Source organism: Bactrocera oleae, chromosome 6, assembly GCF_042242935.1.
Source record: "Bactrocera oleae isolate idBacOlea1 chromosome 6, idBacOlea1, whole genome shotgun sequence".
Taxonomy (NCBI): domain Eukaryota; kingdom Metazoa; phylum Arthropoda; class Insecta; order Diptera; family Tephritidae; genus Bactrocera; species Bactrocera oleae.
Genome location: NC_091540.1, coordinates 30,975,561 through 31,047,649, shown reverse-complemented (window position 1 = coordinate 31,047,649; position 72,089 = coordinate 30,975,561). Strand labels below are relative to the sequence as shown.

Below are 72,089 nucleotides of genomic sequence, written 5' to 3'. Positions count from 1 at the left end.
ACCATCATCGGCCAATAATATTCAAGCGAACTCGCGGCTTATTTTCTAAGTATTTCATATTACAACGACAACAAATTCATTCATAAGGAACGTGCGTCTGCTTCAAAGCAAAGTACGTTCGTTCATAACTCTGCGCCGCGCTATTTTTTCTGTGCGCCTGGTAAGCCACATTTGGTTTTCATATAGAATTCCTACCACAAATGCGCGAAAATAAAAATGAATGAAATTGAATTTGAATGTCTTCAGTAAAATTGAAGAATCAGGAAAATTTCAATTTTACAATTTGTATCACTGAAAATCTTACCATCCCCCTCGCGTTTGTATGTTGCCAACAAGCTGCTTCCTCACAACATTTGCTAAAAATCAGCAATTGAAGAATTTGTCTGATGTTCACTTCAAAAAGGAGAATTGGCAACATGACCTATTAGCGAGTTAAAATAATATTTTAATTTTTTTCATATTATGTACTATATATGGCATTAAATTATAAAATTTATATAAAATTGTCATTAATATGAAATCATTAACTACTTCTATATATTCTAAGCACACTGCATATAGTACTTTTATATGTTTACTTATTATCATTATTTCATAGTTTGTCGATTTAGCCCATTTTATCTAAATACGACGCTATGAAAATGCAGCCCAATCGGTAATCGCAATATTTCAAAAGAGCATAAGTCAACTTTCAATAGCAAACCACTGCAAAAAGGGCAAACGAGACAACATAGCCGATCGACATTGTCGCAAAATTGTCGGTACAAACAAATTTTGTCAACTCCGCGACGATTCACACAATTTGGTGTCAATATGTATGCGAGCTCATATATGTATGTATATACATATGTATGTTTGTGGACAAAGTCGTAATTTGGTTTTTTTCAACAACACAATGTCTGCGCGAACTCGCCGTTATTTCGTTGCCTTGCCACCATGCACAGAGGCGTTCTAACTGAAGACTCTTAGTATATTATTATGTTGCTTAATTTGTATTGAAAAATACTGATGCATTTATGAATTATTTTCGTACTATAATATATATTATATATATATATATATAAATACCAATAAATTCATACCTATAATCGTTTTCAAACTGAATTCGATAAATAAAATATATATCTGAAATAATTATGTGGCGGTGCGCCCCAATCCCTCCTTGCCTGCGATCGTTCAACTCGCAAAAAGCAAAAAGCGTAGACAAAAGTCTATGCTTGTGCGGGGCAAGAAGAAGCAAGTATCAGCGTACGTGTATTTAAGAATGTATGTGTGATTATCACATTTGTGTAAATACGCATAGTGCCGTTTCAGACAGGGATGCAAAAGAGTCTGATGTTTTTCAAATTTTCTTTTGGTGTCGCTCTGGGCATTCACACGGTCAAAAAGAGTCCAGCAACTCGAGTCTAGTTTTTCTGCATTCCTTTTCACAAAATGTTCGTAAATATTTGTGCGGTTCGACTGCGCAACACTGCATGCTGCGTATTTCATTTGTATGTTGAGATGATGGTCACACATTTTGCTTGCAATGAATTACCATGAATATGGTAGAACAATATGCATAATACAAGTACCTACCCGCTAAATAGTTTCAAAAAAATACTAAAAACGGGAATTCCCTAATCCACAAGAATGTATTGAATATCCGCTACTAATATTTTCAAGGCCAAATTTATAATAGGAATTTCCTAATCTTTAAGTATTAAAAACTCATAATTTCTTTACTCCGTATTAAAAATTCATAATTTCTTTACTCCATAATCTATATCTTAATTTTCTCCTTATTTACAATTTGTCATAATATTTCTATTATTCTATGCATACGTATTTGCATATTACATACAAAAATAGATAACAGAACTCAAATTTGCGATCGAATTCATTTGAAACCGAGCGCTCTTGCAACCATTCAAAGGATTTGAAAGTGAAAAGGAATGCTGAAAAGGGTAGCAGCGAGCTGTTACGAACAAGAACACAAAGCGTGCCACCCGAACACGAGTGGCACGGTCCCTTCGTCTTTCCTCGTCGTCCCCTCGCCCACAATAAACTGGTATGAGACTCTTTTGAGTCCCTGTCTGAAACGGCACATAATAAGGAAATATTCAATAAACCTAAACATATGAACATATTATATTTTCCTGATATATTTTAATTATCTCAGAAAGTAAAATATGCTATTAAAGAAATTGAATTATGATATGCTTAGACTCCAATTATTAAAATAAAAAAATTAAATAAAATTCGTTTTAGGATTCGAACGTATAGACTCGTATTCGGATTGTGCTTAACCCCTTCCCGCTTACGACCTAAGCCACCACAAAAGTGGAAACGTGGCCGCTTAGCCACCGTTTTATTATTATCATTTGTTTAATAAGTATATTGCTTACGCAACGCACATACATAAGTTAGAAAACTAGCTTATTAAATGTTTATTTTATTATGAATTCTGGGGTTTTTACCGGTAATACAGATTTTTAATTCAAAAGGTTTTTCATAATTATAAATTTGTCATATCATAGAAATTGAAAACATAAATCTAAAAAGGTATGCGCAACGATTTTTCATATAGGAATATTCGTTGTGTCTATTTATAGCATTTCGCATATTGTGTGGTGTATTTTTCTTTTTCGAAGTTATACTTTTCGATGTTCCCTCTTGTGGAATTACAAATTAGTACTCAAAAAGTTTTCATTTAACATTTGCTCCTTCTCTACTCTTCAACATTCTCTGGTGATACGCAAATATGTATGCATATAATAATAGAAATATTTTGAAAAATTGTAAATAAGTAGAAAATTAAGATACTCAAAAATATTCAATTTACATTTTTAAAACAAATACAAGTAGCGGTATTAAATGTAATAATGTACCAGTATACATAAAAGAATTCTAATAAAAATCGTAACTTTACTTTTTATATTAACATAAAATATAAAGGTGTTTTCATATTTATTTCTTTTATTCGCAAAGGATTTAGTTCGAATATTATTTTATTTAAAATGAGAATTGTAATTAACTCAAGGATGTTTTATAATAAATAGACACAAATATGGAGTAAAGAAATTATGAATTTGTAATACTTAAAAATTAGGAAATTCTTGTTATAAATTTGGCCTTGAAAATATTAGTAGCGGGTATTTAATACATTCTGGTGGATTAGGGAATTCCCGTCTTAAGTATTTCTTTGAAACTATTAAGCGGGTAGGTATTAAGCATATTGTTCTACCATATTCATGGTAATTCATTACAAGCAAAATGTGAGACCATCATCCCAACATACAAATAAAATATGCAACACGCTCTAAGTGTTGCGCAGCCGAACCGCACAAATATTTTCGAAAATTTTATGAAAAGCAATGACAGAAAAACTCGATTTAAGTTGCTGGACTCTTTTTGCTCGTGTGAATGCACAGAGCGACACCAAAAGAGAATTTGCCGATAACGAGGGTCGAAAGAGTCCCAATGTAAAATCACACTATGTGTTCAGCGTTTGACCCGAACGACTACGAAATAGTGTGTGTATGTGCCAATGTGCAGCTAGAAATGTACATACAAGGTGCGGCAGAACAAATGGTTTTATCGCAAAATCAATTAATTTTATTCAAAATAGTCTCTTTCTGTTTTAATACAGCTTTTTGCACGGCCCAAAAGCATGTCGAACGAGTGTTTTAGCTCGTTGCCCGGTATGGCCGCCAGTATGCCAGCAAGCCTTTTGAATGTCCTCCACGTCTGCATAACGCTTTACTTTCATCGGCAAATGCATTTTTCCGAAAAGGTAGAAATCGCACGGTGCCATATCAGGTGAATACGGGGAGTGGTTGATTGTTAAAATGTCAACTTCTCCAGGCGCGATTTTTTGGGTTTCGGCTCATTTCTCATTTATGGCCTCACGACCACTTTGAAAACGTTGAAACCACTCGTGCACTCTCCTACGGGATAGGCAATCATCGCCATAAACTTGTTTCATCAATTGAAACGTTTCGGTAAAAGTTTTACCAATTTAAAATAAAAAATTTAATGTTGGCTCTTTGTTCGAAGCTCATTTTTGCACCGATGACAAGGATGACATGATGCGAGACTCTCTCATTTTCGCTGCTTTTTCTGTTATTCTCTTTCCCTGGTTATTAAAATCAGCGAATTTCGAACAGCTGATGTTAAAAACGGCGGGATGCCAGAAATAAACCCGCTAAAAATAGCGAACAAAAGCAGTGCGAACCGAAATTTCAAGGAACGACACAAATACTTTTGAATAACGTGCAACTAAATTTTATTTGCTAATTTATTTTACAACGTTCATCACAAAACCATGAAATTTTATTATGACTTGTATTGTTTCTTTGTTATAATTTTTTTTTATTTATATGCAATTTTTTATGTTATATGATGTTTTAAAAATTTTATAATATGAATACACGTATTTAGGGATGTATATGCGTTATATAGGCCTACTCGAAAACGGAGCACCTAAAAATAATATCGAAATGCAAAATACCCAAAAGTTTTTTTTATAATACCCAATCCATTTTCTTTCGACAGTAGCATGATTGTCTAATGTTATAAAAAATGTGGTTTTTGACAGCTCTCTCTCGAATCAAAGATTTCGCATCATTTCATCCTTGCCGATGACAAAAACATACTGACACTTAAAACGCAATACGTTCACTTCCAATAGATGATGGAAGTCGATAAAGGATAGCAGATTCTAACGCACTAGTCGACATATAGATGGCGCCACTAGAGTTTACTTTATTACTTTTTTACTGTTTACTTTGGAAGAAAGGAGAGTGAGCGAAAACAAAAACACATACATTACTACAATGTGTTTATGGCTTTCGGAAGGTGAAAATCGGTTATTAGGTATAAAGGTTCTAAGGGAAATATTGATAAGAAAAGGATTATCTCCTAATTTAATTTTTATTAAACTATATCTCACACATTGACGATATTTTTGGTAAAAGTCAGCCATATGTTCTCGTGTCCACGTTTTCGGTACCTATGGGTTTGAACCGTTACGGTCCGGTTTTGAAAATGTTTAGACCTGAGATATCATACCTTAATGGCACTATTTGTAAGTTTTATTTTTTGACACCCGCTCCTATAAAGCCTTCTTGTGCCATCGCGAATGTAAAATTTAATGTCTCTGATGCATTTAGTTATTGATTTATAGCACTTTTAGTAGCTTCAGCAAAACTGTTATATGGGGAGTGGGCGTTAACATCCGATTGCGTCTTTTTTTATGCGGGCACAGTTTTGTATCTTTATTTGCGGCTTAGTTATAGCAATTTAGAGGTAATTATATGTAATGGCTTTTTGTGGTCGTGGCAATGGTCCGATTACTGCTTCTACAAAATCTTCCTCACTTTTTGGCCAAGGAACACGTACATCAAGTTTGTTAAGGTATCTTAATTTTTACTCAAGTTATCGCTTCCAACAGACAGACAAACAGTCACTCGGATTTCATTTGTCTCTTCATCCTGGTCATTATATATGTATATGTATATAATCCTTTCTCTAACTCGATTACTTTTAGGTGATACAAACAACCGTTAGGTGAACAAAACTATTATGCTCTGTGGCAACATGTTGCAATAGTATAAAAAAATTGTCCTGGATTTTGCCGTAAAAAATATGATCACCTAAATGATAATTAATATGAAAATTTCAAACGACAAAGCTGATCAAGATCACGTGCACAGACTACCAACTTTGCCTGCACTCTACTTATATGAAATGCCACTAACGTGACAAATATGCATTTACATATATTTATATGATTTTTACATGTAGATATGTATATACACATGTATGTATGAGCTTACATACAACTATGCACCAAAAGTGAACTATAAGGTTATTAAAATTCTACATTATATATACAAATGCATACATATGTATGTATGCATGTATTTACCAATTTTTCTCACTTTAACATACCGAAAATAAACAAGTAAGGAAGGGCTAAGTTCGGATGTAACCGAATATTTTATACTCTCGCAAAGTCAAATGGTATACTCGTTTGAGATTTCTTTGTGGATTGACTGATATTTTCGGTAGAAGGTCAACTATAGGCAATGGGGTCCATATATTTAGTACTTAGGGGTTTGAACAGTTTTGGTTCGATTTAGACAATTTTTGGCCGCAAGGTGGCATACTTTAATTGCATTATTCACGCAAAGTTTTACCCCGATATAATTATTGTTACCTGATTTGCATAGTGGAAAGTGAAAGAATCAGATGGAATTGAAAATGGTGTTACATGGGAAGTAAGCGTGGTTGTAGTCCGATTTCGCCCTATGACATAGAAACATGAAAAGAACGTTATGCACCGAATTTGGTTGAAATCGGTTGATCAGATCTCAAGATATAGGTTTTCACCTAAAAGTGGGCTGTGCCACGCCCACTGACTAATTTTGAACGCGGTTCCTATAAAGCCAATTTATACCATCTCAGAGATAAAATTGAATGTCTCTGGCGTGTTTAGTGCTTGATTTATCGCGCTTTTAGTAGTTTTTAACAGTACCGTTATATGGGGAGTGGGCGGAGTTGCCACCCGATTTCAACTATTTTCACACCGTCGATAGAAGTGCTAAAAACATTTTCTTCTAGTGAATTTTGTTATTATAGCATTAGCGGTTTAGGAGATATGCACATTAAACCTATTATAGGCGGGACCACGCCCACTTTTTTAAAAAAAGTTTTAACTGCAGATGCCCCTCCCTAATGTGATCCTGTGTACCAAATAACAGTCTTATATCTTATTGCGGAGCTTAGTTATGGCAAGTTATTTGTTTTTGATTAATGGCGTTTTGTGGGCGTGACAGTGGCCCGATTACGCCCATCTGCAATATCAACCGTCTCACGGTACCAAAAAACATGTCTACCAAGTTTCATAAAGATATCTCAATTTTTACTCAAGTTAGAGCTTGCACGGACAGACAGTCACCCGGATTTCAACTCGTCTCTTCATCCTGATCATTTATATATATATAACCCTATATCTAACTTGATTAGTTTTAGGTGATACAAACAACCGTCTGTAGCAACAGGTTGCGAGAGTATAAAAATTTGGTGAAATCAACCCTTTCTGTATTGGAAAATTTTCAAAAAAATGGCCGCGGTCCCGTTCATTGTACTTATCACCCAAACCACTAGAACTATAACAAACAAACTTGCGCAGGACAAGTCGTTTTGGCACCTCCTCCGACAGTGTGAAAATGGGTAAAACCCCACCCCACAGAGCTCTATCATGACCTGTAGGGTGCACTGAATCGAGTCATGACTTCTCTTTGCCCATATACATATGTACCTAATATAAATTTTATGCCGCATAAGTATATCGGATACTATATACAATCTTTTATCTTGTTATCTTAATGAAATTAAGAGGATCTATCTTTTCTAATAACATTGTATTGTTGTGGCTAAACTGAACAAAATTGGGTGAATACTTCTCTAATTCCCATATGCCTACTCTTAGCTCCTATATACCTAATATTATAATTCCAAACTTCCGGTTGGCTTAATTCCGCATATATTAGTCAATAAGACATCTGGAAAATGTTTAAAATCGGTATACGAATTACATCAGCCCCCATATACTACAAATAATGATTTTCGTAATAATAGAAAACGATATCCCCAATATGTGAAATATTTTATTGAAATTAATGAACAAGTGAACAAGTTTTCTTAAAAATTTTGCAGTTCAGGCCTGAATTAGAATGGAATTGGTCTAGATATTAATCTTAACCTCATATCCCTAATAGTTAAAATGAATTTTCTTATAAAAAGTTTTGCTAACACCTCACAGTATTTCCACGTTTTAGATGCTTGCAAATAGCAAATGTACATATAAGTAAGTACATGAACATTATCATTTACTTAGAAAAAATTGATAAATGCTAAATTGTTTGAATGTGTAATTTTCCAACCAGTGTTCTAGAGTATGGGTGCTCACGCCATAGCTCATTTGGCTCCGTTTCTTACATCACCTACCAGTGTTGCCACTTGAGAAAATCTTGGGTCTTGGGTCAAAATGCCTACCAAATCTGTTGCAAAACTACCAAATTTTCTTATCATCAAAATATTGGAGTTTTCGGTCACATTTGGAAGATATGTATGTACATATGTACATATATAAAAATCAATCTAAGAGGTCATTTAAATTTGGCAACAAGCTCACCCTTCCTTTCCCATGGACATTGCTGGCAGGTGTATTGGTGCGAAGGTCGAAGCTAAGAGGGAAGGTTGGAGGGGAAGTTTTCTGGAAGGAGCAAGATACTTCATCATTAGGCTCGTTTGGGTGCCTGTTCATAGCGGAATCGCTGGCAATTACAAGCCGATGAGCTAGCCAGAGGAGGCACCCTTTCCCCGCTCACAGCGGAATAGGACCGAGTTTAATCTCCATTGGCGTCTTGCGTTCTAGCCCCTGACCAATGACCTCGCGACCGCGCGCTTTCTCCTCCATTGTCCAGCCTTTGCAACACTGAGGTTGAAACATCAGGGCAATCTTACCTTCGGTGAACCAGAAGACGTAGCCGAAACTGGCATTAGTCGCCTCAAGAAATTTGTGATAGACTCAAAGCACTTTATCGATTTTTGAGGGTCTTAAGATCTATTATATTGTAGTTTTACGTACCCACACGCCCCAGCGTTTCAGGCTGTGTAAGTGAGTTCTCTGTTTGGATCGACCTCGTAACCTAAGCTAACCTAAGGCCCTTGCTTTCTTCAAGTCAATCGAATATTTTTAACCAGTTCCTACGAAATTTTCACTTTGAAGGTCAGGCGAGCATTCATCACAACAAAGTCCAGTTGTTATTTGATACATATGTATGTCGCAAAAGTTTAAGTTTTCAGTTACCTGACGTTGATATCATTTTGTTAGCTTACTGCGTAAGTTTTACGTACGTTATTGTTATACATAAAATCCAGTTAAAAATATAATATTAATAATTATTTGAAGTAAAACGAAGCTATTTATTCGTCCATAAGCCCATTTTAATTTAATTTGATGCATAAAGTTGACGGAATGCACGAATATTATGTCAAATTCTTGACAGTTTCTATATGTCTTTACAATTTAACGTATAGAACTAATGGAATTATAGTTAGGTCTCTCATTTTCTACTCATTGAGCTGATGGTTCCCATTCATAACTATTTTTTTGTTAGTATAAGATAGTATCTAGTTTTGAGCAAGCAGATCTAAAGGATAACTTTCATTCTAAATATGTAAATATGTACATCTGATAAAAAAATCTACCAACCAAACTACCATCAAAATGAAATTAACAATTTTGGTCCGATCGGATTAAATGACAACGCTGACAGCGTTGAGCGGCGCGTTTTGGCCGCTCAGCGTTAACGCCGACGCGGCAACTTTACGTCAAATTCTTACATAAATTCTAAAATTAGTACAAAATAAATAAAATGCAAAACGAATTAATTTATTAATAATATTTACTTTTGTACATCCATTTGTACCAGCATTTAACATTCCGCGTCAAGAAATTTTTTCGTTTTCTGAAGGAAGTAACCTAACAACGCGCTGTCAAAATCATAAACCACATAACTTTTAAGAAAACTTGTCCATTTCATATCATTAAAATATCACACATTTTGACCAACCTAAATGGTATAAATACAATGGGGTATTCTACCTTGGAGTTTTGAAGCGTTTGGTGCGCCGTATTCGACGTGTTCGGCCCGAATATCGCGAAGATGGAAGTTGGCGTTTGTTGCACGATAATGCGCCGTCTAATCGATCGACGCTTGCGGCCGATTATTTGACCAAAAATCACATTTTAACAATCAACCACTCCCCGTATTCACCTGATATGGCACCGTGCGATTTCTACCTTTTCGGAAAAATGCATTTGTCGACGAAAGGAAAGCGTTATGCATACGTGGAGGCCATTCAAACGGCTTGCACCGGCATACTGGCGGCCATACCGGGCAACGAGCTAAAACACTCGTTCGACATGCTTTTGGACCGTGCAAAAAGCTGTATTAAAGCAGAAGGAGAAGGATTTTTCCGATAAAACCATTTGTTCTGTCTTTTTTTTTAAAGTCCTGTTTACTTTGGAAAGTACCTTGTACAGGTGGAACGACGGAAATCGTTATATGGGGTATATTGGGTGCAGAGAAAGGGATTGTATTAATTTTGACATTGCTCAGGTATAGTACTTGAGAACATATTTTCAAGCAATTTTATAAATATATAACTCACACACTGAACGACATATTGGGCATAAAACTTTTTGGAATGACGGAAATCAATTTAAGTAGTATATGGGAGTTGGGGGTAGTAATGACCCGATCTATTTTTGCCAATACCGTATACTATTAACATGCCACATACTAATAAAATACACCCTGGGTTTCATTAAGGTACCTCACATGCCAGCACCAATCTACATATATGGAGTAAAGTCAGCCGGATGTTCGATAATCCTGGTATTAATTAGGACTAGGTCAAGTTTTCACCCGATTTTATCCATTTTAGGCACAAAGGTATACATTTGTAAAACTCACTCTCTCAGTTTGAATGAAATAACTCACATATTGGCGGATATATGCGGTATAAAGTCACCCAGAAGTTCAAAAATCGTTATATTAGGTATATGGGAGCTAAGGGAAGTATTGACCGATTCAACCTATTATTGCCATCCAGACTCACTGTTATCAGGAAAGGAGCCTCCCTGAATTTCAATGATATATCTCACACATTAACCGATATTTTCACTAAAAAGTCAACTATCAGTACTGGGATCCACATATTCGACAATTTTTGGTGATAAGGTGGCGTAAGTACTTTAACAGCACTATTCGTGCAAAGTTTTATCCCGTTATAATAACGTGTTTTATTTCTATACTGGAAAGTGAAAGAATCAGATGGAATTTAAAATTGTGTTATGTGGAAAGTAGGCGTGATTGTAGTCCAATTTTTGCACTGTAACATAGGAATATACAAAGAATGTTGTGTACCGAATTTAGTTGAAATCGGTTAAGCAGGTGCCGAGATATGGATTTCACATAAAAGTGGGCGCTGCCACGCAAATCCTCCAATCTGAGACCGACTCTTATAAAGTTCTCTTGTGAAATTTAATATTTTTGACACATTTAGTTATTGGTTAATTGCACTTTTAGTAGTTTATAACAAGACCGTTATAGGGGGAGTGGGCGGTTTTTTTTTTGCGGGGTTTTTATCCGATTTCACTTATTTTCACACTGCCGTAAGAGGACTTTGAAAAATTTGTCCTGTGCAAATTTGGATGATATATAATAGCTTTAATGGTTTGGATTAGATATACATTAAACTTATTAGGGGGCGGGCCACACTTACTTTTTACAGATTGTCAGATTGACGGACAGACAGTCGGATTTAAACTCGTCTCGTCATCCTGATAGTTTATATACCGAATATGGGGATCTCAGTGCCTGGCGCTAACTTCTATGAGATATCTTATTGCAATTCGGAGAAAGTTTCTTTCTGATAACAGTATGCTTGAATGTCAAAAATGGATGGAGTCGGGTCAATACTTCCCTTAGCCCCCATATAGCTTATCGAAATATTTCCGAACTTCCGGTTTACTGCATACCGCATATATCGGCCCAAGTTGAGTGGATGTATTTTTCTTATAATGGTGCATTTTTTGAGTAAAATCGGGTAAAAACTTACCTTAGCCTCTACACAAATAATCACAGAATTTTCAAACATCCGTTAGATTTAACTCCATATATGTTGCTGATGATATGTGAGGTACCTTAATGAAACTCAGGGAGCATTTTATTCTGTTAATAGTATGTTGTATTGCCAAGATTAGATACAATCGGGTCAATACCCCTATTTATCATGTAATTAATATAAGAATTTCAATCTTCCGGTTGGCCGTACGCCATATACATACATAAGTATATCAGTCAATATGTAAAATATCTAGCAAAATTAACAGAACGAATAATATTGGATATACTATAGTAAATTTAGTCTACGGATTACCCCAACTCCTAAATACTACAATCATTGACTTTCGTTATTCTAACTAACCTTATGACGAACATGTCGTTCAATGTGTAAGTTATATATTTATAAATTTGCTTGAAAATATTCTCTTAAGTATACATACCTCAGCAATGTCAAACTCAATCAGCCCACTCCTTTCTCTGTCTCCAATATAGCCTGTATGAGAATTTCAGACTTCCCACCATAATAATGATGATGATACTCAAAAATTATCCTTGTTTTTCATTTGCCACGCAGCAATAAATTGTCCACTTCTTTGTATTTATCGTTTAGAACCAAAAAAAAAGTTTTTTGTACGAGAAAAGCTTGACCAGCACACTTTGGAGATTATGTCTCTATATTTAATTTAGCTTCTTCAGTTGAGTTTATATCCCATATATCTCAATTGAAGATGTTTTTAATATCATTTTAGCTGACACGAAGTAAAATATAGTAATAAAACTAAGTATAACAGTCTTATATCTTATTGCGGAGCTTAGTTATGGCAAGTTATTTGTTTTTGATTAATGGCGTTTTGTGGGCGTGACAGTGGCCCGATTACGCCCATCTGCAATATCAACCGTCTCACGGTACCAAAAAACATGTCTACCAAGTTTCATAAAGATATCTCAATTTTTACTCAAGTTAGAGCTTGCACGGACAGACAGTCACCCGGATTTCAACTCGTCTCTTCATCCTGATCATTTATATATATATAACCCTATATCTAACTTGATTAGTTTTAGGTGATACAAACAACCGTCTGTAGCAACAGGTTGCGAGAGTATAAAAATTTGGTGAAATCAACCCTTTCTGTATTGGAAAATTTTCAAAAAAATGGCCGCGGTCCCGTTCATTGTACTTATCACCCAAACCACTAGAACTATAACAAACAAACTTGCGCAGGACAAGTCGTTTTGGCACCTCCTCCGACAGTGTGAAAATGGGTAAAACCCCACCCCACAGAGCTCTATCATGACCTGTAGGGTGCACTGAATCGAGTCATGACTTCTCTTTGCCCATATACATATGTACCTAATATAAATTTTATGCCGCATAAGTATATCGGATACTATATACAATCTTTTATCTTGTTATCTTAATGAAATTAAGAGGATCTATCTTTTCTAATAACATTGTATTGTTGTGGCTAAACTGAACAAAATTGGGTGAATACTTCTCTAATTCCCATATGCCTACTCTTAGCTCCTATATACCTAATATTATAATTCCAAACTTCCGGTTGGCTTAATTCCGCATATATTAGTCAATAAGACATCTGGAAAATGTTTAAAATCGGTATACGAATTACATCAGCCCCCATATACTACAAATAATGATTTTCGTAATAATAGAAAACGATATCCCCAATATGTGAAATATTTTATTGAAATTAATGAACAAGTGAACAAGTTTTCTTAAAAATTTTGCAGTTCAGGCCTGAATTAGAATGGAATTGGTCTAGATATTAATCTTAACCTCATATCCCTAATAGTTAAAATGAATTTTCTTATAAAAAGTTTTGCTAACACCTCACAGTATTTCCACGTTTTAGATGCTTGCAAATAGCAAATGTACATATAAGTAAGTACATGAACATTATCATTTACTTAGAAAAAATTGATAAATGCTAAATTGTTTGAATGTGTAATTTTCCAACCAGTGTTCTAGAGTATGGGTGCTCACGCCATAGCTCATTTGGCTCCGTTTCTTACATCACCTACCAGTGTTGCCACTTGAGAAAATCTTGGGTCTTGGGTCAAAATGCCTACCAAATCTGTTGCAAAACTACCAAATTTTCTTATCATCAAAATATTGGAGTTTTCGGTCACATTTGGAAGATATGTATGTACATATGTACATATATAAAAATCAATCTAAGAGGTCATTTAAATTTGGCAACAAGCTCACCCTTCCTTTCCCATGGACATTGCTGGCAGGTGTATTGGTGCGAAGGTCGAAGCTAAGAGGGAAGGTTGGAGGGGAAGTTTTCTGGAAGGAGCAAGATACTTCATCATTAGGCTCGTTTGGGTGCCTGTTCATAGCGGAATCGCTGGCAATTACAAGCCGATGAGCTAGCCAGAGGAGGCACCCTTTCCCCGCTCACAGCGGAATAGGACCGAGTTTAATCTCCATTGGCGTCTTGCGTTCTAGCCCCTGACCAATGACCTCGCGACCGCGCGCTTTCTCCTCCATTGTCCAGCCTTTGCAACACTGAGGTTGAAACATCAGGGCAATCTTACCTTCGGTGAACCAGAAGACGTAGCCGAAACTGGCATTAGTCGCCTCAAGAAATTTGTGATAGACTCAAAGCACTTTATCGATTTTTGAGGGTCTTAAGATCTATTATATTGTAGTTTTACGTACCCACACGCCCCAGCGTTTCAGGCTGTGTAAGTGAGTTCTCTGTTTGGATCGACCTCGTAACCTAAGCTAACCTAAGGCCCTTGCTTTCTTCAAGTCAATCGAATATTTTTAACCAGTTCCTACGAAATTTTCACTTTGAAGGTCAGGCGAGCATTCATCACAACAAAGTCCAGTTGTTATTTGATACATATGTATGTCGCAAAAGTTTAAGTTTTCAGTTACCTGACGTTGATATCATTTTGTTAGCTTACTGCGTAAGTTTTACGTACGTTATTGTTATACATAAAATCCAGTTAAAAATATAATATTAATAATTATTTGAAGTAAAACGAAGCTATTTATTCGTCCATAAGCCCATTTTAATTTAATTTGATGCATAAAGTTGACGGAATGCACGAATATTATGTCAAATTCTTGACAGTTTCTATATGTCTTTACAATTTAACGTATAGAACTAATGGAATTATAGTTAGGTCTCTCATTTTCTACTCATTGAGCTGATGGTTCCCATTCATAACTATTTTTTTGTTAGTATAAGATAGTATCTAGTTTTGAGCAAGCAGATCTAAAGGATAACTTTCATTCTAAATATGTAAATATGTACATCTGATAAAAAAATCTACCAACCAAACTACCATCAAAATGAAATTAACAATTTTGGTCCGATCGGATTAAATGACAACGCTGACAGCGTTGAGCGGCGCGTTTTGGCCGCTCAGCGTTAACGCCGACGCGGCAACTTTACGTCAAATTCTTACATAAATTCTAAAATTAGTACAAAATAAATAAAATGCAAAACGAATTAATTTATTAATAATATTTACTTTTGTACATCCATTTGTACCAGCATTTAACATTCCGCGTCAAGAAATTTTTTCGTTTTCTGAAGGAAGTAACCTAACAACGCGCTGTCAAAATCATAAACCACATAACTTTTAAGAAAACTTGTCCATTTCATATCATTAAAATATCACACATTTTGACCAACCTAAATGGTATAAATACAATGGGGTATTCTACCTTGGAGTTTTGAAGCGTTTGGTGCGCCGTATTCGACGTGTTCGGCCCGAATATCGCGAAGATGGAAGTTGGCGTTTGTTGCACGATAATGCGCCGTCTAATCGATCGACGCTTGCGGCCGATTATTTGACCAAAAATCACATTTTAACAATCAACCACTCCCCGTATTCACCTGATATGGCACCGTGCGATTTCTACCTTTTCGGAAAAATGCATTTGTCGACGAAAGGAAAGCGTTATGCATACGTGGAGGCCATTCAAACGGCTTGCACCGGCATACTGGCGGCCATACCGGGCAACGAGCTAAAACACTCGTTCGACATGCTTTTGGACCGTGCAAAAAGCTGTATTAAAGCAGAAGGAGAAGGATTTTTCCGATAAAACCATTTGTTCTGTCTTTTTTTTTAAAGTCCTGTTTACTTTGGAAAGTACCTTGTACAGGTGGAACGACGGAAATCGTTATATGGGGTATATTGGGTGCAGAGAAAGGGATTGTATTAATTTTGACATTGCTCAGGTATAGTACTTGAGAACATATTTTCAAGCAATTTTATAAATATATAACTCACACACTGAACGACATATTGGGCATAAAACTTTTTGGAATGACGGAAATCAATTTAAGTAGTATATGGGAGTTGGGGGTAGTAATGACCCGATCTATTTTTGCCAATACCGTATACTATTAACATGCCACATACTAATAAAATACACCCTGGGTTTCATTAAGGTACCTCACATGCCAGCACCAATCTACATATATGGAGTAAAGTCAGCCGGATGTTCGATAATCCTGGTATTAATTAGGACTAGGTCAAGTTTTCACCCGATTTTATCCATTTTAGGCACAAAGGTATACATTTGTAAAACTCACTCTCTCAGTTTGAATGAAATAACTCACATATTGGCGGATATATGCGGTATAAAGTCACCCAGAAGTTCAAAAATCGTTATATTAGGTATATGGGAGCTAAGGGAAGTATTGACCGATTCAACCTATTATTGCCATCCAGACTCACTGTTATCAGGAAAGGAGCCTCCCTGAATTTCAATGATATATCTCACACATTAACCGATATTTTCACTAAAAAGTCAACTATCAGTACTGGGATCCACATATTCGACAATTTTTGGTGATAAGGTGGCGTAAGTACTTTAACAGCACTATTCGTGCAAAGTTTTATCCCGTTATAATAACGTGTTTTATTTCTATACTGGAAAGTGAAAGAATCAGATGGAATTTAAAATTGTGTTATGTGGAAAGTAGGCGTGATTGTAGTCCAATTTTTGCACTGTAACATAGGAATATACAAAGAATGTTGTGTACCGAATTTAGTTGAAATCGGTTAAGCAGGTGCCGAGATATGGATTTCACATAAAAGTGGGCGCTGCCACGCAAATCCTCCAATCTGAGACCGACTCTTATAAAGTTCTCTTGTGAAATTTAATATTTTTGACACATTTAGTTATTGGTTAATTGCACTTTTAGTAGTTTTTAACAAGACCGTTATAGGGGGAGTGGGCGGTTTTTTTTTTGCGGGGTTTTTATCCGATTTCACTTATTTTCACACTGCCGTAAGAGGACTTTGAAAAATTTGTCCTGTGCAAATTTGGATGATATATAATAGCTTTAATGGTTTGGATTAGATATACATTAAACTTATTAGGGGGCGGGCCACACTTACTTTTTACAGATTGTCAGATTGACGGACAGACAGTCGGATTTAAACTCGTCTCGTCATCCTGATAGTTTATATACCGAATATGGGGATCTCAGTGCCTGGCGCTAACTTCTATGAGATATCTTATTGCAATTCGGAGAAAGTTTCTTTCTGATAACAGTATGCTTGAATGTCAAAAATGGATGGAGTCGGGTCAATACTTCCCTTAGCCCCCATATAGCTTATCGAAATATTTCCGAACTTCCGGTTTACTGCATACCGCATATATCGGCCCAAGTTGAGTGGATGTATTTTTCTTATAATGGTGCATTTTTTGAGTAAAATCGGGTAAAAACTTACCTTAGCCTCTACACAAATAATCACAGAATTTTCAAACATCCGTTAGATTTAACTCCATATATGTTGCTGATGATATGTGAGGTACCTTAATGAAACTCAGGGAGCATTTTATTCTGTTAATAGTATGTTGTATTGCCAAGATTAGATACAATCGGGTCAATACCCCTATTTATCATGTAATTAATATAAGAATTTCAATCTTCCGGTTGGCCGTACGCCATATACATACATAAGTATATCAGTCAATATGTAAAATATCTAGCAAAATTAACAGAACGAATAATATTGGATATACTATAGTAAATTTAGTCTACGGATTACCCCAACTCCTAAATACTACAATCATTGACTTTCGTTATTCTAACTAACCTTATGACGAACATGTCGTTCAATGTGTAAGTTATATATTTATAAATTTGCTTGAAAATATTCTCTTAAGTATACATACCTCAGCAATGTCAAACTCAATCAGCCCACTCCTTTCTCTGTCTCCAATATAGCCTGTATGAGAATTTCAGACTTCCCACCATAATAATGATGATGATACTCAAAAATTATCCTTGTTTTTCATTTGCCACGCAGCAATAAATTGTCCACTTCTTTGTATTTATCGTTTAGAACCAAAAAAAAAGTTTTTTGTACGAGAAAAGCTTGACCAGCACACTTTGGAGATTATGTCTCTATATTTAATTTAGCTTCTTCAGTTGAGTTTATATCCCATATATCTCAATTGAAGATGTTTTTAATATCATTTTAGCTGACACGAAGTAAAATATAGTAATAAAACTAAGTAAGTAAGTGTGACCTAAAATATAAATTAACCTAAAATATAACTTAATAAGAATTTGATTGTAATTCATTTACGATTTTGTCGAATAATGTGTGTTGAATTTTACAACATTTTTTAATATATAATACAAATTTCATAACAACGGAAGGTATTTTCACTACTTTGAGCCTTGTAAGTTGCAAGAGTATAAAATGTTGGGTTACACCCGAATTGGCCTTTAGTTCTTGTTTCTAATTAAAAGCTTAATAGCTTAAGGTTACTTCTTTAGAATAGCGAAATTACTGGGTTTAACCTTTTTTCCGCCGACACTCCAATAAGCATATGTACTTACTTACAAATACAAAACATTTATCAGAACACACAATACATGAACCATTGCATATTTTGCATTCAACATTATATTTACCAATTCCGTTTCTGGCGCAGTCGCCAAAGCGACCCTGCAAGCATTTTCAGAAAAATAAATATAAACTTTAAAAGAACACCAAAAAGTGAACAACAGTAAACAAATTGTTAATAGAGAATTAGTGAATTTATAAAAAACAAGTAAGGAAGTGCTAAGTTCGGATGTAACCGAACATTTTATACTCTCGCAAAGTCAAATAGTATACTCGTTTGAGATTTCTTTGTGGATTGACTGATATTTTCGGTAGAAGGTCAACTATAGGCACTGGGGTTCACATATTTAGTACTTAGGGGCTTGAACAGTTTTGGTTCGATTTAGACAATTTTTGGCCACAAGGTGGCATACTTTAATCGCATTATTTACGCAAAGTTTTATCCCGATACAGTCATTGTGGCCTGATTTGCATAGTGGAAAGTGAAAGAATCAGATGTAATTTAAAATGGTGTTATATGGGAAGTAGGCGTGGTTGTAGTCCGATTTCGCCCATTTTCGCACTATAACATAGAAATATAAAAAGAACGTTACGCACAGAATTTGGTTGAAATCGGTTAAGCAGATCTCAAAATATGGGTTTTCACCTAAAAGTGGGCTGTGCCACGCCCACTGTCTAATTTTGAACGCGGTTCCTATAAAGTCATCTCATTCCATCCCAGAGATAAAATTTAATGTCTCTGGCGTGTTTATTGCTTGGTTTATCGTGCTTTTAGTATTTTTTAACAATACCGTTATATGGGGCGTGGGCGGGCTTGTCACCCGATTTCAGACATTTTCACACCGTCAATAGAGGTGCTAAAAGCATTTTATATAGCAAATTATAGCATAAGCGGTTTAGGAGATATGCACATTAAACCTATTAGGGGCGGGACCACGCCCACTTTAAAAAAAATTTTAACTGCAGATGCCCCTCCCTAATGTGATCCTGTATACCAAATAAGAGTCTTGTATCTTGTTGTGAAGCTTAGTTATGGCAATTTATTTGTTTTTGAATAATGGTGTTTTGTGCCCATCTGCAATACCAACCGTCTCACGGTATCAAGAAACATGTCAACCAAGTTTCATAAAGATATCTCAATTTTTACTCAAGTTAGAGCTTGCACGGACGGACAGACAGTCACCCGGATTTCAATTCGTCTCTTCATCCTGATCATTTATATATACATAACCCTATATCTAATTCGATTAGTTTTATGTGATACAAACAGCCGTTAGGTGAACAAAACTATTATACTCTGTGGCAACAGGTTGCGAGAGTATAAAAACACACGAGCATTTGGTCAAATACACAGGAACTTGCTGATGAAATAAGAAGACAGGAAGAGGTTATAAACGCATTTCAGCAACATCAAGCACAGATGCAGCAGCAAATGCAACTAAAACAACAGCAGCTAAACAACCAACAACCAGGGCAACAACTCGCTCTTAGTGATGACAAAATAATAAATCACTTTCGCCATTTAAAATCGTACGGTGGAGCAAAAGGCGACAATTTACTTGCACGCTGTGGACAGAGGATTTACCTTATGCAACAATAGACTCCATGTGGAAGAATTTGTAACCCAAATAGTCGTGCACGAGAAATTGCATGGTGACGCAGGAAGATGCGTTCAACAGTTGCTAAATCACAGCAACTGGTCTGACGTGAAGCAACGATTAAAGCAGAGATTCCAACCACAGGAAACGTATGGGCAAATATTCATCCAGTGGAGAGAGATAGAGGTTAAAAATTTAAGAGAACTTTTTGATTTCTTCTTATACTATGTTCGCACCGAATTGAAATCTTGAAAACACAATTTGTGGATTGTGGAACCAAAGTCGTTCTGACCGACATTGTGTGTTTTCGATGAGTTTTCATTGACAGTTCACACATCTATTTGTTTACATTTGTTATGTACCCTACAAGAACAGTGACGGTCATCTGATGGGTAATATGACAGTCATAGCTGAAAAAATTTTATCAGCGCGCAGAACAAAGTTTCTATCATTTTCTTAAGATCCTTGTTTTCTTTTTGTTTGTTTGTTTTGTTTTTTCTGAGTCATTGCTGACCATAAATCCGTCATAGCGGAAAATTGTCAGTTGTGACTGAAACGCTATCAGAATAGAAAAATTCTTTTGCGCAGTAGATAATATAATTTTTATTTTTTTAATAAATTTCAAACTTTTAATCAAAAATAGTTATAATAATATACTTAAATATAAAAAGGAGTGCAACAAAAATATAATAAAATATAAAAATAAATTTTCACTTGATGCCATCTCTCCAATCAGTGGATAGTTCTGAATTTAAAAATGCAAATGTAAATTAACAGTACTGACATATTAAATGTGAGTGTATTGGCGAACCCATCAGCAGTTTCTTGTAGGGTACGTTTAGGTCATTTATGGAATGTAAACAAATTGTCAACTGACATTTAGGGCTGGCAAAATATGTCTTCTAATAATATCGATTAAACTAGAGCAGGCACCGATTATAATGAGTGGAATGTAAGTTTTCAAGGGGTTTTCAGCGAAAACTGTGTTTTCGTTTGACATTTTTTGATGGATGAAAACACAAGTTTCAACATTAAATTTAGGAATAAGCATAAAAAAATAGCTCATAAGAAGTCAGTCTTAAGATTCAATTAATGGAATAAACACGCTAGCTTAAAGCTAAAGCTCGATTTCAATTCCGTTTCTTGCGCTATAATTGGAGTTGTGCCTATCCACTTTATGGAAGATTTTGCGTAAGAATGTTGGTTTGCGCTTCACAAAATCCAACTCGTGCAAGAATTGAAGCCGAAAGGCGCTTATCGGAATTGCCGCAAAAAGTGATCGAAAATTGAGCCAGCTGCGGCGGTCGCTTGCCCAAATTATTTTTAAACATAATGGCAACACCCATTTTATAATAAAGCAAAATTCTTGCCCATAATATTAATTTATTTCTTTTTGAAAATCACATGTATTTCTCTATAACCGATTCCTTTCTAAGCGCATCGACTTTATTTTTGTCACCCTTCACAAAGCCTCGGACCATGTCTCTATGAGCTTCCATGAATCGAATAATATAATAATAATTGCAACCTGCTCTGTGTAATTAACAATTACTTTTATTATGAAAATATACTATTTGAAACATTTTTTTATACGTCCATTAAAATTTAAATGTAAATATTTGATAGCCAAATTTTTATTTAATCCAGAATTCTGCTTGAAGCACTACCCTTGTGCAGAGACGCTTGAACCTGGAGGGAGTGTATTCAGTTCATCGACCGTCTTCGGATAACTTCTTAAGAACTACATGTACAAGTTTACCAGATGTCGAACAACAACTTTTTCATAAACACAAATTTCAAAATCATAAACACGAAAAAAATGGTTTTGGAGAAAGTCGTTGAACTTGATTTAATCTTTGCGAAAGGTTTCCGACAATCAACAGCCAAAGCAAACAAACCATCGATGAAAAGCGTAAATTTAAAATACGAATTGTAAATTTTAAAAATATTGTCTGTATATCTATATTTCCTCAATAAGGTAAAAGCAATACACGTTTGGAGTATGGACGTACATACATACCATATGTATGTTTATATGTATATCCGTATGCATCTTATATAAAAAAGTTCGTCTTGATTTCGCATTGTATAGCGGTCGAATTGCGTGAGAGTTCAGCGAACGTGGTTACGACACAAATTACTCTGCCAAAGCGCACGTCAAAATCAAACTTGATATCAGTTTTTATGATCATTTCAGACCAAACAAATTTAACAAAGAGTTCTGAACTAATGAAAACAAATTAAAATCAACAAGAACATATGTAAATATGTATGTATATAATCGGTGGATAAGAATATAACCTGAAATATTGTATATTGAGATGTCTGGTAAGATTTTTAAAGGGCAGTGAATCATTGTTAAGCATTGTTGCGTCGACCGTCAAAAATTTGTTTATCAAGTTTCAAGTGTTCGCACAAAAGTGACAAATGTTCATTTTTACGCCATAATAATTTTTACTCTTTACAGAAATATTTGACGCCTTTAATGCGTAATTTGAAGGACCTTTTTCATCGACCTTCGATGAAACATGATGTACATCCCATTGACCAAGGAACTGTCGAAACATGCCTATTCACATGACAAACATGTTCGGAAGAAGGCGAAGACTGTCCTATCTGTACGAAAGATGATGATCGCAGGTTTCTGGGATTTATAAGGTGGACATGGTAGTCTCAACATCATTTTTTCATTCTTGGCTTTGGTGTGCGCACGTGGTTTCGAATTATTTTTTACACTTTAATGAGGTGCTGGTGGTTTGTGGGATTACATTTTTTTTATTTTTTAATCCCGTATAAAATATTTATATGTGCAAAAAGCCTATATAATATAGATAACAAAAGGGATGCAAAATGTCAAATAACCAGTGTTACCTTATCGACATCTTTTGTAAATGAAGTGAAAGAAATGAAAACACATAATAGCCCAAATACAGGAATCCAAAACCTAGAAAAAGGAACTATAAGAGAGCAGAGGGCATATTTGTTAAGATTATTTTATAATCTCTACGACAATATTACTTTTTCTTGTAGAACTTTTTTTTGTGTTGAAAAGGGTTACCATATTATTTCTTTTGTGAAATAAAAGGTTTTTAAAGTTAACAAGGGATGGTACTACCGTTATCTTCACCAACTAAATGCGACGGTTCATTGATTTCACCAGTTTTTTAGGGAAAACAAATCAGTTTTGTCCCATTCATCTTACATACTTGTACTATGGCATTTTTGAGCTGCCTAAGATGCAAATGTTTTGGCGGAAAGAATTCCACATAGATCCTCGATGGGCTTAAGGCAGGCCACTGAAGTAACTCAGTATGTTGGGAGTTAAAGAACACCTTTGCCGTCTTTGCCACGTGGTTTGGGACATTATCTTGCCAAAAAATCTATTCATTGCCATGTAAATCACAAGCAAAATCTAGCAGCTCACTTTCTAATAAGTCAATGTAGATTTCTGCGTTCATTTTGCTACTTCTAAAGGGTCTAAAACGTGAACAACGTGATTTTAAAACAAAATAAAACACTCATGTCGGTCAAAATGGGTTTTTTTGTGTCATGTAGATAATTTTATGCCATTTATGATTTGAACAAAATGTCGACCAAATGGCCACCACGGCTCCGTTTACATATCTCTACCCGTTTACGCAAATTTTCGATGACCCGGTGTAGAGTTTCGGCTGGAATTTTGGCTATAGTGCTCTGAATGTTGTCTTCGAGTTAATTAATATCGTTTACACGATGTGAATCATGAAAAATATACTTTTGAGTTGCACCGCAATGGGTAGTCCTTATTGATATTTTAAGACTTGTTACATAGATCTTACTGCTATTTATACTAACTAGTGTGTTTACTTATTACCAGTTGATAGTTGTTTACATATAACATATTGTTTGTTTAGGTACATTTCGTTTGTTCTAAGATAATGTTGTTTTGATATATTCTGTTCATTTATAGATAAGGTTATAAGGATATATATTGTTTACTAAAACATAAGGTTGTTTTGATGTTTGTTTGTTTACGATATTTTAGTGATATAATGTGATAAGTAATTCGTTTCTTAACTAGCTCAAAGAGCGTTGCCGGTGACGCAATTGCGTTTTCTGAACCATACGAGAATTCGACTTACCCCATTTTGTTTGTTGACGAACGTGAATTTGTGAATTTTTCGAAGAATGTGAATTTGTATAATAATCTTGGGCAATTTCCAAGCATTGTACCAAAGTGAAAAGTGACATGCAAAAGTAAACCTTACTGAACACACTGACAAAATTTGACACGTCATCCCTATTGGTAGACAATATAGATATGAATGTACAGAGTCGGGGAGAATGTTTAGCAGGATTGCTATATTAGATAGGAGAACGACACTAAGGGCACTAAAGGTTAAAAACGTCAACCAATGACTACTTTTAAACAAATTACTCTATCGAAGCGTATTATTAGTAAAAATTTCTTGATCTCATATTACACTAGTATATGTATAAAAAATGTACCTTTTTATAACTTGTCGGCTCTCAGAGACATATATAGTAACATGTAAAGTAAAATGTTATGTTTAACTTTATTTATTTTTTTGTGTTTTTCTTTATTGTTCATGTTTTGTTTTATAATTAAGTCCAAAAATAATTTAAAATAAAAAATGAAGTGTACAAAACCAAGGTCTCTTTATTTAAACCAGCGAAAAGTAAGTAGATTTCAAGGGAAAAAACTATCGATACTATAGGTAGTATCTTTGTAAGCTATCGAGTGATCCGACTAGTTTGCAGCTCTAGAAAGCGGACGTCTGTCCCTGTAATGCTCTATAAATATGTAAGGAAATAAACCTTTCAGAAGGAAGGAGAAACCACTGAAGTACACTTACCGGCATATTATATAGCAATGACAATACGACACACAACGGCCTTCAATCTCTGTCTGGAACTTTGGAATATGGAATACTAGAAGTTTATACGAACAAATACGATCATAGAAAAGGAGAAAGTTAGTTATCGCACTAGTAGTTCTCAACATTACCAATATATGGAGAGTGGGTGGGGTTATGATCCGATTACACCCACTTTCCCACTGTTGGAGTAGGTGCCAACACGATTTGTTCCAAGCAAATTTAGTTGTTATAGCTCTAGACCCAATAATAAACGTATTAGATGGTTGGTCCATACCGTTTTTCAAAATTTTTCAAAACACAGATGCCCCCTCCCCTAATGGAATTCATTGTTCAAAATTATAGTTTTGTATCTTTTGTGGAACTTAGTTATAAGTTTTCGATTAATGACTTTTCGTAGGTGTGACAATTGTCCGATTCCACAATTCAATCACTTCTATGACAATTGCTAATACCCAACGGACTGGTTGAGGTCTACCTTTATATCACTGCCTAAGAAAAATAATGCCAAGCACTGTAGTAAACTACCATAAACTAATTAGTCTAATGTCATATGCACTTAAGATATTTCTTAAAATGATTCACGCTAGAATGTGTAAAAAATTCGAAGAATCAATGGGCAAGACGAAAACGAAGTACATGGTTGTATGTAGAAACAAGCTATTTCGTTCAACTGTGAAGAACACCTATTTAAACCTGACAATATATTTCAATGAAGAATCCGGACAAAATATTTCGTGATTTTTCCAAATATATTTATTTAGAAAACTAGAAAAATAGTCGAAATTTCGATTTGTAGATATCACAAAGAGCTAAATTCGGTTGTCATCAAACTTGTGCAAGGTTTAACGCCGAGGAAATACTTTTAGGTGTAGGCAAAACTTTATATTAGGTAAAGTAAAAAGTTCGTTTGGTTTTTTATTGATTTTTCAAAAGATGATAACTTTGTGTACATTTGTCCGATTTAAGTCAAATATGCGCCGTTTTGTTCGTAAACTTGTTGCCAACGAGATGCCAACTTCATTATACCCCTCTCGTAGAAGACTGCGTCCCTATTGCCAAAAAACTCGGAGAGCCAATTTTCACAGGCCTCTCTTGAGGCCAACTTCTCACCATTAAGCGCGTTTGCCATGGACAGGAAAAGATGGTAATCACTTGATGCCAGGTCCGGACTATAAGGTGGGTGCATTAGAACCTCCCATCCGAGCTCCAGGAGCTTCTGGCAAGTCACCAAAGACGTGTGTGGCCTGGCGTTGTCCTGATGGAAGACAATTCGGCCTCTGTTGATCAAAGATGGCCTCTTCTGGATGAGTGCTGCCTTCAAGCAGTCCAGTTGTTGGCAATAGAGGGCCAAATTGAGCGTTTGGCCATAGGGGAGCAGCTCGCAGTAGATGATTCCTTGGCCATCCCACCAAACACACAGCAAAACCTTCCTGGCCGTCAATCAGGTCTTGGCCTAAATCTGGGCCGCTTCCCCGAGCTTTGACCACGACCGTTTGCGCTCGATGTTGTGATAACTGACCCATTTTTCATCGCCAGTCACAATCCGCTTCAGCAACGGGTCGATTTTGTTGCGATTCTGCAGCGATTTGCAGATGGAAATTCGGTCCATCATGTTTTTTGCGTTAGTTCGTGTGACACCCAAACATAGAGCTCCTTTTTGAATCCAAGGTTATGCAAATGGTTCCAAACGGTTTTCTGGCTTATCTTTAGTTTCTTAGCAATTAAATAAGTGATTTTATCGCAATTTTCGACGACAGGCCTCCTGACGCGTGGTGCATCTTTGACATCGAAATTACCGGAACGGAACCTAGCAAATCACTTTTGTGCTACACGTTCGTTTACAGTATCGGGCTTTGATCGAAAAAAAATTGTAAAATATAGCGAATTTTCTCTTTGTTGGTGTCCATCTTTGACGAGCGCTCACAACGAACTGAGTATATCAATCAAACAACTGTCAAAGACAAACTTTTAGCGCGAATAAACACGTTTTCAGCGCCGTATAGTATGACATGATGCGACACGTAACACTAGTACTATGGACAATAACGCCATCTCTTAGATAAAAACCGAACGAACTTTTTACTTGACCTATATTAAATAAGTAAGGAAGGGCTAAGTTCGGGTGTAACAGAACATTTCATACTCTTGCAACTTGCAAGTATCAAATCCAGGGAAATACCTTAAAGTGTTTTATTTTTGCTATTTTTCAAAAAATGGTGCAAAAGATTTCAACATTCCTTGTTCGATGAAACTGAATGGTTTACAATCAAATTTGTATCTCACCAACTTATACTATAGATCATAGATTGAATTAGTTTTATAACAATATTTTACTTCTCGTCAGCGAAAATTTTATTTAAATCATCTTCAAATAAGATATATTTAACGCAAACTCAACCGAAAAGGCTAAATTTAATATATTGAGATAATGTGAAAAACGTCAACCTGAGGATCGCAATTGAATATATTAAGAAAGGGAGGTTTAGACAAAGGTCTAAGCTAATTCCATTCATATTCAGCGCTAAACAACATAATTTTTAAGAAAGCTTGTTCACTTAAATTTATTAAAATATCACACATATTGACCAACCTAAACGGTTTAAAGTCAGGTGGAAAGTCGGAAATCATTATATAGTATATATTGGGGGCCGTAAGAGTCTGGGCTAATTTCACTAACTTTTGACTTTGTTCAGGTATATTCAAGAACATATTTTCAGGCAATTTTATCATACACTGACCGGCATATTCAGCGTGGGGTTTTTAGAATAACGAAAATCATTATATGTAGTATATGGGGGTTTGGGTAATTAATTTAATGTTATAATATATCCAATATTATCAGTTCAGTTAATATTTTAATTTATACATAAACAAACATATAAACATATATACAGTTATATGCAACACGAATACATTTATATGAGGCACGTATGCATTTATACGTATGCAATACGCATGCACTCAACAATTAAAAATACAAACACATTTACTTAGGTAAAGATGTATTCATATCCTTGTTGACCTAAGATATATATTTATGCAGTATAAATATGTAAACTTGAACGCTAAATATGTACACACAGATAAGAAACCCATGTCACATGTCACATAAAATAGATAACATAACATCGTGTAACGATACATACAAACACACACATGTACACATACTTTAAGTTAGAATTAAAATAGTATATAAGGATAAACAAAATTAAAATAAAAACAAAATAAAAAAAAAAAGAATGAAAATATTCTCAACTCAAGAAAGTATTTTTCTGTCCCCCACCAGCGGTAAGACATTTAGAAACTTTATTGAGTTTAACCACTAAGTTTCATTAAGGTGCCTCATATACCATCACCAATATATGTGGGATAAAGTTAACTGAATGTTTTAAAATCCTGATATTAGTTATACCTATAGCGGCTGGGCAAGTTTTCTCCGGATTTTATCCACTTCATGATCAAAGATACATTGTTATTAGAAAAAATGCTCTTTCAATAATATTAAGATAACTCACATATTGACCGATATTTGAGGTATAAAGTCACCCGCAAGTTCACAAATTTTTCTATAAGGCGTATGGGAACTTAAGGATATATTAATCCGGTTCAACCCATTTTTGGCACACGGGTAAATTATTATCAGGTAAGGATTCTCTCTGAGTTTCTAATATATCTCACGAATTAACCGATATGTTTGATAAAAAGTTCACTATAGGAACTGTTGTCCATATATTCGGTACCTTTTGCTGGAAAAGTTGTTGTCCGATTTAAATAATTTGGAATTTCTAATTGTGTTATATGAGAAGTAGGCATAGCTGTAGTCCGATTTCGACATATCAAAATAATGCTACCTACCGAATTGAGCTCAAATCGGTCGAGTAGGTCCCGAGATATGGGTTTTCGACTAAATGTGGGTGGAGTCACACCCTTCGTCAAATTTTGGTAGCTGCTTCTATGAAGCCCTCTCCTATGATCTCTTTTGAGTTTTTGACGCATGTATTTATTGATTTATCATTTTTACAGTGTCGTTAGGGGTGCTTAAGGGATTTATTATGATCGATTTGGTTATACAAGCTTGATACTGCGATACCATGTGCCGAATTACAGTTTTATATCTTTATTTAGGGCTTAGCTATGCTAAGATCTCATCTATCTCAACTTTTACTCAAGTTACAGCTTTCACAGACGGACGGCAAGACAGTGACCCGGACTTCAACTCGTCTCTTCATCCTGATAATTTTGTATATACAAAACCCTATATCTATCTCAATTATTTTTAGGTGATACAAACAACTGTTAGGGGAACAAAACTATTATACTCTATAGCAACATGTTGCAAGAATATAAAAATAGTTCTAAATTTGCTTTTATGTACATACATATAAAAAATTGAAAAATTCAACTCAATAAAAATCAGTAAATTCCATTTTTTTAACCTCGATGTTAATAAGTGTAGTGTAGTGGATTTTCCAACACAAGCACATGATATTTTTCGGTATGTGGTATTGAAGCAGATGTCGATGGCAGATCAACATAAAATGTTTTCTTTGAACTTTTACCCTTGAGTGGATTAACAATGCAACGATGTGCAACTATTTATTGTGGCCTCATGATAAACGTTAGAAACATTATTTAAAATTGGTGCTCTATTTGACTTTGTATAGCTGATTGCAGATGGCGTCACATAAAAATCTAGGGCTAACATCTTTGGCAGGATTTTCACTTTGGTTTTAAACGATAAAGTATTTTTCTTAGGTTTATTTGACTTTTCAGCGATGTACGCCACAAATATACACAAAACGAAACAAGTAAGGAAGGGCTAACATTTTATACTCTCGTAAAGTCAAGTGGTATACTCGATTGAGATTTCTGTGTGGATTGACCGATATTTTCGGTAGAAGGTCAACTATAGGGGTCCCCATATTCAGTACCTAGGGGCTTGAACAGTTTTGGTTCGTTTTAGACAATTTTTGGTCACAAGGTTTTTTTTTTTTGTTTTTTTTTTTAGTAGGGGGAAGTTTTGAAAGCCGAAGTGGGGAAATTCAATCCGCTTAACCTAACCTACTCCCAACCCAAATCTCTCCCACGGAACTACTGAACAAAGTATTACTTCATGGGGGAGAAGAAGACATTTAAGTCTCCTCTACGGTACGGACTGACTGACTCCTAATCTGTTGTAAGTGTCTCAATCTTGTCATTATTAGAGCTCACTTGTCTCATGTCATTATTAGAACTCACACATAAGTGCTGTTAAATTTTCACCGAGAAACTACCGCCAAGTGTAGTTTTCAGATTTTCTCTTATACTTGAGAACCGAGGGCAATGGTAAAAAACATGTTCAGAGTCTTCTATACACTCTGTATACGTCGAACAGTACGAACTATAGTCATGACGAAATTTGTAAAGGTAGCTTCTAAAGCACCCATGTCCACTTAGTATTTGGGTCAGGTGGAAATCCAGGTCCCCATGCTGTCTATCTATCCACGTTCTGATGTCTGGTATCAGTCTGTGGGTCCACCGTCCTTTGGATGAGGTTTGCCACCGTTGCTGACACAGTGTAATGCTCTTGGTTCTTTCCTCTCTTTTTGTTGCTGTAGAGGGTTTCGATAGCTGGTATAAGTCATTTCATTTCCCTGGATGTCAATGGGCACCATACAGGCTAATACTTCAGCTGCGTCGCTTGATACGGTTCGGAAAGCACTTACCACGCGTATTGCAGAAAGCCTATGCACTGTGATTATTGGTCTAGCATATGATTTTGTGTCTAGCGCCTGGATCCATATTGGAGCTGCATACAGTATAACGGATCTCATTGCCTTAGCTATTAAAAATCGTCGCCTGGAACGCACACAGCCTCTATTTGCCATCATTCTAGATAAAGAATTATAGATTTTATTTGCTTTACCCGTCGTGTTTTCCAAGAGCTCTTTAAATTTTAGCCTTGAGTCCAATATTACACCAAGATACTTCAGCTGTGGCTGTGAAGTTATCTGAGATTCTCCTATGGTGAGCGATATTTTTTCTTCAATTTTCCTGTAGCTAATGAGCAAGACCTCTGCTTTCTGCTCAGGCAACTCTAGACTTATGGTTGCGGACCACCGTCGTATACCATTTATGCAGTCATTGCATTTGACTCGGAGGTCATCTAGATGTTGCGCTACTGCTACCATTATGAAGTCATCCGCATAGGCGATTAGTTTCACGGGTTGTTGTTGATGTAGTCTTAGCACCCCGTCGTACATCAGGTTCCAAAGAAGGGGGCCTAAAACCGAACCTTGCGGTACTCCACGCGAAATAGAGTAGCTCTTGGTACCCTCATCTGTCTCGAATAGCAGCCTTCTGTTCTTAAAATAACTCATAATAATATTTATGAGGTATTGCGGAGCGCGTATTTCAGGGTAATTAGCGCGCAATATTCTTTGGTACCACCTTTCCATCTCTTGCACTTATTGCACATTTAGCAATATCAACGACTATACTTAGTGCGTCAATAGTGGACCTCTTTTTTATAAAGCCGTATTGTCTCTCTGATAATCCGCCGGATTTTTGGATTGCTAGCTCCGAACGGTTTGTTACTATACTTTCGTACACTTTACCAATCGTGTCGTGTTTTGGGAGTAGAATAAAACGCTGCACCTTCCACGGGTCGGGAAACACGCCTTCCAGTATACACGCATTGTACATTTTAACGAACAAGCTAGGTCTCAAAGTCATGGCTTCTTTTAGGGCTATATTTGGTATACCATCTATGCAAGGCGCTTTGGAGTTTTTAATTTTTTTCGCGATGGCCAGTAGTTCTTCTTGTGTGACTAATAGAGGGAGCTCTGTGACATCATTTCGCCTAGCATAGGAAATGGGGTCATGTGCTGGAAATAATGCGTCGACGATTTCCTTTATAAATGATGCGTTCAACATACATATTTTGTACGCGGTTCCCTCTTTTGCTACGGGTGATTGCTGACTTCAGGAGCTTTTTTTTGGCGTTTTAATGCTTCTCTTAGGCGATTTTCATTCTCGCCTCCCTGGTTACGCTGCAAGCGACATCTAGTTGAGTGACAGAGCTTCCTCAGCGTGGCGATTTCTTCGTTCCACCAGTATACTGGTTTTCGCTTGTTATTGTATCTCGCCCTGCGCATAGTTGCGTCGCATGCTGCAACTAGTTCCTGCTGCACAGCGGATACAAAGTTGGCGGCGTCGACGCCTGGTGTCTTTGCCGCCCTCCAGACGATCTCGAAAACGTCGGTATCGAACTACTTTTGCCTCTAACTTCATTTTCGAGAGGTATTTCTGCTGGGGGGTTCCGTTTCTCGGGAGAACAAAACTTCAGCAATTATGGCCATGTGGTCACTATTTGTGTACATGTCTGACACCTCCTATTTAATGTGCCAGTTAAGCGCGTCGTTTGCAAACATTAGGTCTATTACGGAACCTTTATTGCCATTTTGCAAGGTATTTTGCGTGCCACTGTTTATTATTGTAAGGTTAGTTTGACTCAAGAATTCTAGGACAAGACGTCTACGATGATTCGTGCTTTTGCTACCCCAAGCAGTAGACCAGACATTAAAATCTCCCGCTATTTGAAAGCTCGTCTTTTGCAAGACCATATTGCTGCCTTGCAACTTATATATTTAATCCAAGTGCTTTCCGAACGCTGAGTATATTGCTCGCTTAGCAGGGCAAAAGGTGGCATACTTTAAACGTATTATTCACGCAAAGTATTCCCCGATATAATCATTGTGGCTTGATTTGCATACTGGAAAGTGAAAAAATCAGATGAAATTAAAAATGGTTTCATAGGGGAAATAGGCGTTGTTGTAATCCGATTTCGCCCATTTTCACACTATAACATAGATATATGAGAAGAATGTTTTCACTAAAAAGTGGGCGGTGCCACGCCCACTGTCTAATATTAAAAGCGGTTCCTATAAAGTCATCTCATACCATCCCACAGATAAAATTTAATGTCTCTGGCGTGTTTAGTGCTTGGTTTATCGTGAGACCACGCCCACTTTAAAAAAAAAATTTAAACTGCAAATGACCCTCCCTAATTTTATCCTATGTACCAAATAACAGTCTTGTATATTATTGCGGAGCTTACTTATGGCAATTTATTTGATTTTGATTAATGGCGTTTTGTGAGCGTGGCAGTGGTCCGATTACGCCCATCTGCAAAACTAAGCGTCTTACGGTACCAAGAAATATATGTACCAAGTTTCATAAAGATATCTCAATATTTACTCAAGTTACAGCTTGCACAGACAGACGGACAGACAGTCACCCGGACTCGATTAGTTTTAGTTTTAGTCAGTAATTTTTATTTTTATTAAAATATCACATTCCAACTCAAGTGGTTTAAACTCAGGTGGATGGTCGGAAATCACTATATAGGGTATATTGGTAAACTCCAGAAAATTTTTTTAAGCAATGTATAAATATGTAACTCACACACTAACCGCGGTAGTCCACATACTGTTTGTTAGAATAATATATAACATATAAATATAACATAATAATATAACATATGTAACATATAGGAGTTGGAGTAATTCGTAGACCAATTTCACATATTTTCGGCATTAAACTAGCATATAGTCCAATATTATACTTTCAGTTAATATTGCTAAGAAACCTTGCCTTATCGGTTAATATATGTATGGTATAACGCCAATTGGAAGTTTGAAAATCTTATATTAGTTATATGGGAAATAGGGGAGTATTCGCACATAGATGCACTGTTAGGAGAAAAACACGGTCTCTCAATTTAATTAAGGTAACTCACATGTCATCCTGAAGCTCGTAGCTCTTTATATTAGATATATGGGGCTAAGGGAAGTGGTACTTGATTTATATACTGGAAAGTGACATAATTAGATGGTTTTAAAATTTTGTTTTATGGAAAGTAGGCGTGGTTGTGATCCGATTCCACCCATTTTCACACCGTGATATGGGAATGTCACAATAGTGTCATGTTCCGAATTTAATTGAATTGGTCCTAAGACCTAGTACATTACTTTTATAGGTATGTTACGTAAAACTGGACTCTGCAAATAGCAGACGTCAATAGATTAGAGTCTTTCGAGCTTAGGATCTTCAAAAATATCAAAAAATAGCCATGAATAGATGGAGTGACCAACAGTGAAGTTGTAAAAAGAATGAAACGGAACAGATGTTATTAAAAATTATAAGGAGAAGCTTACCTAGGAGATATAATAAGGTACACTAAATGCGAGCTTATACTATTAATTATCCAGGAGAAATCGGTTCGAAAATCGAATGCAGAAATCAAATAATTTTGCTGCGATATTGAAATGAAATGTCTTATTCTAAAATCCGAATTCACAAATTAGTTTACTGTACTGTGCCAGCCACGGCGATAGTTTCTATTTTAAAAAATCGCACATTTTCTGAATGGTTTCAGTACAACTAGGACAAATTTTCCAAAAACGGTTAAATTTTGCTATATCTTTGTCATACATTTCCAATTCTATCCAATCAAATTGACTGTTCTAAAACTTCTATTACTTAAAAATTCTAAATATAACATGAGTTAGGTCCGTTTTCTCATTATATGGTCAAGCGCTTAACCAGAACTCTATCGGTATCATGTTGAAAAATAGTTTTCTCAATATCTGGTTAGCAACCATGTTTTAGTTAAGTTCTGGTAACCTTTGCCGAAGGAAGGAGTCTTGGTTAGTTTCTAACCAGAACATGGAACAACAGTTGTCAGCTGTTTCTTTTAGAAAACTAGTAAGGAAGGGCTAAGTTCGAATGTAACTGAACATTTTATACTCTCGCAAAGTCAAATGGTATACTCGTTTGCGATTTCTTTGTGGATTGAATGATATTTTCGGTAGAAGGTCAACTATAGGCACTGGGGTCCACATATTTAGTACTTAGGGGCTTGAACAGTTTTGGTTCGATTTTGACAATTTTTGGTCACAAGGTGGCATACTTTAAACGTATAATTCACGCAAAGTTTTACCCCGATATAATCATTGTTGCTTGATATGCGTAGTCGAAAGTGAAAGAATCAGATGGAACTGAAAATGGTGTTATATGGGAAATAGGCGTGGTTGTAGTCCAATTTCGCCCATTTTCGTACTATAACATAGAAATATGAAAAGAACGTTATGCACCGAATTTAGTTGAAATCGGTTAAGCAGATCTCAAGATATGGGTTTTCACCTAAAAGTGGGCGGTGCCACGTCCACTGACTAATTTTGAACGCGGTTCCTATAAAGTCATCTCATACCATCCCAGAGATAAAATTTAATGTCTCTGGCGTATTTAGTGCTTGGTTTATCGCGCTTTCAGTATTTTTCAACACCGTCTATAGAGGTGCTAAAAACATTTGCTCCCAGTGAATTTGGTTATTATAGCTTTAGCGGTTTAAGAGATATGCACATTAAACTTATTAAGGGGCGGGACCACGCCCACTTTAAAAAAAATGTTTTAACTGCAGATGCCCCTCCCTAGTGGTTTTGTGGGCGTGGCAGTGGTCCGATTACGCCCATCTGCAATACCAACCGTCTTACGGTACCAAGAAACATGTGTACCAAGTTTTATGAAGATTTCTCAATTTTTACTCAAGTTACAGCTTGCACGGACGGACGCACAGACAGTCACTCGGATTTCAACTCGTCTCTTCATCCTGATCATTTATATATATATAACCCTATATCTAATACTATGTTCGCACCTACACAAAATTCGTGTTTTCATAGACAAAAGAGGTTTTCACGCGAAAACTTGGGTTTTTATCCAAACAATATCTGTCAAACGAAAACACAGTTTTCGCTGAAAACCCCTTGAAAACTTACATTCCACTCATTATAATCAGTGCCTGCTTTAGTTTAGTCGATATTATTAGAAGACATATTTTGCCAGCCCTAAATGTTAGTTGACAATTTGTTTACATTCCATAATTGGCCTAAACGTACCCTACAAGAAACTGCTGATGGGATGGATTCACCAATACACTCACATTTGATATGTCAGTACTGTTAATTTACATTTGCATTTTTAAATTCAGAACTATCCACTGATTGGAGAAAGACGTACGCAGAGCTATTGAGAGGAGGAGATGGCATCAAGTGAAAATTTATTTTTATATTTTCATATTTTATTATATTTCTTGTTGCATTCCTTTTTTTATTTAAGTATATTATTATAACTAATTTTGATTAAAAGTTTGAAATTTATTAAAGAAATAAAAATTATATTATCTACTGCGCAAAAGAATTTTTCACTTCTGATAGCGTTTCAGTCATAACTGACAATTTTCTGCTATGACCGATTTATGGGCAATGACTCAGAAAAAGACATGAGAGTGAGCAGAATAGATATATAGTGAATCAATTCCGAATACCCATGTGTTGAAGAGAGATGCTCACACACATACGTTTGTTTACATCAGTTTTTGCACAAGGCTCTTAAGAAAATGATAGAAACTTTGTTCTGCGTGCTGACAAAATTTTTTCAGCTATGACTGTCATATTACCCATCAGATCACCGGTACTGTTCTTGTAGGGCACATAACAAATGTAAACAAATAGATGTGTGAACTGTCAATGAAAACTCATCGAAAACACACAATGTCGGTCAGAACGACTTTGGTTCCACAATCCACAAGTTTTCAAGAGGATTTCAATTCGGTGCGAACATAGTATAACTCGATTAGTTTCAGGTGATACAAACAACCGTTAGGTGAACAAAACTATTATACTCTGTAGCAACAAGTTGCGAGAGTTTAAAAAAGCAGAAAAAGCGGGGACGCATGAGGGACAATCATTATCGTTATATATAATATTATGGATATGTGCATTCATATATGTATGTTATGCAAAAAAGGGGTAATAGCATTTAAATTTCCGAATATAATGTAAATATTCCTTTTAAACCGAGCCCTGTGCAAACATGAAAGGAATTTCAAAATTTAAAGGAATGCCGAATTGCGTAGCAGCGAGTTGTTACGGAAAAGAATGCAAAGCATGCCACCCGAGCGCAAGCATCATGGTCCCTTCGTCTTTCCTTGCCGTTCACTTGCCTACAAAAACCGGTTACACATGAACCCTTTCCTCTAGATTTGAAATCGTGTAACTTTTGTTCCAAAGCTGAAGAAGTTATTGGTCGGGTCAGAATTACTTTGCAGATATCCAGATAATGTATTTTTCAGACGAGTTTGAAATTCACAGTAATTTTTTTAGCACCTCTATCAACAGTGTTAAAATGGGTGAAATTGGGTGACAACCCCGACCACTCCCCATATAACGGTACTGTTAAAAGCTACTAAAAGCGCGATAAATCAAAGACTAAACACGCCAGAGTCATTAAATTTTATCTCTGGGATGGTATGAGATGACTTCATAGGACCCCCTTTCAAAATTAGACAGTGGGCGTGGGACCGCCCACTTTTTAGTAAAAACATTCTTCTCATATTTCTATGTTACAGTGCGAAAATGGGCAAAATCAAATTTCAACTACGCCTATTTCCCATACAACACCATTTTAAATTCCATCTGATTCTTTCACTTTCCACTATGCAAATCAAGCAACAATGGAAAGGAGCAAATGCTAGCTGTACTAAAATGTTAATTAAGATGAGGGAACATCGAAAACGCACAAGTTCGAAAATAAAATTTCACCATCCTATCAATTTACGCAACGAACTACACCACTCTATAAGCAAAATGTATACACATAAGTACATATGCACAGATGTTCTTTGGTATGCACATGAACAAAAATTAAAGTAATAAAAAGGGAAATAATTGACTTATGAAAAGAAAATGTCAATAATGAGGGAAATAATATGAAGATATAATTGAAATATCATTTAACAAAAAAGGGTTATAAAAATAAAAAAAAGAGTATATAAATATATCTGATAGGATTTGAACTTTGGCAAAATTCTTCACGTTGCAATAAGGATTCGTGCTATCAAGGATAAAATGGTCCGAAACTCTTTGATTTGAGAGAGCGCTGTGAAAGTCCACATTTTTTATAACATTTGACAGTGGTGCTATTAAGGAAAGAAATAAGTTTTGAGATTTTTAAATGTATTTCTTGGGTATTTTTCGGTTTCTATTTAACAGATATCCTATATGACTTCTAAATATAAGTACATGTATATTTTAATCACAAAAGATTTTCAAAATTAATGTTTAAAACTAAATTTAACAAAATATTTTAATATTTCAAAACACACAAGTTTTAAATAACCTAAACATGATCCTTATTTCTTTTTTATATACTCAATTAACAAATATCTTTTGATAATTTATTCGGAAGTCAAAGTTTACATAACATTTGCTGGGAATTCTAACCAAAATAAGTATATAAAAGTCAACAAAAAATCTGATATCACAAATTACCCACTGATTTCGCAATTTATTTTTGCGGGATTCTTAGTGGTAGTTCCTTGTTTTGCTTGTCATCTGTTCAGTAGCTCATGAACTCGTGGTTTTTCCAGAGAACGTATATTATAGAGAAGGTTCAATTGCGGACCCGCGTGAATTGTCAAAACCTAACAAGATTTTAATAGTGGACTTCACCACATCTGGCTCGGAAGGAGAAATATTAACAGTGGCGCATAAACAGAGCTGAGCATTCAATGAAAATTATGCTCAGAGACTTGCTTTGATATTACCAGAGAACGTAAATGAATAGAGAAGGAGCAAATGTTAAATGAAATCTTTTTGAGTACTAATTTGTAGTTCCAGATGAGGGAACATCGAAAAATATAACTTCGAAAAATAAAAATACACCACGCAATGTGCGAAATGCTATAAATAGACACAACGAATATTCCTAAATGAAAAATCGTTGCGCATACCTATTTAGATTTATGTTTTCAATTTCTATGAAATGACAAATTTATAATTATGAAAAGCCTTCTTAAAAATCTGTATTACCGGTAAAAACCCCAGAATTCATAATAAAATAAACATTTAATAGGCTATTTTACCAACTTATGTATGTGCGTTATGTGAGCAATTGCTTATTAAACAAAGGATAACAATAAAACGGTGGTTAAGCGGCCGCGTTTCCTCTTTTGTGGTGGCTGAGGTCGTAAGCGGGAAGGGGTTAAGCACAATCCGAATACGAACCTATACGTTCGAATCCTAAAACTCATGAAACTAAAATTTTATTTAATTTTTTATTTTATTAATTAATCTAAGCATATCATAATTCAATTACTTTAATAGCATATTTAACTTCGTGAGATAATTAAAATATTTCAGGAAAATATGTTCATATGTTTGGGTTTATTGCATATTCCCTTATTTATGCGTATTTACACAAATGTGATAATCACACATCCATTCATAAGTACACGTACGCTGATGCTTGCTTCTTCTTGCCACGCACAAGCAATGACTTTTGTCCACACTTTTTGCTTTTTGCGAGTTGAACGATCGCAGGCAAGGAGGGATTGGGGCGCACTGCCACATAATTATTTCAGATATATATTTTATTTATCGAATTTAGTTTAAAAACGATTAAAGGTATGAATATATGTGTATTTATATATATATATATAATATATTATATTACGAAAATAATTCATAAATGCATCAGTATTTTTCAATGCAAATTGGTTTAGAACGCCTCTGTGTATGGTGGCAAGCCAACGAAATAACGGCGAGTTCGCGCAGACATTGTGTTGTTGAAAAAAACCAAATTACGACTTTGTCCACAAACATACATATGTATATACATACATATATGAGCTCGCATACATATTGACACCAAATTGTGTGAATCGTCGCGGAGTTGACAAAATTTGTTTGTACCGACAATTTTGCGACAATGTCGATCGGCTATGTTGTCTCGTTTGCCCTTTTTGCAGTGGTTTGCTATTGAAAGTTGACTTATGCTCTTTTGAAATATTGCGATTACCGATTGGGCTGCATTTTCATAGCGTCGTATTTAGATAAAATGGGCTAAATCGACAAACTATGAAATAATGATAATAAGTAAACATATAAAAGTACTATATGCAGTGTGCTTAGAATATATAGAAGTAGTTAATGATTTCATATTAATGACAATTTTATATAAATTTTATAATTTAATGCCATATATAGTACATAATATGAAAAAAATTAAAATATTATTTTAACTCGCTAATAGGTCATGTTGCCAATTCTCCTTTTTGAAGTGAACATCAGACAAATTCTTCAATTGCTGATTTTTAGCAAATGTTGTGAGGAAGCAGCTTGTTGGCAACATACAAACGCGAGGGGGATGGTAAGATTTTCAGTGATACAAATTGTAAAATTGAAATTTTCCTGATTCTTCAATTTTACTGAAGACATTCAAATTCAATTTCATTCATTTTTATTTTCGCGCATTTGTGGTAGGAATTCTATATGAAAACCAAATGTGGCTTACCAGGCGCACAGAAAAAATAGCGCGGCGCAGAGTTATGAACGAACGTACTTTGCTTTGAAGCAGACGCACGTTCCTTATGAATGAATTTGTTGTCGTTGTAATATGAAATACTTAGAAAATAAGCCGCGAGTTCGCTTGAATATTATTGGTCGATGATGGTGCGTCTACGTTTTTTTGTCACTTGCGCGAATGTTTGATTTTTTGCGAAAAACATATTGAGGTACATACATATGTACATATGTGTACATATATGCAAATATATTTGGACATGCGAATGAAGGAAGGCAATTTCAAGAATATTCACATATAGACATATGAACATTGAAGCAAGTAAACAACAATAGCTGTTTGAGTTCACAGATTAGATATAAGAGTTTAAATATTGTCTATGGTGCTGCTTGTATAGAATACTTGTTTATTGCAACGTGAAATGTTTTGCCTAAGTTCAAATCCTATCATATTTTATATAGCCCTTTTTTATTTTTATAACCCTTTTTTATTAAATGATATTTTAATTCTATTTTAATATTATTTCCCTAATTATTTATATTTTCTTGTCGGAAGTCAATTACTTTCGTTTTTATTATTTCAATTTTTGTTTATGCGCATATCAAAGAACATCTGTGCATATGTATTGTATATACATACATTTTGCTTATAGAGTGGTGTAGTTCGTTGCGTAAATTGATAATTGTGGTGACATTTTGTTTTCGATCTTGCGCGTTTTCGATGTTCCTCCATCGTAATTAACATTTTAGTACTGCTAACATTTACTCCTTCTCTATTCATTTACGTTCTCTGATATTACAGCTGCATGTTAGCCTTTTGGCATATATTTTTATACGTTTATATGCAATCATATTTATTGATATGAATATCATTTTGGGAATTTTTATGAATGCATGCAAAACTGATAAGATCTATTAAATTATGGAATTTCGAAATAATATTTATAGTCAATTTGGGCATTTAATAATATTATATAGTTTTTACATAATATGCATTGCTATATAATTGTATATCCTTTATCATATTAATATTATATAGTCATATGTACATTTATCTGGACATGCGCATTTGAATGTACGCATTCAGAAATTCAAATCATAATTTTATCACTTATCAATACACTATATGCAGAGAATGTTAATAAATATATAAATATTCATATATTAACATTCTCTGCTATATGTGCGCACATTGATTTATATGTCAACATATTATATATATATGTATATGTATATATACAAACATTGTTCTACAAAAACAACAATCGTCACAAGTCAATATGTCAGCCAAATAGCCGAAGCCAAAATATATAGTAAATCACACAACAACAACATTTTCATTCATGAACGCAGGCGTACTTTCGACAAGCAACCTCGCTTCATTCATAAAAACAGATACCCTTACATCCCTCCGAGCATGCTTTTGCCTACAAGCGTCTTTTCACGACGATGGCAAAAGCTAAAAATCATAAATTGAACAAATTTCTGATATTCCCTCTAAAAGGGAAAAGTGACAACCCCGCAAATATGAGTATTAAAATATTTTAGAATAAAAGTGACAACATAGTATTTTTGTCGATTTACAATTCAAGAAACTTTTTAAAGAAAATATTCAATATTCCTGTGATTTATGTATACAGTAAACCCCGGTTAAGTATCAATCCTCCAATCCCTCTTCTCCGCCTGTGTCTTGCTGCATCTCAGGTATTTTTTTTTTATTTTTAAGGAAAACGGTTATATTTTTTTATTAAATACATAGACATTATTTTTTTGGTACCACTCCTTAAGTACCACAATCGCTTATGTACCACAAAGCACAAAAAATCTGCATCTTTGGTTTTGGCACTTAACCGGGGTTGATTTTGCACTTTCCATATGCGATATATGTTTGCAAAAGTGTGTATGGTTCTGATTTCCAATGAAACAATGAGTGTACATATTTACATACATACGTTGCATATAGACAAATTAACAATTATAATGGGTACTTTCATATTTGTTTACATGCACACATAATTATACAAGTTAAGTTTTTTATTTATTTAATGGTTTTTTAAAAATAGCGGACTCGCGTCCGTGGTCTTTATTATTTTGATGTTATTTTAAGACTAAATATAATTCATTTCTTAACTCTAAATTAAACCTAAGTCCGTGCCGGGTCACGTTGCCTAAAGTTACCGCGTCAGCAGTTGATCGGACGCGCGTGTGAAGTCGTCAACTTAATATCGCTGATGCAGCGTCAGCAATTGGTTGGTTTCGGTTCAAGTTACTGACCGATGGTGAGAATTGGCGTGTTAACTCCATATAAATTTTATATGATTTGGAAAATTGTTATTTGCTACCGGCGGGAAAACTCCTTGACTAATATTTGGCCTTTTTGTCTCTTTTTCGATATAGTTTATTTTGATATTTTTTCTTCGTACCAAGGTTAGTAGTATAATGGTTGTAATTAAAGCTACCGATGTTAGACTGCCAATAGATAGAGTAGCTTTCTTGAGGAAATTTATTCGTTTGATGTTAGTTAGGTGTAACTCTTTTAGAGCTCCCAATGATAGTAATTCGATTCGTTCTTTTTCCCGTGGGGCTGGTTGCAAAATTGCGGGAATTGCTTCAATTGATTTTACTTCAATATTGGCAAATATTTAATTGTTAATTTTGATTGTTATGTTGTAGAATATTACCACATGGGTTCCATTTACTTCTTGAGTTGTCCCATTTGCTTCTATCTTTCCATTGAATTGATTTAGTAGTATTATTCCTGTTTTGATTTCTTCAACTGTTGGCACGTGATTCACGTTTGTAAATATACATGTTGAATTTAGACTATTTACTATTCTACTTAAACATTCATCATTACTTAAATCTATTAAATTTGTTTCTTTACAAATTGCTAGTTCATTAATATTTTCACAATCACTTTTAATTCCGTATATTTTATTTCTTCCTTTTAGAATTTATTTATAATCGGTTTTAATTATAACATTTTTTTCTTTTTTAACCGGTCTTATAATTATTCTTTTAAATGTTTCGTATAATGTTAATGGAATTTTTATCATGTACAAGATAGTCATTTCTTTGCTTAATACATTTATTTTTAAAAATTTTAATGCTTCTTCGGCATTTTTAAAAGGCATTTTTACTTCTTTTAACTTCTTTATGGAAAGTTTAATTTCGTCATTGCTTAAAATTATTGAGTTTACTATATTCTTCTTTGCCCATTGAATGGCATATTTTATATTAATTAATTCCTCTTTTATCAATCTGATTCTATTCTGTAGATTTATCATTATTTCTGTTATAATGTCTTCGTCTGTTTTTATAGTATTTTGCATTTTATTGACAATATTTGTTATATTATTTATGCGTTTTTCGAATAAATTGTTAATAATTATTTGATTATTATTATTTTGGTTTAGATTATTCAAATTATCATTTATGATACTAAGATCATTGTGATCAGGAGATCCGGCTATATATTTCCATGCCGTTCCTAGTATGTCAATTGATCTTCTTCTTTTGCTGTTTTCTATGGATTTAAGGGTGTTAAGGATTTCGAATGTTTGGGTGGTTTCGTGTTGGAGGATAGGATAAAGGAAATGATCTTTAGGGACTTGTGTCGTTATTTCGTCATAAGTTTGTCTTAAGAAATGTTCGTAACGGTCTAGGTCAATGAGGTGTATCAGTCTTAGGGTACCGTCTTGTATTTTTGCATTTCCGTTGTCTATTGTAACAAGTTGAGCCTTACTGTAATCCAAAATTTTTACATCTGCTTGTAAAGATGTAATTGCAGTGGAAATAATTATAAGTTTTAATGAATCCATTTCTCCTAAAAAAGATAGTTCAAGTTTTTATTAGGGATTTATGTATTACACGTCCTGATATTGTTTTCACAGTTGTTCTATTGTTTTCGGATACTATTTCTTTTCTAAATTTTTTTGTTAATTTTGAACCAATTCTTTTATTTATTTTCGCGTATATTATATCACCTGGAGAGTAATCTTTAGGTTCTGTTCTTTTACTGTTGTGATAAGCAAGATCTTGTTCCTGTTTTTTCCTGAGTAATCTAGTAATTTCGTTCCTTTGCTCTTCTAAGTGTTGGGGGTCTGTAAAAATTCTATTTCCAAAGAATGTGGCTAAAGGTTTATTTTTGGTTGTTGAGTGTATTGATGCTATGTATTCTTGCACCGATTTGAATAATAGTTCTTCGAATGTGATTCCTATATTGTTAGCTTTTAAGCATCTCATAATTTCGGAAAGGGTGTTATGGAATCTTTCAACTTGTCTGTTGCTGGTGCTACTGTAGGGTGGTGTGGTATAAACATTTATAGACATTTGGTCTTTGAGTAACTTTGATATTGTGGCAGAATTAAGAGATTTTTCATTATCTACTATAACTTGTTTTGGTATACCGAATGCGATCATTAATTCTCGTATTGGGTTTTTAATATGTTCTATTGCTTTAGACTGTATAATTTTGACCTTTGTGGAACATTGTCTAACTACTTTTTCAATTTTAGAATGCATACTTGGAAAGTAAAATTTCCGTAATATTTGTGTTTTATTTTCACGACTATTTCTATGTGCTCTTTGATGTTCCCTAATAATTATTTCTTCCTGTTCTGTGTGTGACACGATATCCTGTAGTAGAGATTGTGTAAATCGAATTTTTATATTTGCAAAGTGAAGTGGGTATATTTCTTGAATTTTCCCCATTAAGCTTTCTGTGGTGTATAGTTCATTGACTAATGCTGGGTCAAGGTGTCGTTTGAATATGTCTGTAATGTCCTGTGTTGAATAGTCTCGTTTGGTAGCTGTGTGTCTGTGAAAACTGGGAAATGGTATTTCGAATGTATAGTTGTCTTCGACACCAAGTAATATGAATAGCTGGTTTTTGAAGGCCGATGGGCAGAACTTTCGTCGCTATGGTCAGTAGTCGTTAGAGTATTAACGTCAGTCTGTGTAGATCTCGATAGCGCGTCGGCTACCACGTTTGTCTTTCCTGCTTTGTACTTTATTTCATAGTTGTACTCTTCAAGGATGCATTTCCATCTTTTCATCTTTCCGTTATAGTTTTTATTACTCAATGCATAGGTTAAGGGTTGGTGATCTGTGAAAATTATTACTTTGGGTGAACCATACAAATAACTTCTGAAACTATTAAGTGCCCATATTATCGCCAGCATTTATTTTTCATTTGCTGCGTAATTTTCTTCGGCTTTACTTAGTGAACGAGATATGAATGCTATGGGTTTGCCTGACTGTTCTAAAACTGCTCCGAGAGCATAATTAGATGCATCGGTGGTAAGGTGGAAGTCTTTATTAAAGTCAGGATATGCCAGTATTACTTCTTTTGAAACAAGTGAGGATTTTATTTTGTTTAAGGCTTCTAGTGCTGCGTTATTGAGTATTGACTGCTTTTTACTGGATGCATTTTTTGAAATGCGTCCATCCTCCCCTCTTAAGAGCGAAGTAAGGGGTTTTGCTAACTTAGCATAGTTCCTTATGAAGCGGCGATAATAGCCGGAAAGGCCAAGGAAAGATCTTAAGTCTTTCAAAGTTTTTGGACATGGGAATTTTTGTATAGCTTCAACTTTTGAAGGGTTAGTTTTTACACCATTTGGTGAAATGATGAAGCCTAGAAATTCGACTTCATTTCGGAAGAATTCGCATTTGTCAAGTTGCACTTTCATATTTGCTTCTTTGAGAGTGTGAAATATTTGTTCAATATTTTGGAGATGGCTTTCTTCGTTTTCACCGAAAACTATTATGTCATCGTCATATAGTTTCTTAGAATATCATCTAAGGCTCTTTGAAATATTGAAGGCGCGTCGTGTAAACTCATATTTGCCATTATTGACAGAAAATGCTGTTTTCTCAATGTCGGATTCTTTTAAAGGAATTTGGTGGAATCCGCTTTTTAGATCCAATACGGAAAAGTATTTATTATTCCCTAATTGCGCAGTGATTTCATTTATTTCGGGTATGGGGTATTTGTCGGAAATAGTGACATTATTTAATTTCCTATAATCAATTACAAGTCTAAATTTTTTTTCGCCAGAAGCGTCTAGTTTTTTTGGGACAACCCACACGGGTGAGTTGTATGGAGAACGTGATGGTCTTATTATCCCATCTTTGAGTAAGGTTTGGATTTCCTTAGTGACAAACTCTCTCATGCCAATAGGATATGGGTAATATCTAGTGTAAACGGGTGTATTTGAAGAAGTTCTGATTTCGCCTACTACGGTGGTAGTGTAAGTCAGTCTTTCATTTGGATTGGAAAATAACTGAGAATATTTATTTGTAAGTTTATGAATATGAAATTTCTGAGAAGGTGTCATATGTTCTGTTCTAACGTCAATATTATTTACTGTAGGAGAAAGTTTCTGCTTGATTTTTATTTCTTTATCATTGCCAAACCTAATTATGTCATCACGAATGTTTATAGTAGCATTGAGGTATTTGAGGCTATCGTTTCCGATAATACCGTCAAAAGATTTCAGTCCTGGTAGAATGAAAAATTTCAAATTCGAATTATCTATGTGGGCTAGATTAAGTATGGTATGATGGGTAATTTGGATTTTTCCTGCTATGGAATTTGCAAAAAAAGGTTCTTCATTCGGAATGGGTTTAGCTACAAGCTCTGGTTGTATGTAATTTTTGCTTGATCCTGTATCTATAAGTATTTTTAAAAATTTTCCGTTCTTCGTTCTAAATTCTATATATGGTAACGAAGAACTTTTCATCCTAAAAAATTAACATCTATGTAGTCGGGTTGGTTATGTTCGGATTGTTCTTGGACTAGTTGTTCAATCTGTTCACTGTCTAGCATTGTGTCGTATTCTTGTTCGGTTGAATTCAAATTCTGTTCGTCATGTTGGTATTGTTGATCGTATGGATATTGTTGGTCGTATGTAGCTTGTTGGAAGTAAGGACCTTCCGTACCGGTTTCTATATGAAAGTTCCTCTGTTGTTTGAAAGGCACTTGTTGAGATAAATTTGATGGTCGTTTCCATGCTTGGTTATTGGGTGCATTTCTATTCATGCAGTTAACCACTTTTGAATGTAGAGAGCGGTCTACATCCATTGGCTCTGGACGTGGGAGTCCGAAAGGTCGTGGGTGCTGTGGCCTAGCAGGAGGTTGGTATGTTGGACGAGAATTTGGAGAATTCCGATGATTAAAAGTATGCTGTGGCCGTTGCTGCGGCATGAAGTTATCCGCGTAATGGAGAGTAAGACATTTTGAAATAGCCTTCCACTCCAAAGGTGTGTTATATGATTCAAGAGCAATGTCTGCGTTGCCCACGATTTTGTTTCTTATAACGTTAAGAATACCATAGTATTTTGGCGATCGTCTTTGAGGTGCGTATATTTCTAGTACTCGGTCTACGCTCTTCTTCCACGAATTGAATTCACCTGGATTCCCGGAAAATTCGCGAAGGCATCTTACCACATCGGGGATTTTGTCTAGTTCGCTAATATTGTTTGTTAATGTGGGGTCTATGGTAACGTCCGTTGTATTTGAAAAGTTTGCATTCGGATTAAGGGCGGCCTGAACTAGGTTCCGTCCCTCTTGTCTTAAAATATTTGTGACTACGTTACTTATAATGTTTGTCAATTGTTCTAGATTCATTTCGTTAGGATTAGGAATAGGATGGGATGGTTGGGTATTGCCTGCAGTAGGTGCGTTCAGAACACCAGGTCTTATGGGTCTTATGGGATTGGTTGCCATATTTTGTTAAATATTTGCAATGATTTTATTTTATATTGGTTAGGTGTCCTCCTATTCTTGTAAGTTATTGGCTGTACGAACCTTTTTTTATTTTGATTTGTAATTTATAATTCTCTGGAGGGTCCCTTGGGTGGTGAATCGCAGAGAATTTTATTTTTATAAGCTGGAGGGTCCCCCCGAAGGTGGTGAATCGCAGCTTCTATTTTTTTTTTTTTATTGGCTGTACGAGCCTATTATTATTTATATGTGTTATTTAGGGTTAGTAAATATACAAGTTTTAAATTTTAATTTAATTAATAGTAATTCGCAAAACATACATTTTAAATTCTTAAAATATTTTTTTCCGTTTAAGTTTCCTTCTTACTTTTTTTTTTTTTTTTTTAAATGCTTTGAAAATTTCAACAGAATACTTTTTAAATTCTCAATCTTTTTTCTTTTTCAGTTTCTTTCTTACTTTGTCTTATTTAAATGCTTAGAAAATTTCTTAATATTAGGTGCTTTCTTATTACTAGCCTCCTGGCGCATGGGGTGTCCTCCCGTTTGTCCTTTACTACTAAGGTTCCCTCGTTGCGCACGTATAGAGGGTGCGTTTTCTTCCTACTGGATCCTAACACGTGGTTGACGAACCAGCTCGTTTGGTCCGGGTGCCTTGGTGTCTTTATTTCTCGGCCGTCCTTCCACGGGCGATTTTAATGTTGAATCTTCTTCAGCCGTCCTTCCACGGGTGATTTTTATGTTGAATTTCCTTCGGCCGTCCTTCCACGGGCGATTTGGATATTATCACAACACGATTCTAACACCGCACTTAGACGCAAACTTCAGCTGGTCCCTGCTCGGGCGCCAGTTAAGTTTTTTATTTATTTAATGGTTTTTTAAAAATAGCGGACTCGCGTCCGTGGTCTTTGTTATTTTGATGTTATTTTAAGGCTAAATATAATTCATTTCTTAACTCTAAATTAAACCTAAGTCCGTGCCGGGTCACGTTGCCTAAAGTTACCGCGTCAGCAGTTGATCGGACGCGCGTGCGAAGTCGTCAACTTAATATCGCTGATGCAGCGTCAGCAATTGGTTGGTTTCGGTTCAAGTTACTGACCGATGGTGAGAATTGGCTGACCGTGTGAACTGCTGTGTTAACTTACATATACTTACATATATATGTATAAGAATATTTGCGATCGCTTGGTCTTTTCTTATGGGGTTATGTCAAGCAAGAGTAGTACAAAATCAAACCCAGAAATCTGACTGAACTGAAGCAGTCCATTAAATAGATATTTGAGGCAATCCCGACTTGAACCCTCCAGCCCGCATTAATTTTCTAATCAGGTGTCCAATATGCATGGCTGAGCATGGAGGAATAATTAATTGTATAAAATAAAATAAAAGTTTTCTGTACAATACAAAAAAAATTGATAAAAAAGAAACTTATTACGGTTAATTTTTGTAGCACGATTCGTGAGCCGCCCTGTATATGCAGAATACTTAAAATTATATGCAAAGTCGTTTGCGCATTGTAAATATACGAATCTGTAAGCGTACACTTCTTAACATTGAATTTAGCATTCTTTTTCTCATTTAACATTCAAAATGCTCAATTCTGCTATTTTGCGCTCCGCAGGGGTAAAATTCTGGTGAAATCAGCTTATAATTTGTTCGTGGTGAAATCCTCTTAAGCGAGTAACCCTCCGTCAAGAGGAACATTTTGACAATCGGCACACCATGAACCTTCTCTATGATATACGTTCTCTGGAGCTACTGAACAGATGACAAGCAAAACAATGAACTGCCAGATAAAATCCCGTTATAATTAACTGACAAAATCAGTTCATTATTTTTCGTAAGAAAGTGTAATGCTGAAGCAGAGATCGTATATTATAGAGAAGGTTCAATTGCGGACCAGCGTGTGAATTGTCAAAACCTAACAAGATTGTGATAGTGGACTTCACCACATCTGGCTCGGAAGGAGAAATTTTAACAGTGGCGCGTAAACAGAGCTGATCATTCAATGAAAATTATGCTCAGAGACTTGCTTTGATATTACAGCTGCATGTTAGCCTTTTGGCATATATTTTTATACGTTTATATGCAATCATATTTATTGATATGAATATCATTTTGTGAATTTTTATGAATGCATGCAAAACTGATAAGATCTATTAAATTATGGAATTTCGAAATAATATATATAATATAATTGTATATCTTTTATCATATTAATATTATATAGTCATATGTACATTTATCTGAACATGCGCATTTGAATGCACGCATTCAGAAATTCAAATCATAATTTTATCACTTATCAATACACTATATGCAGAGAATGTTAATAAATATATAAATATTCATATATTAACATTATCTGCTATATGAGCGCACATTGATTTATATGTCAACATATATATATGTATATGTATATATACAAACATTGTTCTACAAAAACAACAATCATCACAAGTCAATATGTCAGCCAAATAGCCGAACCCAATATATATAGTAAATCACACAACAACAACATTTTCATTCATGAACGCAGGCGTACTTTCAAAAAGCAACTTCGCTTCATTCATAAAAACAGATACCCTTACATCCCTCCGAGCATGCTTTTGCCTACAAGCGTCTTTTCACGACGATGGCAAAAGCTAAAAATCATAAATTGAACAAATTTCTGATATTCCCTCTAGAAGGGAAAAGTGACAACCCCGCAAATATGAGTATTAAAATATTTTAGAATAAAAGTGACAACATAGTATATTTGTCGATTTACAATTCAAGAAACTTTTTAAAGAAAATATTCAATATTCCTGTGATTTATGTATACAGTAAGCCCCGATTAAGTATCAATCCTCCAATCCCTCTTCTCTGCCTGTGTCTTGCTGCATCTCAGGTTTTTTTTTAATTTTTTAAGGAAAACGGTTATATTTTTTTATTAAATACATAGACATAATTTTTTTGGTACCACTCCTTGAGTACCACAATCGCTTATGTACCACAAAGCACAAAAAATCTGCATCTTTGGTTTTGGCACTTAACCGGGATTGACTGTATTTGTCAAAGAATGTCCGTATGTAAATATTCGAATTTTTTGTACACACATCTGCCCGTATATATGCACATGACTTGTTGACTTTGTTTCCATTTACGCATGCCACGTTGTATATGAATAAGGGTTGATTTTGCACTTGCCATATGCGATGTATGTTTGTAAAAGTGTGTATAGTTCTGATTTCCAATGAAACAATGAGTGTACATATTTACATACATACGTTGCATATAGACAAATTAACAATTATAATGGGTACTTTCATATTTGTTTACATGCACACATAATTATACATATACTTACATATATATGTATAAGAATATTTGCGACCGCTTGGTCTTTTCTTATGGGGTTATGTCAAGCAAGAGTAGTACAAAATCAAACCCAGAAATCTGACTGAACTGAAGCAGTCCATTAAATAGATATTTGAGGCAATCCCGACTTGAACCCTCCAGCCCGCATTAATTTTCTAATCAGGTGTCAAATATGCATGGCTGAGCATGGAGGAATAATTAATTGTATAAAATAAAATTAAAGTTTTCTGTACAATACAAAAAAAATTGATAAAAAAGAAACTTATTAGGTTAATTTTTGTAGCACGATTCGTGAGCCGCCCTGTATATGCAGAATACTTAAAATTATATGCAAAGTCGTTTGCGCATTGTAAATATACGAATCTGTAAGCGTACATTTCTTAACATTGAATTTAGCATTATATTTCTCATTTAACATTCAAAATGCTCAATTCTGCTATTTTGCGCTCCGCTGGGGTAAAATTCTGGTGAAATCAGCTTATAATTTGTTTGTGGTGAGATCCTCTTAAGTTGGCGAGTAACCCTCCGTCAAGAGGAACATTTTGACAATCGGCACACCATGAACCTTCTCTATGATATACGTTCTCTGGCTGAAGCAGCAATAGTGAATGTGATATTATTAATTCAAAATATTTGTATAAGTGTTTATATATAAAATAAAATTGGTAAGTAAGTTATTAAAGCCGTAGCAAATATATGTATGTACCCTAAATAATATAACGTTTTCCTAACAAATTATAGGAAAATGCCTAAATGCAAACATCGGTGTGTTGCTGGGTGCGTAGGAACGCGACGGTTTTTCAATTTTTCCAACAAGGAGAAGGAAGGATCCAGGTTCGTAAATTATTTTAATAAGTAGAAAAATATAATGATTTCCTTAAAATTAGAAGTGATTTTTTATAAAGTGTTCCATGTGTTAAAAATTATTTACATGCAATTTAGTACGTAAAAATAAATATAGCAAGCATACTTGCTATTTGTAAAATAATTTAGAAAATAGAATATTAATATTTAATGAATTCAATGTAATATATTGTTTTGAGTAGCGTAGATGTAATTAGTACTTTAATTATAAAATATAAATGTAAATAAATGAAACGTGAGTATAAAGTATCGTAAATACTAATAAATGTTGCAATATTAGTTTTATTTAATAGATTTTTATTTTCAAATATAGTATAATAAGTAAAATTATTAAGGTTTAGGGTATATTTGTTTGCATTTAGGTATACACTTTGGATACAACGACTGGGTGTAGGAGATACTAATCAAAAATATTTGTATGCCTGTCACCGTCACTTCTCTGATGAAGTGAAATATTTGAAGAGACTGTCACCAACTGCGGTTCCGAACTTAAATTTACCTCCTACACCCAGTTTTCAGGTAGAATGTGTGAAGCCTAATTCGAATATTAAATTAGGCATATTAGATTTTGAACCTAAAATAGTCGAGAACCCCTCAGGTTCGGGCGACCTATTATTACTAGCGTCCGTAGCCGAAGACGCACAACAACAGGAAATAGGAGTTTTGGAAAATATTTCCATGGGCGATATTATATTAGAAAAAGGATGTCAAAAATTGAAAAGTTAATGGAGGAAAACGCAAATTTGAGGGTTAAATTAGAAGAAAAAGATCAGGAGGTTAGTTATTTCAAATTTCAAATGAAAGAAATGTCAAAGAAAATAAATTCTATAGAGAGGGAAATTAAAAATGGAGGAGAGGGTTATAGTTGTGAAGAAATTTTAGGAAGAAATCTTTCTCCTCAAATAAATAGTATTATAAAAAATAGTTTAGTAAATTGTAGCCGTCAACCAAAAGGTCGTAGATACGACAATTACTTCAAAACTTTGGCTTTAGGTGTATATTTTCTTTCACCTTTAGCATATAGACACCTAAAGCCTCTTCTTAGATTTCCGGAAAAGAGAACTCTTGACGAGTTCGTTTCCGAATGGCCCCGAGACCCCGGTTGTAGTAATAGTTCTTTAAAGTGTTTAAGAAGCCGGGGTTTCACGCAGGATCAGAAGTTCGTGTCGATTTTGTGTGACGAAATGGCACTTAAGAGTCATTTGCAATACGTCCCTAAATACGATCAAATTATAGGAGTAGAAGATTACGGCGATGAAAATCGCACGTCGCGAATAGGTGATAGCGCAATGACTCTTATGGTTCAAGGTATTGGTGGAATGCCTTGGTCACACCCACTCTCTTATTTCATTGTCCATGGATCCTGTAAAGGGGATATTGCCAAAAAATATATATTTGAGGCTATCACCCAAATACAAAACATAGGTCTCGTACCTTGCCATTTTGTTGCAGACCAGGGATCAAACTTTGTATATTTATCTAGGATTTTAGGAGTAACAGAAGAGCGACTATATTTTCAGGTCAATGGCAAGGATATTTTTTTTTTTTTGATAGCCCCCACCTTCTAAAACGCACTAGGAATTGTTTAGAAAATTCAAAAAATAAAGTCAGTTTTGAATCGCGTCCGGTGAGTTGGGATGACATTATTTATTTTTATAATAAGGATTCCCAAAATCCCGTGCGTTGCGCCCCCAAGCTGTCTGAAGCACTGTTTCCGAATAGCTTTCAAAAAATGAGTGTGAAGCTAGCGTCCCAGGTTATGAGCGATACCGTAGCCTCTGGTATGCTCGCTTCATATAGTTCAGGGCTTTTGTCGTGCCCTAATGCTCGATTTTTAAATACCGCGGAGTATGTTTTATTTTTTAATAAATTATTTGATATTTTCAATAGTAGAATTTTGAAGCTGTTTTGCCAACAAAAAAAATATTTTCGGGGTAAGACGACCAGTTAAAATTTTTAGATGAGGCAGTAAGAATTTTAAAGACAATAAGAGTAGAAGACGAAAATGGGTCTGACATAACAAATTCTTTCAATTATATTAAGGGTTGGATTTTAAATATTAGTAGTTTTAGACGTTTGTGGCGGTTTTTGTCACAGTCAGGCTTTACTAACCTACAGACGAGAAGACTTTGCCAGGACAACTTAGAACACTATTTCGGACATATTAGAAGAGGAGGTGGAAGAAGTGTAAGGATTACACCTTACATGTTTTGTAACCTCTTCAAAAAATCTTGGGGATTAAGATATGCCAATATCGTAGTAAAGGGTAACTGCGAACCCGTTCCACAAAACGAAAATTTTTCAATTGCACAGTCTCACCAAATAATAGCAAGTGTGTGCAATGACAATGTGGTACGGGATCTTTCTTGGCAAGAATTTCAAGGTCTACCACGACCAGGCCATATTTTTAATCGGATAGCAGGAGGAGAAAATTTAGAGTTAGATTTAGAAGTCGATTTTTTAAAAGAAAATGCATTTGCATATTTCTGCGGTTATCTTTATTTAAAAATTTATAAGACACACGCTTGCTCCCAACCCTTACCATATATAGGAGAAGAAGATATTTCAACATAATTTCATTTTATTCAACAAAGACAAGTTGACAGGTGTAGTTTGGTAAGACCGCCGCAGGAATTTTTAGACTATTTAAAAAAATTAGAAATAAATTTCCTAAAGGAATTTGATTCAACTTGTCATAGGATAGGTGTAGGGCAGATTTTATTCGATAAATTAAAAAGTGTCAGACCCTATTCCTGTTGTGACAACATCAACACAGATTTAGTATTAACATTATTCGTAAGAATCAGAATTTTCTTTTTAACAAAATTCTATAATAGAAGCCTTAGCACCCCTAATTTTAAGTCGAAAATTTTATGCGTTTCTCACTTGTAAGTAGATTAGGCTTTTAGGAGTAGGTGGTAAAATATCTTCAAATCCCTACGGAAGCATATGTGTGTAAACTTTATTTTTCGAATTTTTTTCCCATATATGTAAATATATAAAGTTGAGTTATTTTCAAAGCTCTTATTTTCTTTTCGGTCCTTATAGTTTTAAATAATTAATTATTACTGAAAACTGGGTGTAGGATATTTTCTATATATGTAAATATGTAAATATTAGGCATTAGTTATATTTATTTATTTATTTTAAATATTTGCTGTCCACAGCTTTATTATATTGAATGTGATATTTTGTTTATAAAATTTTAAGTTTTTTCTTATATGATAAATTTTGTATATTTTTATATTATTTGTGAATTTTGGAAATTATTGTGATTTTATTTTGTACCTATATGGGTGATATAGGCCTACGGGGGAACCGAGCACCCAAAACTAACGTAACGCGCCTTTTGTATACCTCAGCGGTGGTGTGGAAATTACAAATTCCCAAAAAAATTTAATAAAAATTCCCTAACTTATTTCTTTCCAAAAATGTGGACTTTTACAGCGCTCTCTCGATTCAAAGAGTTTCGGATCATATTATCCATGATATGAACATTTGAAGCAAGTAACAGAGAACGTATATTATCAGAGAACGTATATCATAGAGAAGGTTCATGGTGTGCCGATTGTCAAAATGTTCCTCTTGACGGAGGGTTACTCGCCAACTTAAGAGGATCTCACTACAAACAAATTATAAGCTGATTTCACCAGAATTTTACCCCTGCGGAGCGCAAAATAGCAGAATTGAGCATTTTGAATGTTAAATGTGAAATATAATGCTAAATTCAATGTTAAGAAATCTACGCTTACAGATTCGTATATTTACAATGCGCAAACGACTTTGCATATAATTTTAAGTATTCTGCATATACAGGGCGGCTCACGAATCGTCCTACAAAAATTAACCGTAATAAGTTTCTTTTTTATCAATTTTTTTTGTATTCTATAGAAAACTTTAATTTTATTTTATACAATTAATTATTCCTCCATGCTCAGCCATGCATATTGGACACCTGATTAGAAAATTAATGCGGGCTGGAGGGTTCAAGTCGGGATTGCCTCAAATATCTATTTAATGGACTGCTTCAGTTCAGTCAGATTTCTGGGTTTGATTTTGTATTACTCTTGCTTGACATAACCCCATAAGAAAAGAACAAGCGTTCGCAAATATTTTTATACATATATATGTAAGTATATGTATAATTATGTGTGCATGTAAACAAATATGAAAGTACCCATTATAATTGTTAATTTGTCTATATGCAACGTATGTATGTAAATATGTACACTCATTGTTTCATTGGAAATCAGAACCATACACACTTTTACAAACATACATCGCATATGGCAAGTGCAAAATCAACCCTTATTCATATACAACGTGGCATGCGTAAATGGAAACAAAGTCAACAAGTCATGTGCATATATACGGGCAGACGTGTGTACAAAAAATTCTAATATTTACATACGCACATTCTTTGACAAATACAGTCAATCCCGGTTAAGTGCCAAAACCAAAGATGCAGATTTTTTGTGCTTTGTGGTACATAAGCGATTGTGGTACTTAAGGAGTGGTACCAAAAAAATAATGTCTATGTATTTAATAAAAAAATATAGAGAATAGATAAAATATTGCTGAGATGCAGCAAGACACAGGCAGAGAAGAGGGATTGGAGGATTGATACTTAACCGGGGTTTACTGTATACATAAATCACAGGAATATTGAATATTTTCTTTAAAAAGTTTCTTGAATTGTAAATCGACAAATATACTATATTGTCACTTTTATTCTAAAATATTTTAATAATGTTTGTATATATACTTATACATATATATATGTTGACATATAAATCAATGTGCGCACATATAACAGAGAATGTTAATATATGAATATTTATATATTTATTAACATTCTCTGTATATAGTGTATTGATAAGTGATAATATTATGATTTGAATTTCTGAATGCGTACATTCAAATGCGCATGTTCAGATAAATGTACATCTCTCTATTATATATAAAAGTTTTCTGCTGCTGTCGAGAATCAACTAACATAAGAGCGAGCTAGCTTGCGCTCGGCGGGGGGCGGTCGTAGGCGAAGCAAACTGTTGCTACAGAGTATAATAGTTTTGTTCACCTAACGGTTGTTTGTATCACCTAAAACTAATCGAGTTAGATATAGGGTTATATATATATAAATGGTCAGGATGAAGAGACGAGTTGAAATCCGGGTGACTGTCTGTCCGTCCGTCCGTCCGTGCAAGCTCTAACTTGAGTAAAAATTGAGATATCTTTATGAAACTTGGTAGAAATGTTTCTTGGTACCGTGAGACGGTTGGTATTGCAGATGGGCGTAATCGGACCACTGCCACACCCACAAAACGCCATTAATCAAAAACAAATAACTTGCCATAACTAAGCTCCGCAATAAGCTACAAGACTGTTATTTGGTACACAGGATCACATTAAGGAGGGGCATCTGCAGTTAAAATTTTTTTTAAAAAAGTGGGCGTGGTCCCGCCTCTAATAGGTTTAATGTGCATATCTCCTAAACCGCTAATGCTATAATAACAAAATTCACTGGAAGCAAATATTTTTAGCACTTCTATTGACGGTGTGAAAATAGTTGAAATCGGGTGGCAACTCCGCCCACTCCCCATATAACGGTACTGTTAAAAACTACTAAAAGCGCGATAAATCAAGCACTAAACACGCCAGAGACATTAAATTTTATCTTTGAGATGGTATAAGATGACTTTATAGGATAGGATATAGTTATGGCAAGTTATTTGTTTTTGATAAATGGTGTTTTGTGGGCGTGGCAGTGGTCCGATTACGCCCATCTGCAATACCAACCGTCTCACGGTACCAAGAAACATGTCTACCAAGTTTCATAAAGATATCTCAATTTTTACTTAAGTTAGAGCTTGCACGGACGGACAGACGGACGGACGGACAGACAGTCACCCGGATTTCAACTCGTCTCTTCATCTTGATCATTTATATATCTATAACCCTATATCTAACTCGATTAGTTTTAGGTGATACAAACAACCTTAAGGTGAACAAAACTATTATACTCTGTAGCAACATTTTGCGAGAGTATAAAAATATAGAAATAGATGTAATCAAAGAAGGAGCAAGGAGAGTCTCTGGAAATAACACAGCTGATATTTAATTTCTGTCATATATTTATACAATAATGTTATATATAATAACAAATTATACATATAACTTAAATTTTCTTAATTAGATTATTTACATATTTTTCTTAAATTTGTCTTAAAAACTACTGTCAAAGTTGCTATACCATTCCAATTCGATTATATTTGAAAAAAAATGAAGAACTATTGCATTAAGTCTGAAAACTTTAGTTCGAAATAGAGACACTAATACTGTCATGATAGCTGTGTACTGTCTCAAAAGTAATTGCATTTACACGGGAAGGATCCATGTTTGAAAATGCCCAATTAATTTGTGTACCGGCAGGTGTAGTTGAATATTCTGCACCAAGCAGAGACCTAAAGTTTTTTTTTGGAGCAGATTTCTTATTGCAGTCCCTGTAGACATTAAACAAATGTTAAAATCTCCAACAATTAGCACATTTTGATTGCCTAACTCAGAAGTAAGGACTTCCTGAAGTTCTACAATTAATTGTCTGACAGAGAAAACTGAATTTCTATATAGAACCAGAATATTAATATTGAAACATTTAAACAAAACCGCTTCTAAAACTTTGCGGCCTAAATAAATTTTCTTTACAGCCTTTGATTCTATACAGCAAGTAATACTATGCTTTGCATATATTATAATGCCCCGTTTATTTCTGTTGGTTGTTTTCGTGCTATCTATCCTCAGCTCGTTAATTGGAGTAAATCCTGGTATATAAAACTTTCGCAAGGATAACTCCAAGTTTCTACAAAACAAAATATCTGAAGATAGCATCAAACAGTCGCTTTTTATATCATTAATGTGAGCGTGAAGACTCTGAACATTATGGAATAAAATTTGATGTCCTGATGTTCGGGAAATCATAAAATTGAAACTTGTTGTCAAAGCTTTATTTGTGTTCAATTCCCTCAGTTCCCTAAATATAGCATCCGATTCAGAAAATTTGTTAGGAGGAATAAAATTTCCTATGATGAATCTGCAGAAGTAGCTCGACTACAAGCGACATATATTGAAGCTCTAGGCATTCTGGGTCGAGTATGAACTACAAATTTATTATATGTGGCACCCTGACTTTTATGAATAGTTATTCCCTCAGCCGGAACAACTGGAAACTGATTTCTTTTAACTGAAATTTGTTCATTTCTTTTATATTGAAAAGATTTTAGAACTTTTTCAATTGGTGTCCAAGAACTTTCATCCTCTCGATGAGGCTTTTTTGATCGTGCTATCAAACCAACAGAAGGTTCCAAAAATTTAATCCACAGAATTGTTGGAAAAGAACAATGGAAATTAATTTGCATAAGTTGTCCAGCTGCCCCATTAACCAAGCCATCACACGTGTTTATATTCACTGTAATCATATATTTGACGGAGGTTTTTAGTGTCAATTCATAGGGCAGTCCCTGCGTTTCAGAAATTTTGAAAAGTTTAACTCTTTCCAAAATATTATCATTTTCATTTATACCAATTCCTTTAACTGAGTATTTTGCAGCTGAAAGGAAAGCTTCTGTTGGGATTCGACTGAGCTTAAGGGCATTGAAATTATTTGTCTCTTCATTGGACCAAAATAAATGTATGGCATCATCGGGACCTTCTTCGAAATTAACTACTCGAGTTTCAATGAGTGATATGTCCTCATTTGTCATAGTACCAGATGCCATATGATTTAATGCAATTGCAAACTCCTGATCCTCCCGTTGTCTCATTATCTCTGTTAATTCAAAGTACTTAAATAACTCCCACAAAGGAGAACCAACTAAAGGGCTGTATGCATCATTGGGATCAGGAGAGAATATCCACCTATCTCCAGCAGGTGAGAGTTGCTTCAAATCATCAAACACTATGATCGGTATACCACCGAAGGGGCTGTCTGTTTTGAAAATTTGTTTTAATCTCGCATCAACAGAGCTAAACATACGAGCACCTACCATCGATATTTCATCAATTATGATTAATTTTAAATCGATAAGTCTGGAATACAATGAATTAACTGTGTCATTGCTAAGTGGCCTCAACTCTCTATTCAACTGATTAACAGGTAAAGAGAATATTGAATGAAGGGTCATTCCACCTATTCCGAATGCTGCTTTACCCGTAGGTGCGCAAAGAAGAACTTTTAATGAACTTGGATTGGATCCAGGTGTAGAATAGTAACGATGGTTAAGAGCTTGATATATTGCAGATATCAAACGACTCTTTCCTACACCTGCACCGCCGCCAATGAACTTATAAAATGGGAGATTTGTTTTTAGGTGGTGCATCAAATGTGTGTAGGTTCTTTGCTTAGTACTTAGACTTTTAACTAAAGAAAATAATTCCTCAACTGGAATTAAAGGGGGTAGTTTAATAAGTCTAATATTGCAATCAGATTCAGGCCATTATCTGTTGAATCTTCGCCATGCAAGTCCAGCAAATTTATATTTGGGTTTATTTCTGGAAGTGCCAACACTCTGAGTTCCTGTAAGTCTATTTCATTATAAATTTTTTCTAGAACATTGTCAAGTTCTCTTTGCTCAAAAACATCGTATTTTCTTTGATTTTCCTCAATTAGAGTACGATGTGTTATGCAAGTCTGCTCATTATCGTTTTCAATGAGATCTTGCTGTTCATTCCGCCAAGGATAGTAAAGCATTAACATTTCGCGGAAATACTCAACTCTGGCCAAATCTGGGTTAAACCTTCTATACCGAATAATACAAGGTTTGGTACGTTTTTTCACAAAACCGCTACCGTCTTTAAGAGGCATGACAATCCCGCTTTCTGGTAAATTATCGTCTTTCCTCTCTTCTTCTTCATGATCACTATCTTGTGCTCTTCTAGTAGATTTAAAATATTTATACCTAGATGCAAAAATAAAATACCGGCTACGAATATTTCAGTCGAACCTGAAGGAAGATTCTGAAGTTCCGCTCTAGGTTTTACCATTCGAACACGTTCCTCAGGTCGAGAGGTATTTATAAATATTTCTGCATTACATGCTTCCGAAAGATGGAGCCCAATGCAGCAATATACTGCTTCTTGTGCAGATATTTCTGTACCTGATATAAATTTGTGACCTATATGTTGAAGTTTTTGCTTAATAGTATAGTATAGCTTCATTTAGGAGAGTAGAAATTCCTCTGTTAGACTTGTTAATATAATTAATTATATATGAACAGCAAGCATATGCATCCAGTATATATTGGATATCCATATTTGCTCTATGGAGTTCCAAAATCAGAGGATCATAAGCGTTTATAAAACGATCCTGTAGTTTTTTTTTTAGAAAAATTTTGGGTTTTGTTAAACTTGACCTAACAAATAGTCTTCAAAAGACATATTTATTCTACTATCAGACAGGAAGTGTTCAAAATCGTTTAAATTAGAAGTGTCTTCTGTAGTCATATTTGAATTTAAAACGTTTTGAATTTTGAAACAGTTTTCCTTGTGTATTTCTGAATTTTGACTTGTTTCTGTAAGAGGTAACAGTATTTGCGTTGAAGGCATTGGTGGATATGGTATACCAAAACGACAAAACTGTTGTCCTCTTATTTCCCTAGTACAAGACCGACTGTGGTTATGCTTTTGATAACCCAAATAATTTTGTAAGTGGCTGATCGAACCATCGGTAGAAATATACAATAATTGTCAATAAAACTAATGACATCAGGGAAGGTCTGAGGATCTTGAAGGTTGATCCTGGGAGCATTATTAAGCCAATACATGCCATGTACATCCGGGGAACCTCTCTGTTGAAACTCCACTCTCCAGTAGAAATTTGTGAAAATGCCGGCGTTTTCTTTTAAAAGCTTAAGAATTTGTCGATAGCGGTAGTCAAAATATCTAGCACAAGTAAAGTTGCCTTTTTCTTCTCAGCTTCCCAGTGCGCAGGTGAGGATATAACGCCTTTCAAAACTTTGTAACCATCATCGTGTTGAATCAAGTTTTGAACAAAGTTTTCGTTTAATAGATTTTGGGCCGTAACTCGGTTGCGACCTGAAAACTTTCTATGGCAAATGGATGTACTATTCTTAATTTGTAGCAGTTCTAATTTTTTTTAATCATAGAACAACTTTGGAATGGTACACGCTCTTCTGTCAAAACGGCGAATTTCAGAACGTATTATCTTGCTATACGTTTCAGAGCATGTACGCTTCTGCCCAACGTATATTGTTCCAAATGACAACTCTTCTGAATTATTATCTTGAATTATGTCAATTGGTCTGTCTCCTTCACCTGGCGCTATAACTAAACGGTTATAGTCTAAGTTTTCTACAGGAATATTGTCCAAAAGAGTTTCTTGACCGCCTGGATTTAGCTCTGAAGGTAAAAGACCCGTGGGAATATTATTACCTGAAAAATTATCATCTTCTTCTTGGTTATTAAATTCTGAAATCCAGTTTTTATTAATATGTATATTGTGCTCACGATACAGAGGGGTATTCACTAAAAATTGAAAAATTGCAAAGCTTCCATAATCTTTGCGGGGCGTATGGTATCGATCATGTAATCATGATTGTATTCCAAACGTCTTCTTAAGTGAATTTGTATCACATGAGCCTCATCAAAGGACCTTGGTAGAGATGTCACAATATTGTTAACAGAAATTGGTATATTAACAACATCACCTTTGAGCACACTCTGACCTTGTTATCCTAACGGACGGATTGTCATAAAAGGCAATCTAGGCAATATGAGACGTTCTTCAATTGGGATTAAACCTTTCAAACAATCCGGTATTTCAGGAAAGTCTAGACCGTTGGCTAAACATATTCTTGTAGCGTTCTTTTTAACAATCGTATTTTTGCAAGTAACACAAAAATTGTAATTTCCATCTTCTCAAGGAAATTTTTGGATTTAAAAGAAGGCGGATGCAGCATTCGGGTGACCTTGCGCAATAGTTTCGAAATTTAATTTGCGAAATTGGTGTGAAAACCATAATCCGTCGCATCAAATACTTATTTCAGTAGGGCCCTTATTTATATTTTGGAAATAAATGTTTTAGAAATCTGTTAAATTGCCACTATTATCAGTTTCTATAACATTATTTTCTCTCGTTAATCGGATTCGTTGGGACTGTCATTGGTTTTCAATGTGCTTATTGAACGGGTTATCTCTACGAAAACGAATTTGACTTTGTCTAAGAAGCCTCTGAATCAAAATTTCATCCCTCATACCCCTCCTACTAAGTTGTCGACATTGTGTTTTTCTGTCACGCTTCTTTCTCCTTGTTTCAGGATTTCTTCTTGCATGTTCCCTTTGCATTTGATCACGAATGCGCTCTAAAGTCCTATACTCAGGATTTGTTGCGCGAAGTTCTCTATGATCCCTAGTGTTCCTACTTTGTTCATCATAACGTACCTCGGGATTTTCTTGACGAGATCTATGATCTCGAGTATTTCTTATTTGCTCTTCAGAGCGAATTTGGGGATCTTGCCGTCTTGTTCAATGTTGAACAGTATTTACAACTTGCTCAACAGATCGAACCTCGGGGACTTCACGCCGAGGTCTATGATCTCAAGTATTTCTCATTTGCCCTTCAGAGCGAATTTGGGGATCTTGCCGCCTTGTTCTATGTTAAACAGTATTTAAAACTTGTTCAACAGATCGAACCTCGGGGACTTCACGCCGAGGTCAATGATCTCAAGTATTTCTTATTAGCTCTTCAGAGCGAATTTGGGAATATTGCCGTCTTGTTCAATGTTGAACAGTATTTACAACTTGCTCAACAGATCGAAACTCGGGGACTTCACGCCGAGGTCAATGATCTCAAGTATTTCTTATTAGCTCTTCAGAGCGAATTTGGGGATCTTGCCGCCTTGTTCAATGGTGAACAGTATTTACGACTTGCTCAACAGATCGAACCTCGGGGACTTCACGCCGAGGTCAATGATCTCAAGTATTTCTTATTTGCTCTTCAGAGCGAATTTGGGGATCTTTTTCCTTGTTAAACAGTATTTAAAACTCGCTCAATATATCGTACCTCGGTTTTTTCGCAGCGATATCTATGACCTCGAGTATGTCTATGTTGAACGGTATTTAAAACTTGCTCAACAGATCGAACCTCGGGATTTTCGCGCCGAAATCTATGTCCCCGAGTATTTCTGCTTTGCTCTTCAGAGCGGATTTGGGGATTTAGACGTCTTGTTCTATGTTTAACAGTATTTAAATTTTGTTCAAAAGACCGTACCTCGAGATTTTCCCGCCTGGTTCTATGTTGATTTGTATTGATAATTTGTTCGGACAGACGTACATCAGAATCTAACTTACGATTAGCGTGACTTACAGTATTTTGTGACTGCTCACTATCTCTATATTTGTTTGCACGAAGAACTCTCATACGTCTTCTATTCTGAAGACGACTTAGTAATACAGTTTTTCTACTTAATATAGGCATAATTAATTAATAATAAATGGATTAATGTACAATATAAAATACTTATATAATTCAGTCCGACCGGGTGTAAAAAGTTTTCACTGTAATTCCTTGTAAGTCCTTGCTATGACTCCTTTCCTGTTCGGTGCATAGGTACTATAGTATACTGGTGCACATATGGCCAATATATGTGTTTGCTCGCCCTTGTATTTACTACGATTTTGATCGCCACTGTATATAATAATACTTTAAACACTATATAACTAATACACTAAAATTAGTTTGAATAAAGCACTTTGCTGGTAAATAAATCTAGTGTAACTGAAACTACAAACACAGTGTATTGATATTTATTATACTCTTGCAACATGTTGCTACAAAGTATAATAGGTTTGTGATGGTATATTTTTGTACACACAGCTTACGTACATTTGTATACCTATATATTACTTAGATATTCGCTTACATAATAATATATAATATAGTATTTAGTTATATTTATATTTAAGAAATTAGTAGTTTATTTCATTGTATTGAAATTAAGTACTCGGAAAACCCCTTCGTAAATTGATTTTGTCTAACACTTTTTAAAACGGGAGGATCTATGGTACCTATTTTGAAGGGTCTGCCCATGCAGACTAAATTAACAATAACTTACATAAAATTAAGAATGGTATACACATATGTAGAGCAGGTATGTAGATTTTCTTCTTTCTGCCTTAATATCTAAATCTGCCAACGGCGCTGGGTAAAAATGTAATTTTCTTGAGTTTACAGTTCACTTCATGACCTTCATATTAAAATGTGTCGTAAAACTGAAATAATAGACAGTAGCATTTAAACCGATGGGGTCGCAGTTTATCTATAACCACATAAAGAGGGTATTTTGCTCTTTTGATACTACACTACTAATATTTATAAAGCTATTTAACTTCAACATAGTATATGTGATATAAACTGAACCAAAGGGGTTAGATTTAATATGTGGGGTATATGAGGTTGCTGTTGTACCAGAGGAGCGGAAATCAGTATATTAGGGTTATAAGGTTTAAACAAAGGTCTAGATTTGATTCATATGCAGCGATATACCACGTAATTTTTAAGAAAAACTGTCCATCTAATTTCATTAAATTATTAAATTAACGAAAAAAATTATACCATAAGTGGTACATGTGAGCTGGGAAAATTCGTGGGCGGATTTTGCCAAACGGAAGTTTTAATTTTTTACATAAAATATTTTGGAGATAGATTCAAAGGCCAGGAAATTCCTTCAAATCTTATATTAAAAAAATGTTGAGAAAGTATTAAACATCCATTATTAAATGAAATAGTGATTAAATTACAATCAAATTTGGTATCTTCTTGACTTATATAAAAGGCCATAAACTTAGTCTCCGTTTTATTGCTTGACATTGCTCAGCTATACTCGAGAACATATTTTGAAGCAATTTTATATAAAAAAAAATATTAATACTCACTACACGACATATTCCGCATAAATCTGGTTAGAATAATGAAAATATATATAAGTAGTATAAGGAAGTTGAGGGTAGTATTAACCCGATTTTATAAATTTTTGCCAATATCACATACTACTAACATGCCACAAACTAATAAAATGCTCCCACTGTTTCATTAAGGTACCTTACATACCATCACTAATCATATGGAGTAAAGTTAGACAAATCATCGAAAATCCTTATATTAGTTACATGGGGGCTAGAAAAACTTTTTACCTGATTAGACACAAAGATACCAATCAATTTGTGTACCGGCAGGTGTTGTTGAATATTCTGCACCAAGCAGGGACCTAAAGTTTTTTTCTTGGAGTAGATTTCTTATTGCAGTCCCTGTAGACATTAAACAAATGTTAAAATTTCCAACAATTAGCACATTTTGATTGCCTAACTCAGAAGTAGGGATTTCCTGAAGTTCTACAATTAAATGGGTGGCAGAGAAAGCTGAATTTCTATATAGAACCAGAATATTAATATTGAAACATTTAAACAAAACCGCTTCTAACACTTTGCGGCCTGAATAAATTTTCTTTACAGCCTTCGATTCTATAGAGCAAGTAATACCAGAGAACGTATATCATAGAGAAGGTTCACAGTGCGGCCATTAGCAAAATATTTCATGCTTCGCAGGGGAACTGAAAAAGATGAGCGTGTTTCACCACATTTGGAAGGGGTACTGAAAACGATGAGCGTGTTTCACCAAATGTCCACAATTAACATCAGGGGCTGAAAAATAGCAGAATTGAGCATTTTTAATGTTAATTGAGAAAAATAATGCTAATTTTAATGTTAAGAAATGTACGCTTACAGATTCGTATATTTACAATGCGCAAACGACTTTGCATATAATTTGAAGATATACTGCCTACACAGGGTGGCTAACGAATCGTGCTACAAAATTAAACCGTAATAAGTTTCTTTTTAGTCAATGTATTACATTAAATTCTGTTATTGTATAGAAAATTTGATTTTATTTACACAATTAATTATTCCTCCATGCTCAACCACGCATATGCGACACCTAATTCGGGATTGCGTCAATTATCTATTTAATGGACTGCTTCAGTTCAGTCAGATTTCTGGGTTTGATTTTGTACACCTCTTGCTTGACATAACCCCATAAGAAAACACCAAGCGGTCCCAAATATTCTTATACAAATATATATGTATAATTATGTGTGCATGTAAACAAATATGAAAGTACCCATTATAATTATTTATTTGTCTACATGCAACATATGTATGTAAATATGTACACTCATTGTTTCATGGGAAATCTCCGTTGCCCTGGACAACCAATGGCCGAAGCTCACGTTTTTTGTTTTCTTGTCAAAGAGTCACTGTTCGACAAAGCGTCACAACATTGTGTTGTTGGTAGAAAATCCGAACTATGCCGAAAAAAATAACGAACGGCCGCCGATTGCCACCGCTTCTTCCCGCTCTAGCAGCTTTGCCTACAAACTATCGTAAATATGTATGTTTCTGTATGAGCATGCATACATATTGACGCAGGTTTTTGGGGACACGGAAAAATATTTTAAAATTGTAAAATATTTTAAATCGACAAAAGCTTTGTTGCCAGTTTTGTCAATTTTTTCTGTGTTTTGTGGGCTTGCGTGGTTGCAACTTTTCCCTGCTGGAGGTAATATCAGAAATTTGTTCAATTTATGATTTTTAGCTTTTGCCATCGTCGTGAAAAGACGCTTGTAGGCAAAAGCATGCTCGGAGGGATGTAAGGGTGTCTGTTTTTATGAATGAAGCGAGGTTGCTTGTTGAAAGTACGCCTGCGTTCATGAATGAAAATGTTGTTGTTGTGTGATTTACTATAAATTTGGGCTTCGCCTATTTGGCTGACATATTGACTTGTGACCATTGTTGTTTTTGTAGAACAATGTTTGTAGTTTTTGCGGGTGACATATTTACATGTGTACGGATATTCATATGTATGTATGTTTGTTTGTGTATGCATTATTTGTTGTATATTATATTGATAAGTGATAAAATTATGATTTGAATTTCTGAATCCGTACATTAAAATGTGCATGTGCAGATATACATACATATGACTATATAAGATTAATTTGATAAAAGATGTATGTATATGTTGTAATAAATTTAATCACTATTAGTAACAATTATAATACAAAATATTTATTAAGAATGTATATTATGTAATAACTAAATAAAATTATTAAATGCCCAAATTGACTATAAATATTATTTTGAAAATTTCATTATTTAATTAGAATGTTATCAGTTTAGCATGTTTTCATAAAAATTTCGCATATTCATATCAATAAATATAATATGATTGCATATACGCGTATAAAAATATAAGCCAAAAGAGTAACATGCGGCTGTAAAATCAACGCAAGTCTCTGAGCATAATTTTTATTCAATGCGCAGCTCTGTTCACGCGCCACTGTTAAAATTTCTCCTTCCGAGCCGACTGTGGTGAAACACGCTCATCGCATTTTGTTAGGTTTTGACAATTCACATGCTGGTCCGTAGTTGGACCTTCTCTGTATTTTACGTTCTCTGGTAATACTATGCTTTGCATATATTATAATGCCCCGTTTGTTTCTGTTGCTTGTTTCCGTGCGACATATATTGAAGCTCTAGGCATTCCGGGTCGAGTATGAACTACAACTTTATTATATGTGGCACCCTGACTTTTATTTTTTCATTTGTTTTATATTGAAAAGATTTTAGAACTTTTTCAATTGGTGTCCAAGAACTTTATAGAGGATAAGGCTTTTTTGATCGTGCTATCAAACCAAATAAAGGTTCCAAAAATTTAATCCACAGAATTGTTGGAAAAGAACAATGGAAATCACTTTGCATAATTTTTCCAGCTGTCCTATTAACCAAGCCATCACACGTGTTTATATTCACTGTAAAAATATGTTTGGCGGAGGTTTTTAACTCCTTCCAAAATATTATTATTTTCACTTATACCAATTCCTTTTGAGGTTGAAAGGATAGCTTCAGTTGGGATTCGACTGAGCTTAAGGGCATTAAAATTATTTGTCTCTTCATTGGACCAAAATAAATGTATGGCATCATCGAAAACTTCCTCGAAATTAACTACTCGAGTTTCAATAAGTGATATGTCCTCATTTGTCATAGTACCAGAGGCCATATGGTTTAATGCAATTGCAAAGGCCTGATCCTCCCGTTGTCTCATTATTTCTGTTTATTCAAAGTATTTAAATAACTCCCACAAAGGGGAACCAACTAAAGTGCTGTATGCATCATTGGGATTAGGAGAGAATATCCACCTATCTCCAACAAGTGAGAGTTGCTTCAAATCACCAAACACTATGATCGGCATACCACCGTAGGGGCTGTCTGTTTTGAAAATTTGTTTTAATCTCGCATCAACAGAGCTAAACAAAGGAGCACCTACCATTGATATTTCATCAATTATGATTAATTTTAAATCGATAAGTCTGGAATACAATGAATTCACTGTGTCATTGCTAAGTGGCCTTAACTCTCTATTCAACTGATTAACAGGTAAAGAGAATATTGAATGAAGGATCATTCCACCTATTCCGAATGCTGCTTTACCCGTAAGTGCGCAAAGAAGAACTTTTAAGGAACTTGGATTGGATCCAGGTGTAGAATTGTAACGATGATTAAGAGCTTGATATATTGCAGATATCAAACGACTCTTTCCTACACCTGCACCGCCACCAATGAACTCATAAAATGGGCGATTTGTTTTTAGCAGGTGCATCAAAGAGGTTCTTTGCTTAGTGTTTAGACTTTTAACTGAAGAAAATAAGTCCCAACTGGAATTAAAGGGGGTAGTTTAATAAGTCTAATATTGCAATCAATTCAGTGCCATTATCTGTTGAATCTTCACCATGTAAGTCCAGCAAACTTATATTTGGGTTTATTTCTGGAAGTGCCAACACTCTGAGTTCCTGTAAGTCTATTTCATTATAAATTTTTTCTAGAACATTGTCAAGTTCTCTTTGCTCAAAAACATCGTATTTTCTTTGATTTTCCTCAATTAGAGTACGATGTGTTATGCAAGTCTGCTCATTATCGTTTTCAATGAGATCTTGCTGTTCATTCCGCCAAGGATAGTAAAGCATTAACATTTCGCGGAAATACTCAACTCTGGCCAAATCTGGGTTAAACCTTCTATACCGAATAATACAAGGTTTGGTACGTTTTTTCACAAAACCGCTACCGTCTTTAAGAGGCATGACAATCCCGCTTTCTGGTAAATTATCGTCTTCCCTCTCTTCTTCTTCATGATCACTATCTTGTGCTCTTCTAGTAGATTTAAAATATTTATACCTAGATGCAAAAATAAAATACCGGCTACGAATATTTCAGTCGAACCTGAAGGAAGATTCTGAAGTTCCGCTCTAGGTTTTACCATTCGAACACGTTCCTCAGGTCGAGAGGTATTTATAAATATTTCTGCATTACTTGCTTCCGAAAGATGGAGCCCAATGCAGCAATATACTGCTTCTTGTGCAGATATTTCTGTACCTGATATAAATTTGTGACCTATATGTTGAAGTTTTTGCTTAATAGTATAATTTCCAGCATTTACCTCTGATATAGCTTCATTTAGGGGAGTAGAAATTCCTCTGTTAGACTTGTTAATATAATTAATTATATATGAACAGCAAGCATATGCATCCAGTATATATTGGATATCTATATTTGCTCTATGGAGTTCCAAAATCAGAGGATCATAAGCGTTTATAAAACGATCCTGTAGTTTTCTTTTTAGAAAAATTTTGGGTTTTGTTAAACTTGACCTAAGGGCTAACAAATAGTCTTCAAAAGACATATTTATTCTACTATCAGACAGGAAGTGTTCAAAATCGTTTAAATTAGAAGTGTCTTCTGTAGTCATATTTGAATTTAAAACGTTTTGAATTTTGAAAAAGTTTTCCTTGTGTCTTTCTGAATTTTGACTTGTTTCTGTAAGAGGTAACAGTATTTGCGTTGAAGGCATTGGTGGATATGGTCTACCAAAACGACAAAACTGTTGTCCTCTTATTTCCCTAGTACAAGACCGACTGTGGTTATGCTTTTGATAACCCAAATAATTTTCTAAGTGGCTGATCGAACCATCGGTAGAAATATAATTGTCAATAAAACTAATGACATCAGGGAAGGTCTGAGGATCTTGAAGGTTGATCCTGGGAGCATTATTAAGCCAATACATGCCATGTACATCCGGGGAACCTCTCTGTTGAAACTCCACTCTCCAGTAGAAATTTGTAACAAAATGCTCTCCAAAAATGCCGGCGTTATCTTTAAAAAGCTTAAGAATTTGTCGATAGCGGTAGTCAAAATATCTAGCACAAGTAGCCGCGTCTGACCGAATTAAGCGATATCTATCTTGGGTTGTTAAACTGTTGGCTTCCTCTTCCGAAATATCTTTAGAATGAACAGTTTTAGAGAGGATGACCAAAAGCTCAACCCACTGAGATTCTGCAGCCGATAAAGTGATAAAGAAGGTTGGAAGCCCAAATTAGCGAATCATAGCGATTGCCTTTTTCTTTTCAGCTTCCCAGTGTGCAGGTGAGGATCTAACGCCTTTCAAAACCTTGTAACCATCATCGTGCTGAATCAAGTTTTGAACAAAGTTTTCGTTTAATAGATTTTGGGCCGTAACTCGGTTGCGACTTGAAAACTTTCTAAGGCAAATGGATGTACTATTCTTAATTTGTAGCAGTTCTAATTTTTTTCATAGAACA

The 72,089-nt window shown here is 34.9% G+C and overlaps 1 protein-coding gene and 1 long non-coding RNA gene across 2 annotated transcripts; both read left to right on the top strand.

Moving 5' to 3' along the window:
* The first annotated feature begins 21,752 nt into the window (after positions 1-21,752).
* Positions 21,753-24,744, top strand: LOC118683401 (uncharacterized). The gene is made up of 3 exons (XR_004979228.2): positions 21,753-22,049; positions 22,116-22,465; positions 22,605-24,744. It is a non-coding gene; the product is annotated as an uncharacterized lncRNA (long non-coding RNA).
* A 28,313-nt stretch (positions 24,745-53,057) lies between these two features.
* On the top strand, positions 53,058-53,936 carry LOC138857891 (uncharacterized). The gene has a single exon (XM_070111955.1). It carries the CDS (start codon positions 53,073-53,075, stop codon positions 53,934-53,936), a length of 864 nt encoding a protein of 287 aa, XP_069968056.1. The 5' UTR covers positions 53,058-53,072.
* The last annotated feature ends 18,153 nt before the right edge of the window (positions 53,937-72,089 follow it).

Excerpts from the sequence above, each read along its gene's own strand:
- LOC138857891 (XM_070111955.1), top strand. The coding sequence starts at position 53,073 with ATGTCAAAAATTGAAAAGTTAATGGAGGAAAACGCAAATTTGAGGGTT.